General features: G+C 33.5%; 2 protein-coding genes and 1 pseudogene across 2 annotated transcripts; 1 reads left to right on the top strand and 2 right to left on the bottom strand.

Annotated features, from left to right (window-relative positions):
- The first annotated feature begins 12,905 nt into the window (after window positions 1–12,905).
- On the top strand, window positions 12,906–19,406 carry LOC128292628 (uncharacterized; annotated as a pseudogene).
- Window positions 19,407–33,858: 14,452 nt separating this feature from the next.
- Window positions 33,859–44,120, bottom strand: LOC108481344 (uncharacterized). The gene is made up of 6 exons (XM_053027504.1): window positions 43,210–44,120; window positions 42,907–43,080; window positions 41,595–42,778; window positions 35,788–36,697; window positions 35,496–35,675; window positions 33,859–35,021 (listed from the first exon to the last, which is right to left on the bottom strand). Exons 1-6 carry the CDS (start codon window positions 44,090–44,092, stop codon window positions 34,009–34,011), a joined length of 4,344 nt encoding a protein of 1,447 aa, XP_052883464.1. The 5' UTR covers window positions 44,093–44,120; the 3' UTR covers window positions 33,859–34,008.
- A 12,162-nt stretch (window positions 44,121–56,282) lies between these two features.
- On the bottom strand, window positions 56,283–58,103 carry LOC108481343 (gibberellin 20 oxidase 2-like). The gene is made up of 3 exons (XM_017784487.1): window positions 57,556–58,103; window positions 57,090–57,411; window positions 56,283–56,564 (listed from the first exon to the last, which is right to left on the bottom strand). The coding sequence occupies exons 1-3, from the start codon at window positions 58,101–58,103 to the stop codon at window positions 56,283–56,285; spliced, it is 1,152 nt and encodes a 383-aa protein (XP_017639976.1).
- Window positions 58,104–61,346: the final 3,243 nt, after the last annotated feature.

Raw genomic sequence — 61,346 nt, 5'->3', positions numbered from 1 at the left:
GGTAACTTCTTCCCATCCATCTCGGTGAGAATCAAAGCTCCACCCGAGAATGCTTTCTTTAGGACGTATGGTCCTTCCCAATTTGGTGCCCATTTTCCTCGCAGGTCCTTTTGTATTGAGAAAATCTTTCTCAGCACGAGTTTTCTTTCGTGGAATTTTCTTGGCCGTACTTTCTTGTCATGCGCCGCGATCATTCTCTTCTGGTACATCTGTCCGTGACAAATTGACTTTAGACATTTTTCCTCGATGAGGTTTAACTGGTCATATAGAGCTCGAACCCATTCTGCTTCCTCTAACTTTGACTCCATTAAGACTCATAGAGAAGGGATCTCAACTTCGATGGGTAGCACAGCTTCCATTCCATAGACCAAAGAGAAAGGGGTTGCACCCGTAGATGTCCACACAAATGTGCGATATGCATACAAAGCAAATGGTAGCTTCTCGTGCCAGTCTTTATATGTCTCGGTCATTTTCCCAATAATCTTCTTAATATTCTTGTTGGCCGCTTCAACTGCTCCATTCATTTTTGGGCGATAGGGTGATGAGTTATGATACTTTATTTGAAATTGTTCACACACTCCCTTCATCATCTTGTTGTTCAGATTCAAGGCGTTATCTGAAATGATTCTTTCAGGCAAACCATATAGACAAATGATTTCCTTTTTCAAGAACCTGCAAACTGCAGTCTTCGTCATATTGACAAACGAAGCGGCTTCTATCCATTTTGTAAAGTAATCAATAACCACAAAAATGAACCGGTGTCCATTAGAAATTTTTGGAGAGATTGGCCCTATAACATCCATGCCCCACATAGAAAAAGGCTAGGGAGAAGTCATGACATGAAGAGGCGAAGGGGCTACATGAATTTTATCGCCGTAAATTTGGCATTTGTGGCATTTTCTTGCAAAACTAATACAGTCGCTTTCCATCGTCAGCCAGTAATAACCGAGTCTCATAATCTTCCTGGCCATAGTAAAACCATTGGCATGTGTTCCACAAATTCTTTCATGGACATCTTCAAGTATTTTCCTAGCTTCAACAGCATCCACGCATCTTAAGAGCACTTGATCTTTTCCTCTTTTATATAGGATGTCCCCGTCAAGAACAAATTTCGTTTCCATTCTTCTGATTGTTCTTTTATCGTTCTCATTTGCTTGCTCGGGATACCTTTGATTCTTGATGTATTCTAAGATATCATAGAACCATGGCCGTCTATCTGGCTCTTTTTCAATGCTGAAACAATATGCAGGGACTTCATATATGCTCATTTGAAGAGGCATTATTTCTGTTTCTTTGTTTGCTTTGAACATTAAAGCCAAAGTGGCCAGGGCATCAGCTAATTGGTTTTCTTCTCGTGGAAAGTAATTAAAAGTTATTTCTTTGAATTCTTTAATCAGTCCTGCCACTAGATCGCTGTATTTGACTAATTTTGAATCCTTCACTTCCCAATCTCCACGGATTTGGTATATCACCAATGCTGAGTCCCCGTACACTTCTAAGGTTTCGATGTTTCGTTCAATAGCTGCACGAAGTCCCATGATACAGGCCTCATATTTCGCTATGTTATTGGTACAGAAGAAATTCAGCCTGGTAATGAACGGATAATGGTTCCCTTCTGGTGATACTAAGACTGCTCCAATCCCATGCCCCAATGCATTCGATGCACCATCAAAGCTCATTTTCCATGACTTCTCTTTTGGTGACTCGCATTCTTTTTCCGTGATGCACATCAAGTCTTCATCCGGGAAATCAAATCTCAATGGCTCGTATTCTTCCGTTGTTCGAGTTGCTAAGAAATCAGCTATTGCGCTTCCTTTTATTGACTTTTAACTTACATAGATGATGTCGTACTCTGATAGTAAGATCTGCCATCGTGCCATTCTTCCTGAGAGTGCAGGTGATTCCATCATGTACTTTATTGGATCTAGATTTGAAATTAACCATGTCGTATGATACAACATATATTGCCTAAGTCTCCGAGCTACCAAAGCAGAGCGCAACAGTATTTTTCAATGGACGAATACTTTGCCTCGTGTTCATTGAACTTTTTGCTGAGGTAGTAGATCGATTTTTCTTTCTTTCTTGACTCGTCGTGTTGCCCCAGTACGCAACCCATTGAATTCTCGAACACAGTCAAATACAATATCAATGGTCTTCCCGGGGTTGGCGGTACTAGCATTGGAGGACTAGACAAGTATTGTTTTATCTTATCAAAGGCCACCTGGCATTCCTCATTCCATTCTCCCGGGTTGTGTTTTCAAAGAAGCCGAAAGATTGGGTCGCATTGGTTGGTAAGTTGAGCGATAAATCGGGCGATGTAGTTTAATCTCCCTAAAAATCCTCTGACTTCCTTTTGCGTGCGCGGGGGTGGTAACTCTTGAATGGCTTTTATTTTATCTGGATCGACCTCGATACCTCTTTCACTGAAAATGAAGCCGAGCAACTTTCCTGAGGTAACCCCAAATGTACATTTGGCCGGATTGAGCTTTAGCTGAAACTTTCTCAGTCTGTCGAACAACTTCTTCAAGTTCACTACATGCTCTTCTTCCCCTCGGGATTTAAAAATCATATCGTCGATGTAGACCTCTATTTATTTATGCATCATGTCATGGAATAATGTCACCATAGCCCTCTGATATGTTGCCCCAGCATTCTTTAATCCGAACGGCATTACCTTATAGCAGAATGTTCCCCACATTGTTATGAAAGTAGTTTTCTCCATATCCTCAAGGGCCATCTTGATCTGATTATAACCCGAGAATCCATCCATGAACGAAAACAATAAATGCTTGGCTGTGTTATCCACCAATGTATCGATGTGTGGCAAAGGAAAATTATCTTTAGGACTCGCTCAATTCAGGTCATGATAATCCATGCACATTCGTACTTTGTTGTCCTTCTTTGGTACCGAGACTATGTTAGCCACCCATTCTTGATATTTGGAGGCTTGTAGGAAGCCAGCATCAAATTGCTTCTTGACTTCCTCTTTTATTTTCAACAACATCTCGGGTCTCATCCGTCTTAGCTTTTGTCGAATGGGTTAGCATTCTGGCTTTAATGGGAGCTTATGGACCACTACATCTTCATCTAATCCTGGCATGTCCTGATATGACCATGCGAATACATCTTTGTACTCGCGGAGCAAAGCAATCAAATTATGCCTGGTGCCCCCTGAAATAGAGGTGCTAATCTTCACTTCTTGCTTCCTTTCTTCAGTTCCCAAATTTATTGTTTCAACAGATTCTTGATGAAGCAAAATCTGTTTATCCTCTTGTTCCATCATTCTTAGCAAGTCAGAAGACGAGACATAGTCTTCAGCATTTTCTTCAGCTTCGAATTCTCCTAAACAAACAGCCTTCTTAAAATCGATTTCATGACTCGTAATGGGTTTGTTCATGCTGTTGATATCTGAACACCTAAAAGTTGAATGGAAAAGGAAACTATAGAGGAGCATCAAAGTATTGGGACCAACAGGCATGATGTGAGATATATACAATGACAGGCTGTGAAAAGAGGGAAAAATTATGAAGTTCATGAGAATATAAGGACTATGACAAAATGTATCTTCATTAATGTTCATTTTAATGATAAAGAACGAATCATAAGCTCTTACAAAAGAATCCCTCTATTTACTTAGGGACACACAAAAAGAATAGTATTAATATTGAGCATTACTCTAGAGAAGATTTAGAAACTACAAGGAGCTCCACAGTAGTCCAATTGTTCAAAACAAATCCAGGAGGACAAGGGCGTATTGTTGAAACATCCTTAATTGCATCACTTCCTTTGTCAATGACATTTATACTGACATTCTGAAGACCCCTTTCAATAGTTAATAGTGTGCTTTGTAGATTGTCTTGCTCGGGGTATATCATTTCTGCAGATGTAAATATTTTTGACAAAGGAGGGTACGTTATGGGCTCCCATTCTATTTCTCGGCCTAAGGTTCTTACGATCCTTCTTTCCTGATCTTTCTTCCATTGTTTTCTTCTTTGACGCACATCTGGCTGGAACCCCAAACCGTACCGGGCCTTATGGTGTACTGGCATTAGAGACCTGACTATTCTTTGCTGAAATTTTCCCAAACCTTTCCTCACTCGTGCTCCTCTCCCCACAGTCAGCTTGATACCCATCCTGGTATTTTTCGACAGTTTTGGCAAGGGAATTCTGTTTCCCTTAGCGACGAATGTGGCATTGACAAATTTAAGGCATCAGAAGGAACATTCTATAGCATCTTTATTCACTTCAATGTATGGTGCATCAGTAGAAATAGATGCTACAATGTCTTATTCTCCCTCGACAGTGACCAAACAGCCATCCATGATAAATTTCACCTTTGATGGAGGGATGATGGGATCGCTCCAGCAAAATGGATCCAGGGTCTTTCTAAAAGGAAATTGTATGATGGTGTAATGTCCATGACTTGAAATTCAACATCGTATATATAAGAGCCCACTTCCAGAGGGATCTCAATCTTTCTCATGACCTCACGCTTTGTCCCAACGAACGCCCTTACAGTGGAATGACAGGGCCTTAAATAGGACAAATCCATCGAAATTTTGGAAAGTGTGGCCAAGGGCATGACGTTGAGTGCTGACCCATTATCGATGAGCACGTTCGGTATTATGTAACCCTTGCAGCGGGTTATGATATACAATGCTTTCACAGAGTCTCTACCATTGGGTGGTATTTTATCATCACTAAAAGAAATGAAATTATTCGTGTTCAGGTTATTCACCCATCTGTCAAGCTTCTCAACGGATATATTGTTTGCCACGTAAGCTTGATTCAACACCTTTAACAAGGCGTTCCGGTGTGGCTCTGAATTTAACAGTAGAGATAATACTGAGATTCGTGCTGGCTGCTTACTCAATTGTTCCACCACGTTGTACTCACGGTGCTTGATAAATTTTAAGAATTCCCGTGCTTTCTCCTCGTCTACAGGCTTTTTAGCTCCTTGTTCAGGCATAGTTTCATGCTAATCTTCGGTCACGTGCATCGGTGCTTTTCCTTTCTGTTTCAAGTCACTATTCTTCTTCACAGGTTTGATCTCTTTCGAATAACATCTCCCACTACGAGTGAAATGACCTACTTCCCCAACACTTCCAGTCATGGCTTTGGGTTTTTCATCTTCAGGTGTGACGATATTGACGTTGTATTTCCAGGATACTGCTTTATTGTCCTTGTAGGGGAAAGGAGATGGTACTTCGATTATCACTTTTGGTTTCACCGGCTCCTTCTTCGCGTCATAATAGATTATTAATGGTCGGTCGGCGCTATATGGGAAACTTGACGATTGATTGTCAGAGGCGCATATTTCTACTCTATCGGCCTCTTTACCTTTATAAAAAATCCCAATCTCCTTATTATCCATCATATTTTGCAGTAATCTCCTAAACTCCTCGCAAGATTGAATGCCGTGCCCCTAAATTCTATGGAATTCGTAAAAACTTTCACCTTTTGCATTTCTTCCTTCGAATACTCTGTTAAGATGACAGAGCAACCCCTTTTCAACTAGCACCTCCCAGATTTTCTGCAGAGGTGTTCTTATTTTAGAAACCCATCTTTTACTTTGTCGTTTTTCCTTCTCTCCCACTGTGCTCACATTTCCTTTGGTGTGGTTTGGGAATGGGTTCTCGGTCGTACCGCTTGTACCATCAAATCGCAGAATGCTCTCATCGATGAGTCCTTGAACTCTCCTTTTGAAGGTAAGACAATTCTCCGTAGAATGCCCCTGGTTCCCGGCATGGTATGTACAACTAGCATTTGGATCATACCATTTCGGGTATGGAGGTTTAAGGGGTGCCATGTAATGGGGAGATATTAATTGCTTCTCCATGAGTTTTGAGTACAGTTCTCCATACGACACAGGAATAGGGGTAAATTGCAGTCTCTCGGGATTGGGCCTTACTGGTCTTGGTTCATTTCTGGGTTGGCTTTGAGCGGGTAGAGTGTTTTGTGGGAATGTGGTGATGGGCCTTTGGTTGTTCGTAGCGTATACGGGGTAGGAAAGAGGTGGTGCTTGGTAATAAGGGGTTTGAGGGGGATAATAGAAATTCGGAGGTGGATAATTTTGAGGTCAGAGTGGGCTTGGATATGGATTAGGGGTATAACGGCTTCCCATTCCCACCATATGGGCTTCTGGTTCTTTCTTCTTCATGGGCGCTACCTTTCTGGAATTGTCAGAACCTTCCATCCTTCCACTTTTTATGGCATTTTTAATAAGTTCCCCGGATATCACAATATCCGCAAAGTCTTTTTTGGCACTTCCTACCAACTTGTCATAGAATGGCGCTTTCAACGTGTTGATGAAAAGGACCGTTATCTCAGTCTTAGTCAGTGGAGGCTCTACTTGGGCCGAGATATCTCTCCACCTTTGCGCATACTGTCTAATGGTTTCTGCTGGTTTCTTTTCCATCATTTGTAGAGTCATTCGATCAGGCACCATATCTAATACATGCTTGTACTGCTCACAGAATGCTGATGCCAAGTCCTTCCAAGATTGAATCTTTTCTCTACTAAGTTGGTTGTACCACCGAAGAGCCGACCCTACTAGACTATCCTAAAAACAATGTATGAGTAGCTTATTTTTGTTCACGTAGCCGATCATCTTCCGGCAGAACATGATGAGATGTGTTTTTAGGCATCTTGCCCCATCATACTTTTCAAAATCAGGCACCTTGAACTTCGGAGGCAGAATTAGATCGGGTACCAAACTGAGTTCTTTAGCACCTAGTGCGGAGAAGACTTCAGTGCCTTCTATCGCTTTGAGTCTTTCCTCTAGGCTCTTATATTTCTCATTTGCATCGTGATTATCCAATTTCAACCTGGCTATCTCTGCTGGATCGTCCAAATCCGAAATGAGTGGATCAGCAGGACTAGCCCCTGGGTTTGATACGAACATTCCTTGCCCTAGATTAGCAGGTAGTGCAGGTCGTTGCTCCAGGCCTGTAGGTTTCCATTGAGCGTACCCTCTTTGTGTTGCGTGGACGTGCAGTGGAGTAAATCCTGGCGGATGGGGCGGATCTTGATCATGATTAATCCTTGACTGTGGTTCCACAACATCAGGGTTCATAGGTCCATTTCCTTTTACTAGAGCTGACATCATTTCCATCATCTTGGCCATTTGGTCCCCTTGTTCGAGCGATTCTTCTCGAGATCTCACCATTAAGTCTCTTGTCTCTTGCTGCGACTTGGCCACCTACTCTTGTAATTCCCTTTGAATTCTTTCCATCCTTTCAATCCTTTCATTGAATTCGGCCTCCATTACTCTAGCTTGTCGGCGCATTCTATACAAATGACGTGGTTCCAGTCTTGTGGTATTACAACTACGAATTGTATGTTTAACCTCAGCAAACAATTATGGAATATACAATGAATGAATGAATGAATGCATAAATGTCAAATGAATGTTAGTCATGAATGCATATGTAAGAATTTGGTGTTGATTTCAAGATAGCCCCTATTTAGGCATTTCATTCATCAAAAGAGTCCATTACAAAACATTTTGTCATTTTCGATTCAGCCATTACACAAACTTCCTAGCTATATCGCCATATTTCTTTACTCGTGCTAAGAATTCTGATATGTTTGATCTTCGACTTGGAGGGAATTGACAAATGAGAATTTCAGCTTCTTCCGATAATTGTACCACGTGCATGGCTACCCCACGAACTTCATTGATTAGATAACTAAGTTACATTTCTTTTTCTTGGAGGCCTTCTTCATAAGCACGAATGTCTCTATCGTACTGACTATTCTTTTCTTCCAAAGACTCTAAGAGAGTATCTAGCTATTGTTGACGATCTTGCAACATGTCTTCTAGCTCTCATATTCTCTCTTTTAGTTCTTGACGTTTAGATCGACTAGTCATTACCTCGGCAGACACAGCTTCATATTCGGTGTTCTTCTTCCTTAGCTCCATCATAACCCGCGCAGCCTTTTCTTATTCTTTCTTCGCTTTCCCTTTCCAGAATTCCATCCCACCTTTGATGTTGTTTAATTCTTCTTTTCATTCCGCTGATGATTTGCCCAACCCACTATTCTTGATAGTGACTCTTAACTTCTTATTTTCCAGATGAAGGCCCTTTAAGTCATTTCTTACGACTTCGACTTCTTTTTGCACTTTCTCGATTTTGGACCTTTCAATCTGAACGTCGATCTTCAACTGCTAATTTTTTTCTTGAAGAGCACTGAGGTCGTTTGACATCTTGGTCTTTTCGCGTTCAAACTCTTGTCTTGCCACTTCTAACTCGGACGGTACTTCCTTCAAGAAGGGATTCTAAAAGGCGTAATTCATTGATGAAACTCGCGGCTATTCACCCGTTGCATTCTCCATACGTCGTAATCTTGAGTGAGAGTATCAGCATATAGGGCCAACTCCATTAGATGAACTTCCTTCCAAGATTTTGCAGCACCTCGGACCTTCTTCATATAGCCTTCGCCCGCAAAAGTAAACTCGAACTGTGCTAATCCTCTAGTGGCGGGTATGAATTGTCGTGAAGAAAATTGCCTCTGGACCATTAACAGAGCGTATCCAATTCCTCCCCATTGCCCGAGTAGTGGTACCCAATCTTGATTTCCAAGCTTGTATAACAGAACCGAAGGGCGGATCCACGGTGCTATCCAAGTTACATCTTCAGCTCGAAGGTTCTGAAAAACTGAAACCCAATATTCTTCGGTGACATCCTTTGGCCATTCTCTCTCAATATAGGCTTCCAATGGGGCGAAGGTTTTTGAAAACATGTGGTACGGTGTGCGTTTTACTTTCCAGAAATGGCTCAAAATCCAGACACTGAGTAACTGCACGCATCCGATAAATCGTCCTTCCTCTTTCCTCTGACAACTACTCAGGGATCTGAAGGTCTCGGCTAGGATAGTCGGGACAGGGTTGATTCCTTATTTTAATTTTTTGAAAAAATCCACCACCGCAACTTCTATGTGTCCAAGGACTTTTGGGAAGATGATCAAACCGTAAATGGCCAAAGCGAATAGGTTTACCCTTTTCAACATGTCAGGATGGTTCAAAACCAATTCTCGTAGGGAAGACCATGGAATGCAAATGGTTTCATTCTTCTTCTTTATCTGTTTTTCGGCCCATGCGTCAGTCATGTCTGTCAATCTTACTAACTTCTTCTTGAAGGTCATCGGCTCAGGCTCCTTCACATATACTTTATAGAATTGCAAATTTTCAACACGAAGCAAAGCAACATACTCCTCTATAGTCGGAGTCATATCTTCTCAATTGAAGGTAAAACATTGGTAAGCCGGATCCCAAAATCTGACCATGGCTTGGATCAATCATTCGTCTACGTTGACAGTAATCAAGTTGGATATATCCTCATATCTTTCAGTGAAGATACCCTTAGTGTCCGAACCCCACTGATTCCAAATCTGAACCAAGTCTTCAAGGTTATTTTGGCGAACATTCACAGTTACATGCTCGGGCAGATTGGCAATACATCCCTCCACTAAACTATCCTATTTTTCTTTCTGAGTTTTTAGAGACCAGTCCCGAACTACGGCATTCTTTTCGGTTGTTTGTATAATTGACTCTTCCATTAGAAACCCGTTTTTTGGCAACCAATCTCTAGTCAACACCTTCCTAATATGATCCCTATAATGCATGATGCAAAATAAGAACACAGACAAACATCTTGGTTAGTACAACAAATATGAATTACGGAAAATCAAAATAGAAAGTGTAAATGTCAAAGAAATAAAAAAAAAAAGAGGCGTTTCTCTCATGTACTTATTTTGGTGAATATTAACGGACGGAGATTAGACATGGCTCTAATTAGGTGGATCGTACGGTTCGCTATATGCAGTTTCGGTTCTATACATGTACTCGAATTGCCCGTACTGTCATCTACTAAGATTAATACGAAGCCTCGGTCGTACCCATCACAGGTTCACGAGTTCAATTCGAGGGATCACATTTACTTATGCCTATGTGGAGGGAAAAGTTAACTCACGAAAGCATAAGTCATATGTAACCCGAAAGTATTCACTAGCCTGTGCGGAGGGACAAGTTAACTCACGAAGGCATAGTGTTTACTTTCACTTAAACGGACGAAGCCCGGGTATAGAGCTCATGTTATGCAAAGATTCACGTGTACGGTGTGTGGGGAGAAACTCACAAACCTTTCATTTTATCTAAAAACTACTAAACTAAAACCATAAAACTTAAAGCTGAAAAACAAAAGGACAAGACGAGTTAGAAAAATATTTACCACATAATGCGAATGCATGACCTTTTGAAAACAAAAATTTGAGGATCACGACTAAATGTCAATTTGAACAAGAAACTTTGAAAATTTTGACAACGCGAATTTAATTCCAAACACGACTCTCAAAAAAAGGTCCCCAGCGGAGTCGCCAGCTGTAGCGATGTAAAAATTTTGGTTTCGCTTGGTCGCTAATTGTGGCGATTTATTGAAAATTTGAAAACTGAAGTTTGATTTTACAAAAAAAGAGAGTTGCCACCGATCCTTTTTATAGGTGTGATCGGACACCTAATAAATTTATTTTTAAAACAAAAAGAAAGCCGAGTTTAGGTCTACGTCAAAATCCAGAGAAAAAGTAGGGTTCGGGAGTCGGTTACGCGCGAGGAAGGTATTAGCACCCTTGTGACACCCAAAATTGGTATCTTATAAACAAGTGTTGTCTTGATTTTAAAAAATGCAAGTTCAATGTAACATTTAGTCGTAATTCAATTGAAAAGATGAGAAATTTTAGTTTTTTTGGTTTTTGAAAAGGATATACCGTTTTAACACGAGCCGTCAAATTCCATCCAACATAGCGATGAAATTTGATGACTTATTGTGAAATCGGTGCATTGCCTTGATTATTGAAATTAATTAGAAAAATATTTTCGTTTGAACGTAAAGCGAATTGATATGAAATAAAAATAAATAAACAACAAATCTAGAAGTACATTGAAACAAATATAAGTGTGACAATAATATTATAAACAATAAAGATATAATGTAATACTAGAATTGAATATGAGATGGAAACAATGAATGTATATACGTAATAATGACATTAAGAATGTGTACGTAAAATAGGAATGAAAAGGGTTTACATAATAATACTAATATGGGTACATAATATATATATATACACATAACATATTTAAAATAAACATATACAATATACATATATAATGAGACTGTACTAATAATAATAGTAAAAATAGTAACAATAAAAGATATATGTACACCAAATAACATATAATAATATTAATATCATGAGTGACAATATGGAAAATAATAAGTAAATTAATGAGTATAATAACATGATAAACATGTCAAATTGCATATTTTTTATGCCTAATTTGGTTTATTGATGAACTGAATCCTACTAATTAAGTGTTTTTATGATTTAATTCTTGTCAGGAATGCAATTGATCAAAAGCAAGCTGAAAAGGGGCCAAATTAGAAGAAAATTATTAGAATGGGCCAAAGCGAAAAGATGGAGCAAGCCAAGGACTAGTCATAAATTTGACTTTGTAAAAAGCCAAAAATAGGAAATTCTATTTTAAGTTTATTTTAATTTTATTTATTTTAATTATTATTATTTTAGATTTTATATTAATTTTCTTAAGCTATTTTTAGTAAACCCTATCTATATAAATAGGGGGTTTTAGTTCTTAGGAAATCATCCATTAATCAATTGTCTTTACATTCCTATTTCATTTTGGAATTCCATTATCCACTTTGTTTTCTTTTTCTTAATTCAATTGAGCATTAGATTATTTTGTCTTCTTTTTACAAAATTTGTCTAATTCTCTTTGCAATTTTCTTATCCATTTCACTACCTTTTCATATAATTTCTATCATTTCCATAACCTTCAAGCATGATTAAATTCATGCCACACTAAACCCCTTTCAGCTTTAAGCCGGTGTTAACCCCGTCAAAATACCCCTGAGTTACGAACCCGAGCTGTTTAACTCCCAACTTTCGATATTTATTATTTCTCCGGATTAAGAGTATGACTTCGTCAACTCACAAAGTCAAGTCAATACTAAGTCAAAAAAAGACGTCGTTTGAGTTAGTGTGGCTAGACGTACAGTTGGAATTCCGAAAGGATCGATTGTCTAATTGGTCTTTCGTGAACACATTGGCGTGCCAAGTGGGGATTGCTGTTTGGTTCCGTCAAGGGAAGTAGTAACCGGATTTAAATTTCTCAACGTTTGAGGGCATTGGTTCGAGCTAGGCTCTTCTAGAAAGCAAAGCTGCCGGAGTTCTAAATCACAAACGTTTCGTAGGTTGTTCGATCGGTAAGGGTTAGTTATAGGACGTTCCATAACTAATTTACACAAGGAAAAGTTGGTGTCCGAGGCGTCCTTGGTAGCTATAACTAGCTTATCGAAAAAGAGGAGTTCACCTAATTTCGAGGAACGGGTCAAAGACGGGAAAACCCGTGCTTAAGGCTGAGCTAAGTTTTATTGATTTTCCTTTAAATCATTTTGTTATTTATTTTTATTTCATCTTTTACTTTTTACTTTTTACGTTTTCTTGTGTTTATTTCAGGTTTCATATTTTATTTCCCCCCCTAAACGTCGCGGGCACGACAACTGCCCAGACACTAATCTGGTCAAGAAACAAACAATTTTAAGTAATTCCAGTCTCTGTGGGATCGACCCTACTCCCTATACTGCTTTAATTTGCAAACTAGGTGTAGGTTTATATTGGTGGAATCGACAGCCATCAGTTTTGGCGCCGTTGCCGGGGACTGGCAACACTTACAATTGTTTAAATCGTCTTCATGACCAGATCTTCATCAGGAGATCTCGAATACGACCCAGAGATCGAGAAATCAATGCGAGCTCGACGAAAAGAGACAGAAGCTCTTAAACGTGCAAGTAAATCAGGAATTGAGCTAGGACAGGGGATCCTAGAGTCCGACGTTGAAAAATTGAGTGAAGTAATTCGCGCAGAGGCAATTCGACGTAGGAAACGAGTCGAAGAGGTTGAACCTGAGATCGAACCACTCTTTGAAACAAAAGGCAACCTCGGTGAACTAGAAAGGATGGCCAACCGAACCATTCGTCAACTAGCCGCTGCTCCCAACGAGCAAACACCGTTATGCATCAACTATCCAACCGGAGAAACCCCTTTCGAATTGAAGTCGGGGTTGATTCACCTTTTGCCCACTTTTCGAGGTCTGAAGAACGAAAATCCACACACTCACTTGAGAGAATTCCACATGGTCTGCTTAAGCATGAAACCCCAGGGAGTACCCGAAGATGAGATCAAACTTCGGGCCTTTCCTTTTTCTTTAGTTGATACAGCAAAAGAATGGTTATTTTACTTACCTCCCGGTTCTATCACAACGTGGGATGACTTATCTCGTGTATTTCTTGACAGGTTCTTCCCAACGTCACGAGCAGCCTTAGGAGGGACATAGTGGGAATTCGCCAATTGGAGAGTAAATCGCTCTACGACTACTAGGAGCGGTATAAAAAACTGTGTGCAAGTTGTCCTCAACATGTGTTAACCGAACATTCACTTCTTCAATATTTCTACGAGGGTTTGCTCCCTATGGAAATGAAGATGATCGACGCTGCTAGCGGAGGAGCGCTTGTCAATATGACCCCTCAAAGGGCAAGAGAGCTAATATCCACCATGGCGAAAAATTCTCAACAATATCGGCCAAATTCGGAACCGACAAGACGGGTTAATGGGGTAAACGTTTCAACTTTAAAAGAAAAATTGGATAAGCTTATGAATGTTGTTCAATCTTTGCTTACAGAAAAGAAGATTTTGACCCCACTATGTGGAATTTGTACTACGTCTGAACACCCGATGGATTTGTGCCCAATCCTTAACGACAATTCAACGGCACATGTTGACGCTATCGGAGGTTTTCCAGAACCTCCGCAAAGACGTTATGATCCTTTCTCCAACACCTACAATCCCGGGTGGAAAGATCATCCCAACCTGAATTATGGAGCTAATCCCCGATATAATCCACCATACCAACCGAGACCTCTACAACCACAACAACAACACAAGCCGAACACATCTCTAGAAGCTGTTGTGGAAAGACTTGCCACCGATGCTGCAAAATATCAACAGAGGACAGACGCATCAATACAAGAGTTAACTAATCAAGTTAGTAAACTCTCAATGGCAGTTAATCGCTTGGAGACTCATGGTAAATTACCTTCCCAGACAGAGCAGAACCCTCGGCAGAATGCCAGTGCAATCACTCTTTGTAGCGGAAAGGTTCTGGAAACAGTACGAACTAAAAGTCATAGGCAAGAAAAGGAACAGGAAAAGCAGATCTCCGATCCAACAACCAGGCCAGAGTCGGAAGTTCAGAAACCAGTTGTGATGCCACCTCCTTTTCTAGGGAGGCTTGCAAAGGATAAGAAAGAGAAGGAGGAAAAAGAAATCCTCAAGACATTCAGGAAGGTGGAGGTAAATATTCCTTTACTCGACGCTATCAAACAGATCCCCCGTTATGCAAAATTCCTCAAGGAATTGTGTACTAGCAAAATGAGGTTAATAGGTAATGAAAGAGTAAATGTAGGAGAAAATGTCTCCACAGTATTGTAAAAGAAAGTTCCGCCCAAATACAAGGACCAAGGTATGTTTGCTATTTCCTGTGAGATAGGTAATGTAGGCGTTAAGAAAGCCATGTGTGATTTAGGGGCTTCTATTAATGTTATGCCTTATTCTATTTATAAGTTGATTAACGTGGGTCCTTTAAAAGAGACAGGAGTAATAATCCAGTTGGCGAACAGGTCAGTCGTCTATCCCGAAGGGCTGCTTGAAGACGTCCTTGTTAAAGTTAACGAATTAGTTTTCCCTGCAGATTTCTACATTATTAGTATGGAAGATGATAATTCAACTAATTCATCTGACATTTTGCTTGGAAGGTCGTTTTTAAGTACCGCAAGCGCAAAAATAGATGTTCAAAGTGGGACGCTGACCATGGAGTTTGATGGCGAAATTGTGAAATTCAATGTCTACGAGGCTATGGGTCATCCTAACTCATTATTGAATATTTCTAGCATTGATATTTTAGATTGTTTAACTCAGTCTTATTCTGAATATCATGACTTTGATGTGTTGGAAACTGTCATTTTCAGAAACATTGACATGGAAGTTTTACATCATCTCGAGGAATTCGCAGTCATTGAAGATCCGTTGCAAGAAATTGTCAATCACTTGGATATGCAACCTTCGTTGACAAACCGAGGTAACCAATTTGAACCATTACCTTCCCAAACTAAAATGTTACCCTCGGTTTTACAGCCACCTATCTTGGAGCTTAAAGCATTACCGGACCATCTTAAGTACGTCTTTTTGGGAGAGAAAGACACCTTACCGGTAATAATGTCAAACAAGTTAACCAAAGACGAGGAGGAAAGTCTAGTTCGAGTTCTGAGAGATTATAAGGAAGCTATTGGTTGGACGATAGCCGACATAAAAGGGCTAAGTCCATCCACCTGTATGCACAAAATTTCTATTGAAGACAACACGAAACCAAAGAGGGATGCTCAATGACGCCTTAATCCACCCATGATAGAGGTAGTAAAGAAGGAGATCCAAAAACTGTTAGATGCTGGAATGATATATCTGATTTCTGACAGTAATTGGGTTAGCCCGGTTCATGTCGTGCCCAAGAAAACTGGCGTGACAGTGGTGAAAAACCAATTAGGTGAGCTGGTCCCTACACGAGTACAGAATGGATGGAGGGTTTGCATCGATTACAGGAAGTTGAATGCAGCTACCCGAAAAGACCATTTTCCACTCCCCTTCATCGATCAAATGCTCGAGCGATTAGCCGGTAAGTTCCATTATTGTTGTCTCGATTGGTACTCAGGATTTTTCCAGATTCTAGTGGCTCGGGAGGATCAAGACAAAACGACTTTCACGTGTCCCTTCGGAACATTTGCGTATAGACGGATGCCATTTGGACTCTGCAATGCTCCGGCCACCTTCCAAAGATGCATGGTGAGTATATTCTCTGATTACGTCGAGAAAATCATCGAAGTCTTTATGAATAACTTCACGGTATACGGTAACTCTTTTAACGAATGTCTCAATAATCTTGCTAAGATATTACAAAGATGCCTAGAATTTAATCTTGTTTTAAATTATGAGAAATGCCATTTCATGGTTGACAAAGGATTAATTTTCGGTCATATAGTTTCCTCGAAAGGAATCGAGGTCGATAAGGTAAAAATGGACATTATTAACTCGTTACCTTACCCCTCATCAGTGAGGGAAGTTCGTTCGTTTCTTGGCCATGCAGGATTCTACAAACGATTCATGAAAGATTTCTCGAAAATCGCGCGACCACTTTGTAGTCTGTTATAAAAGGATAAAGAATTTGAATTTGACCAGACTTGTAAAGACGCGTTTAATGTGCTGAAGCAGAAATGGGTCTCCGCTCCCATAGTACAGCCACCAAATTGGAACTTCCAGTTCGAAATCATGTGTGATGCGAGCAACCAAAGTGTGGGAGCTGTTCTTGGCCAAAGAATAGAGAAAGAGCCTCATGTTATCTACTATGCTTCGAAGATTTTGGATGTTGCCCAAAGCAATTACACAACGACCGAGAAAGAATTATTAGCTGTTGTGTTTACTTTAGATAAATTTAGATCTTACCTATTGGGAACTAAGGTAATTATCTTTTCTGATCATGCAGCTTTGAAATATTTAATAGGGAAGAAGGAGGCAAAACCCCAACTAATCAGGTGGATTCTACTCCTACAAGAGTTTGATTTTGAAATTCGGGATAAGAAGGGAAGTGAAAACCTAGTAGCTGACCATCTGAGTCGATTACCGATTCCAGTAGACGACACACCATTGAAGGACAACTTTCCAGAAGAAAACCTGTTTTCAGCAAATGCAGTGCATCCTTGGTATGCAGACATAGTAAATTACCTCGTCACAGGTACTATTCTTTCATATTTGCCAAGGTCTAAAAAAGATAAGATAAGAAAGGATGCACGATATTACATTTGAGATGATCCTTACCTTTGGAAGCATTGCTCGGATCAGGTAATATGACGTTGTGTAGCAGAAACAGAGGTACAATCTATCTTAACTTTTTGTCTTTCTTATGCATGCGGAGGGCACTTTGGACCTAAACGCATTGCACACAAAATTCTCGAATGTGGATTATTTTGGCCCAACATATTTCGTGATGCCTTTTATTTCTGCAAAGCTTGTGAAAAATGCCAAAGAGTTGGCAACCTTAGTCGTCGAAATGAGATGCCTCTTACTCCTATTCATATTTGTAAAATTTTTTATGTATGGGGTATCGACTTTATGGGTCCCTTCGTTTTTTCTTTCGGTAATTTTTATATACTCTTAGCTGTTGATTATGTCTCTAAGTGGATAGAAGCAAAGGCCACTCGCAATGATAATGCTAAATTCGTAGTTGACTTTCTTAAAAGTTCTATTTTTCCAGGTATGGCACTCCCCGAGCATTAATCAGTGACAGAGGAATACATTTTTGCAATAAACTCGTAAGTGCATTAATGGAGAAATATGGAGTGACTCAACGAATTGCCACTGCTTACCATCAACAAACAAACGAGCAAGCCGAAGTGTCATATCAAGAGATCAAGTCTATTCTGGAAAAAACGGTTAAACCTAACAGGAAGGGTTGGAGTTTGAAACTGAATGACTCACTTTGGGCCTATAGGACAGCTTACAAGGGACCAATAGGCATGTCACCTTACCGACTCGTTTTCGGTAAACCGTGCCATCTTCCGGTCGAGTTAGAGCACATGGCTTTTTGGGCAGTTAAGCAGTGTAATATGGAAATGGAGTCTACAGGGAAGTCTCGGAAGTTAGACATCCAGGAACTCGAGGAAATTAGAAACGATGCATATGAAAATGCTCGAGTTTATAAAGAAAAGACGAAGGTATATATACACGATTAATATTAATAATGATGATAGGAGTGATGAGGATATATACACGATATGGTATAAAAATATATACATGGAATAGTAAAGAAATAATATATATATAATATAAACATATACAATATATACATATATTAGAGATAATAATATGAAAAAGAAAACTATTAGTACAATACATAAATACATACACGTAGACACATACATAAACATTAAGTGAAAATATATATTAGTACTAATAATATTATTAATAAATATAATAATAGTATATTAATAACAGCAATAATATAATAATGTGGTAAAATAATAATAATATAGATAGTAATATTGAGATACAAAAAGTTGCTATAATAATGAAATTATAAAAATAAAATAATAGAACATCACTACATATATACATATATACATAAACTATACACTAATAAATAATAATGATGATAATAATAATAATAATAATAATAATAATAATAATAAAATTAAAATAGAATAACGGAAAAAGTAAAAAAAGGACGAAATTGAATTGAAAAACTAGTTATTGGGGCCGATTTGAAATAAAAACAAAAAGAAGAGGACGAAATTATAAAACGCGCCTAACCTGGAGGGGCTAAAAGCACAATAAACCCCTTGGTCAAAACACAGCGCAGCACGGGGGACCAAATTGAAAAGCGCTGAAAATTATGGGGCCAAATTGAAAATGAAAAAACTTAATTGTAAAATCCCAGAAAAGCAGAAGGGCTAAAAGCGCGATTAGCCCTTCTGCTTTAAAAAACACGTGGATCCTGTTTGGAGCGGGTCGGGTCGACCCGACCCGGGGCCAAAACGACGTTGTTTTTGTTTTAACCGGGGGGGACCAAAACGGTCCCCTATAAAAGATAAAAATTTTTGAAAAAATTCATTTGAGAGGGGAAAGGGAAAAAAAAAAGAGAGAAAGAAGAGAGAAGGGAGAGGGAAGGGGTTCTCGAACTGGGGGCCGATCACCGGCCGATCGTCAGCCGCCGTCTGTCGCCGGCGCGGGCCACCGCGCACGGTGGCCGGAGAAGGTACATTTCTAATTTTTTTCTTTTTTTTTTTGCTTTTTATTTATGTTTTAAAATTGTTATGTTTATTTATATTTTGTATTTATAAATGTCTGAGGAATAAATTCAAAGTAAAAGCAGAGATAAAATAAAAATATTCACCTTAAGGTTTTGATGTTGGTATTTGGTTGCTGGATCGACTTATTTTTTGTATTTCCCCTTATATATTTCCGATCTGTTTGTGCTTGTATTGTTTTTGTTCTTTCTTTTGAATATTCGAAAAGAAAGAAAAAAAAATGCCCTCGTTACATTCATTTGTTGTATTAAACCATATTCTCCCCCCCTTTTTTTACAATTCTAATTCAGGTTTTATAACCCTCTTTCAATCATTTTTTATTGTTTCTGTCTCTTCTTGCAGGTATTGGGGCGGTGGAGCAGAGAGTGGGTGAACGGTGGGTGGCCGAATGTCAAAGGATTTGGCGCCACAAACTAGGGTTAGGGTTTAGGTATTTTTTGTTTCTGATTTGTGGTATTGGGCTTAGTGTTTAGTTGGGCTAAGGGTTTTATATTAGGTTTGGGTAATTGGTTGTAAGTGGGTTAGGTTTAGTCATTGGGTTGTTGTGGGTCTAATGGGTTAAGGTTTGGGTAGTGGTTGGTTTAGGTTTTAGTGGGCCAACCGGGTTTGGGTTAGATGTTTGGGTCTTGGGGTTTGATGTAATGGTAGGTTTAGTTTGGGTTCAAAATTGTTGGGATTTAATGTATTGGGCTGAGTAATTTAGGGATGGCCCAAAATTAGCCTTTAACATTAAATTAATCAATAACATACTTGTTTGATTTTACTAAAATTGTCCAAAGAGTTTTGTAGGAAAAAAAGAAGATATTTAACTGACATTTAATGTGAGAGAGTGAATATATTTTTATTTTTGGTTGATTAGAGCCGTTTTTTTTTTTTAATGATTTGAACCGTAGTTATAAACCCATTGAAATGCATTAAAATAGTCAGAAGTCTTTTAATTGTAAAAAAACCACCGGTTTATTATGGTTATTTTAACAATTAACATTTTATGTATTAAATTCACGTCTAATTAATTCATTGTTATTAATTAAAATAATTAATTAAGTTTTTATAGTTAATTAAAATAATCAATTAAAATTTTCTTGTTAATAATTTTCGTCATTGACCATGATGTCTATTAAGTAAATTGATGGATCAATTAAATGATAACATGTTGCAACTTCTAATTTAATATAATACTTTTTCCATAAGCATAATTAGAAAAACAGAAAAATATAATAAAAATGTTAAAATTTATATAAAATTATTAAAATTATAAAAATATAATAAATTATAAAATTAATAAACTCTAATAATATTTTAAAATTTTATTTTTAAGAGTTTCTTTCCATAATTTTGGAATCATATTTTTTTAAAAAATTATTTAATAATTTAATATTGTGCTAATTTGACCAAAAGATAAAAATTAAATTTATTGGGTATGTTTTGTATATGAAAGACTAAAATAAAGTTTTAATAGCACAACATTAACGGATAAACTATTTTGCACTATGATACATTTTGCGAATTAGTATAAATGCATAATGAGGATTAACTTCATTCAGATTTATTTTCTCTGAAATTATCAGGTGTGAAACCTTGACTATTCCACTCTTCAAATGTCTTGTTGATCGGCTCACACACGCATTCCCTTTTTATATGGAAAACATGTAGACACTGAGCAGAGAAGGTATGAAGATTGAAAGCCATTTTAATAGGGAAAGTACTGATCCAGTTTACAACTGAGCTGGCACATAACCCAGACGAAGAGCACATGCATGATTCACTATTGCCTTGTTGACTCATTTCTATTCATAACATAGAAAATGCGTACCTTCCCAAACATTAAATTTATCCTTAGGCTAAACTCCTCCGATCATGGGCTAGCATTTGTGAACCATTATATCAGCCATGGCCAACCATCACCCCTCATTCTTTTCAAACTCAATCAGGAAATGCTTACACAAAGTCTCCAAAATTCTCTTCTAACCAATCCAATTCCACTCTCTCACTACACTCCTAACTAATTTACTCAGAACTTGCTTATCCAAAAAACCTTCGCACCTTTACTATCAACTCTCCCCTTTGTAGAAACTACCTTTACCGATTCATTTTAGTTGAGCTAACTCAAGGGTTACAGAATTTGGATATATAGCCTCAAACTTTTGGATTACAAACAAATAAATATTTAGTTTCATTTCAAGTGCTTACAATTGATACACACGCCTGGTTTAGTTGTTCTAGCAAGCTCAATACATATATAGGCTAGCAATAAACTTGGTATTATAAGACTAACCCACAAACAATCGACTGGCTTGCAGAACATCAGAAAAAAAACTATGGGTATATTCAGGAAAGAATTTCAAAAAAGAAAGAACAGATGTACAACATTTCCATTGGAACTTTCAGCGACCTGTACGAAGAATTGTATATGCACTAGACAAGGAATTCAGAGAAACACCCTTCCCAGTTGATGAAGAAAACAAAATTATACTATCAGAGCCCGAGTTATCTGCTACAGATAGGCTAATTTCAGTAGTCTGATCACGTACTTGAAAGGTTTCAAGGATAGAAGATGGCATAATATTAGGGGCACTGTCAAGTGTTATATTAAGCAAACTAGCATTGCCTTCAAGATATTGCACTTCTTTAATGGTGGGTCTCAAATCTAGTTTGGGGTGGGAACAAAGCAGACCTAGTTTCACAACATTCTCCATTTCCTCCACCATGTAATTCCCCTATAATCTTGGATCTATAGCATCAACAATGGCATCTCTTTTCCAGCATCTATTTACTAAATCGACTAGAAGAATCTCTTCGGATGGTGCATTAGGATCCAATGGCTTCCTCCCATAAGCCACCTCTAGCAGAAAAGTCCCAAAAGCAAACACATCTGCAGTTCTTGTTAGAGAATGACCCTCCATGCAACACATGCACCAGCAAGCAGATCAAACAGCTCATGCCAAGCAAAAAGCTGTCGAGCCAAATGTTGCAGCTATTTTGTTTTGTTCATTTTAATGCTATCTAGTTCATTTTGAACTTAGTTTAGCTTGTATTTGATGTAATTTGATAGTGAAAGAGCTAATCACCAGCTTTGTTTAAGTGTGCAAGCATAATTCACCTAGTTCCAATGTATTAAGTGGAGTTAGGTAGCTATTAGGTGAGTTTTAGTTCATTTTGACCAGCCAATGTCTGGTATATGTACAAGGCGTCATGTCATTGTTTTAAAAATTAATAAAAAAAATTCATTTCTTTTTATTCATATGCTCCATCATTTTCTTTACTTTTCAATTCTGTTTGTTGTTCTTTAGCAATATTTCAGTTCTTGTTTCTTCACCAAGTCACCAAACTTGCTAAACAAGCCTAAGCTGAACCAGCTTCTTCCTTGTTCATAACACCAACAATTGGTATCTAGAGTCATTGTCTTAGTGGACCTGTTGCATTTGAATCATAACTTGAATGGCTTCTTCAGGTTTTTCTCCAGCAGCTCCACCAGTCTTCAATAGAGAAGGCTTTCATATATGGGTGGTTAATTTGAGGGCTTACCTGCAGACCTTTGATCTGTGGGAAGTTGTAAACACCGATGCTAAGCCAGCACCACTTAGGGCCAATCCCATAATGACTCAGATCAGACAACATACTGATGAGAGGACCAAGAGGCACAAAGCCATGTCCTGCATTTAAAACTGTGTGTCAGATGTCATATTTACAAGAATTATAGCTTTTGAGACACCAAAACAAGCCTGAGACAAGCTCAAAGAGGAGTTCCAAGGCACAGAGACGACAAGGCAACAGCAGCTATTGAATTTGAGAAGAGATTATGAAAATTTGAAAATGAAGGAAGAAGAAATAGTGAAGCAGTATTTAGATAGGATTATGGCTGTGGTGAACAGCATAAGGTTGCTAGGAGAACAGTTCAGTGAAGCAAGGATTGCGGAGAAAGTGCTCTCAACATTGCCTGAAAGATATGAGGCAAAAATCTCATTCTTAGAGGATTCAAGAGACTTACCAAGCATCTTTTTAGCTGAGCTTATTAATGCCCTCTATGCTCAGGAGCAAAAGAGAGCTAACAAGATGGAGGAGCATCAAGAAGGTGCTTTTCAAGCCAAGGCCAAACCTGCTTCAAGCACCACTGCCTACGAAGGCCAAAAAAATTGGAAAAACAGGCCTAAGTATGATGCTGAAAAAAGGGACCAACCCTACAGGCATAGTAAAAGGCCTGGTCATCCAAAAAAAAAAAAAGATGTTGGTTTAGACTAGATGCACAGTGCCAACATTGCAAGAAGATGGAGCATGTTGAAAGGGTTTGCAAAAACAAAGGCAGGCCTAGGCAGAATCAAGCACAACAGAAAAATATTGAAGCTCAAGTGGCTGAAGACAGTAGTGACCATGAGGAGCAGGTCTTTACTGTGTCATGCTCAGTTGGTCAGAAGAAGGGCTCAAAAGGATGGCTATTGGACAGTGGTTGCACTAACCACATGTCACCAGATGCAACCATTTTCAAAACCTTGGACAGAAGCCGCAAAACCAAAGTGAAAGTTGGTAATGGGCAGTTTATCAATGCTGAAGGAAAATGGGATGTGTTGATATGCACTTCCACAGGTGGCAAGGTCATCTCAAATGTGCTTTTGGTGCCTGAGATTGACAGGAACCTTCTTAGCATTGCTCAATTGCTTGATAAAGGCTATTCAGTTGTGTTCAAGGGCAAGGAGTGCCAAATTACTTATCCAAATGGATCAAGCTTCATGTCAGTCACTTTGACTGATAAATGCTTTGAAGTCAACAAGCCAAGTCATTCACACTCAGCCTGCATTACTTCTACTGAAGATTTCAAGCTTTGGCACCAAAGACGTGGTCACGCCAACTTCAGATCGATGGCTCAAATGGTCAGTGAAGAATTGGTTGAAAATTTCACCAATACAGTTGAAAATGAGGATGTTTGTGAGGTTTGTCAGATAGGAAATCGAGCTAGACAGCCATTTCCTGCAAAATCAACTTTGAGAGCATCAGACAAGTTACAGCTTGTGCACACTGATGCGTGTGGCCCTATGAAGACTGAATCACTCAATGGTAATAGGTACTTCATTCTTTTCATTGATGATTGTACCAGATATTACTGGATTTTCTTCCTAAAATGTAAGTCTGAGGTAGCTCAAGTGTTCTTGAAGTTTAAAGCTGTAGTTGAAACAAAAACAGGATTGAAACTTAAGACCATCAGGTCAGACAAGGGAGCTGAGTATACCTCAACTCAGTTTCAAGCTCTTTGCAATGATGCAGACATCAAAAATGAGCTGACAAATGTCTATACCCCTCAGCAGAATGGGGTTAGTGAAAGAAAAAACAGGAGTTTGATAGAATGGCCAGATGTATTCTATTTGAGAAGAATTTGCCCAAGAACATGTGGGCTGAAGTAGTTAACACTGCTGTGTATATTCAGAATAGGCTTCCAACAAAGGCACTGGCTCACAAAACACCATTTGAGGCTTGTTTCGGGTTTAAGCCATCATTGGCTCATTTGAAGGTCTTTGGTTACATATGTTACAACCATATACCAACTATGAAGAGTGACAAACTATCCAAGAAAGCTCTGCCTAGCATTTTTGTGGGCTACAGCATGGTCGATAAAAGGTATAGGATCTTAGATCCTTTAACAAACAAAATCCAATTGAGCAAATATGTGGTCTTTGATGAAAAAGCACGCTGGAACTGGGAAAGAAATAAGTCAGAGGCTATTTCTGAAGAGCTGATGGCTGATCAGGTTGCACCTAATCAAATTGGTCCTGAAAGGAACATCGATGATGTGCCAGCCAGAGGCACCAGACCCTTAGTTAAAATTTATGTAAGGGCTCATGTTGCTGAGGTTGAACCAAGTAGTTTTGAATAAGCTGAAGCTCATAAAGGGTGGAAGCAAGCCATGGTTGATGAGATCAAGATGATTTAGAAGAATCAGACATGGGAGCTGGTTGAAAAGCCTGTTAACAGAAAGACCATTGGTGTAAAATAGGTCTATCGAGCTAAACAAAATACTGATGGTAGTTTAAACAAGCTGAAAGCTAGATTTGTTGTCAAGGGGTTCAATCAAAGATATGGCCTGGACTACATGGAGAATTTTGCACCAATAGCCAGGCTAGATACAATCAGATTGTTAGTTGCTTTGGCTACACAAAAGCAGTGGATCATTCATCAACTAGATGTAAAGTCTGCATTTCTCAATGGCTTCATTGAAGAAGAAATCTATATTGACTAGCCTCAAAGTTTTGTTGTGTTTGGAAAAGAACATATGGTATACAGGCTTAAAAAAGCTTTGTATGGCCTGAAATAGGCTCCTAGAGCCTGGTATGCTAAAATTGATAGCTACCTGGTTAGCTTGGGATTCAAGAGAAGTATCAGTGAGCCAATACTATATGTCAAGAAGGAATAAGCTAAAACAGCTCATTGTGTCCCTTTATGTAGATGATCTCTTGGTGATAGGAGGAGATCAGATTATGTTGGCTAATTTTAAAGCCAAAGTGAAGGACATGTTTGAGATGTCTGATTTGGGGTAGATGACTTAATTCCTAGGAATGGAGGTGTTGCAAACACGAAGTGAAAATTTCTTGAGATAGAAAACATTTGCTGTAAAGATCTTGAACAAGTTCTCTATAGAGAATTGTAAGCCAACTAGCACACCTATGGCTATTGGAAAAAAACTGTCAAGCTAATAAGACTATGAACAAGTTAATGAATCTACCCACAGAAGCTTAGTAGGTTGCTTGTTATATCTAACTACAATAAGACTGAACATTATGTTTGCTGTTAGTGTGCTTTCAAGATTCATGCACTGCTGCAATATGCAACACCTTCAAGCAGCAAAAAGAGTGCTCAGGTACATCAAAGGCACCTTGAGCCATGGATTGTAGTTTAACAAAACTGAAAACTTGAAATTGGTAGGCTATACTGATAGTGATTGGGCTAGTTCAAAGGATGATATAAAGAGCACTTTTGGTTATGCATTTACACTTGGATCAGCAATGTTTTGTTGGAGTTCAAAGAAGCAATCGATGGTGGTTCAATCAACAGCAAAAACTGAGTATGTTGCAACTACAAGTGCTGTTAATCAAGCCATATGGCTCAAAAAAATCTTAACTGACTTGAACCTGCACCAAAGGGAAGCAACAGAGATCTTTTGTGACAACAAATCTGCTGTTGCAATTGCAAAGAACTCTGTTTCCATGGTAGAACTAAACACTTTAGCATCAAGCAACATGTAGTAAAGGAAATGGAGCAAGCTCGAGAGGTGGAGCTGATTCATTGCAATTCTGAAGAACAAATTGCTGACATTTTCACAAAGGCCCTTAATGTGTCAAGATTCATCAAATTGAGGAAGTAGTTAGGAGTTAGCAGCATAGAGACCAATGAGGAGTGTTAGAGAATGGCCTTCCATGCAGCACATGCACCAGCAAGCAGATCGAGTAGCTCATGCTAAGCAAAAAGCTGTCAAGCCAAGTGTTGCAGCTGTTTTGTTTTGTTCATTTTGTAATTTTAGTTAATGTAATGCTATCTAGTTCATTTTAAACTTAGTTTAGCTTGTATTTGATGTAATTTGATAGTGAAAGAACTGATCACTAGCTTTGTTTAAGTGTGCAAGCATAATTCACCTAGTTCCAATGTATTAAATGGAGTTAGGTAGCTATTAGGTGAGTTTTAGTTAACGTCTGGTATATGTACAAGGCATCATGCCATTGTTTTAAAAATTAATAAAAAAAAATTATTTCGTTTCATTCATATGCTCTACCATTTCCTTTGCTTATCAATTCTGTTTTTTGTTCTTTAGCAACATTTTTAGTACCCATGAAGCTGCACTAAATTCTTATTGCTGGATTTTTGAAGAATGTGAGGTTGAAACAAAAGCAAAAGATAAAAAATGGAGAAGTTAATTTTTTGGTGAACTGTTTCATTAAAAAATTGTTGCATAATTTACATGAAAAATTATGCTTAAATATGTTTAAAAAATAATAAAATATTAGAACTTAGTTTAATTCAGTGGCTAGATTCATATAACTTTATTTTTTATTTGTTATTTTCTGTCTAATCGTCTGTCAAAATGTTTAATCAAAACTTATCATAGTTTCAGTTTAAGTTGGTGACTCACAGAGTCAAGAGCTCGCAGGTGAGCTCTCATGCTTGGTAAGCTTGCAGTTCTGGTAAGTTTACAGTTTGTAGTTCACAGGTGAGCTCGCAATCTCGGTGAGCTCGCAGTTCGCAGTTAGCATAGATGGTTATTTCGAAACACTCCTCCTTGACCTCTATGCTTCGAACTCTAATATCATAAAATAGTTTTTCAAACCTCATCTTCTCAAGAGGTTTTGTTAGAATATCAGCTAATTGGTCTTGTGAACTGCATTGAACTAATATAACTTGCTTGGCTTGCTCCATTTCTCTCATAAAGTGATATTTGATTTTGAAATGTTTTGTTCTACCATGGAACACTGGATTTTTACAATTACAACAGCTGATTGGTTATTACACTTGATCTTTGTTGCTTCTTCTTACTTCAAATTTAAATCACTCAGCAGTTTTCTCAACCAAATGGCTTGATTTACAGTTACTGCAGCTGCGACATACTCTGCTTCAACAGTTGATTGTGCTACTATTTCTTGCTTCTTTGAGCTCCAACAGAACACACTCGATCCTAAAGTGAAGATATAGCCTGAAGTACTCTTCATGTTTTAAGAAGATCCAGACTAATCACTATCTAAACGCCCAAGTAACTTGATCTTTTCAGTCCTCATAAACTTCACGCCATGATCTAGAGTTCCTCTTATGTATTGTAGAACTCTTTTTATTGAGTTTACATTACAACAATGCATGAACCTTGACAATTAACTTACAACAAACAAGACTTACTCCAAAATCAATTGAACCATATTATTTCCCTGTCCACTATTTTTGAGAACCTTTGAAAGGTTAGATAACACAAGGCTTTGCGCTTCTCCACTTGTATTGAAGCTCTATCCCAGAATATAATGGCTATTACTTCTAATTGAACCTGTTGAAGTAGAGAAACCAACATACATGGTATCCATTAGAATACCAGAGAGATTGATATATGTGGACAATAGAGGCTGGTTGGGTTTCGGCCTTCCCTCTGGTGCCAAGGTTACAGTGAGTAGTTGTTCTTCATCACTGTAGTCTATCCAAACCTGTGTTCAATATCCATTGTTGACCTCCAAGCTTATATTCTTCCTTTCTTCATTAGAAAAATAAGCTGATGCAACGAATTGGTTCAATTTCACGACGCTCAGATCGATTCATACATGATTGTTATCTACATCTTCTATGTCAAGACTCAAGATAGTATCAAACTCAACAGCAAAAAAACATATTTGAAGAATGGCCATTGGTTGATTCATTAACAAGTCCTAGATATTGGATTGTAGCAGCATGGCTGAAATCTGTAGAGTGTGAGATGACAAAGGCAATGCCATGGCCACTCGAGTCTTTCAATCCAGGAATGATGGTGATGACGAAATTCGTTGAGAAGGAAAGAGATTGAGCTGAACTTGAACAAGTGTTGAAATTTATTGGAGATTGGTAGAAAGCATGGACGATTAGTAGTTTTGATGTGTTGGTGAGCTGCAATAGACAATTGGAATGGATGTTGGCACTCCCATCAAGCTGCAGATTAGCATGAAGGAAGCCTCTATTGTAAATGAATTCTTCAGCCTTTGCCATGGAAATCAATGCCAGGCAAGAAAACAACCAAACATGAAATGATGTGAAAGCAGTTGCCGCCATTGTTAAAAGAATGAAAGGCATCCTCTATGAGAGAACATACATAACACATCTACCTTTTTATTTATTTTCTGAGGCAACCACTTTCAACAATAGACCAAATGAATTTGTTGTAGTTTTCCAATATCAGAAAGTAAACTTCCTAACACAATTATCTATAAAAAAAACTAATAAAAATAGAAATATGTATATTGCCACCCCAATGCGGAAAAAATTAAATTTACTATTAAAAAGTCTCATTTTATTATGTTTTATACAATTTTATTTTAATATATATAATTCATTATCTTCATAAGTTACATGTATAATATTATTTAAGCTCTGATCGAGTGGATGTTATGAGTCAATAGGATACCAACTCGTTGAGGAAATTATCAAAATATTTTTTCGTATTTAAATTAAGTTATATTATCCGAGTATACTTTAGTCTTTTTATTTTAACAAAATCAATAAAAATAAAAATATGTATAGTACCAATTGAATTGGTAAAACCTTAAATTGATGACTCAATCAAAGCTTTATTTTGATCTATTTCATGTATTTTAATCTTAATTTTTGTTAAGATTGTGTCACAAATTAACTTGAAACCAACTTAGGATTGATAACAACACCACGACAACATTATTGTGTATTTATATGTTTAAATTCGTTTTACTTACAATTTAATCTTTTTTTAAAATTTTAACATTGAACATATTTCATGTGTTATTATTAATTAGTTTTAAACCATATTTTTAATTATTTATTGTATGTTATTTTTAAATACAAATTTATATTCTAAATACATAATTTTCACACGCAGTATGCTGATGTGATAGAGTTTCTAGTATATATATAATCATTCAATTATTTTAAATTCAAAGATTCAAATACTCAAAACCCAAGGATATACCTAAAATTTAAATTATGCATTATCATTCCTTTAGTGAAAGGTTATATATATTGATATAATATTTAGAATTATTCATAATATTTTTAACCTTTAAATAGAAAGATAAATGCATCTTAGTATACTTGAGCTCATGTCTTCCTACACCGACAACAATACTAATACCAACCAATTTAATACTCATGTGACAGTAAAGATGATATTTAAAAAGTGGTAAAAAGAAAATAAAATGATACATTATATTATTTTTCTCATTATATAGTTTTTTAAATAAAATTAATATTTTATCACATTATGAACAATTTTGAAATTAATTATTTTAAATAAATTTAAAAATAAAAAGTAATTAGAAATAAATTGTAATACCCCTCTAACCTTAAACCGTCGCCGGAACAGGGTTACGAGGTATTATCAGACAATTTACGATTAATATTCAAATAATTATCGAACATATTATAATACAATCATAAATTCATATAAAACTTTTGCTAATTGACTCTTTTTTATTTTTTAAATTCAAAATAACTCCTTTATAAATATTTAACATTCCCTGCAAATTTCAAATTGCAACCAAACCAATTCTAGTATTTCAACCAATGCATTTATATACTCAAATATACTTAAATCATACTTGACATATTGACTTTAACAACTTAATTAATGAAAACCCTATTATCATTTCTAATTAGCTTATAAAAGTATTCAAACCATTTCAATTCAATACCAATGCCATAAACAATTTTTACCATTTCACTAATTTAATTATCAAAACACCAAATACCTTTCTTTACAACAAAATTTATATAACATACCAAAAAAACCATTATAATCCCTATGTACATGCCACTTTCACTTAAAGGAAGAAAACATCACCAAAATCTTAATGCTGGAGTCGGGATCGTTCGGATGCTGGACCAGGACACTGGACTCCTATCAACCTGCGCATGAAAACAACCGTACGCTAAGTATTCCTTACTCAATGGTATTACCATAATTCAAATTATAATAGCAATAAGAATTATAATTACGAATCATGTAACTATCCAATTTCTCAAATATCAATTCATTCTTAAACTTTCATTAATTAACAATAACAATACAATTTTTAGCTATTCTTCAATTTCCATCACATATCACATGTAACAATTTCAATCACTACATGAACATTAAGTTCATGCCTTTCATTTTCAAACTCAATTTCAATCCATAATTCAACTTTCTCATTTCTTTCAATATTTTCAATAATATAATCAATCAATTTATTTTAAATTTCTTATTTCAGTTGTTCACCCTATTAACAAACCTGGATTTTAACGGATATACAGATTCCAACCCAAACACACCAGTACGGCACATTATGCCTAAAACGGTACATAGTACCTGATCAGTATACGACACATAAGTGCCTGAAACGACACACGAGGTGCCTGAAATACGACACATAAAGTGCCTAATTGGCAAAGCCGATAAATCTCGTACTCTTCCAAATCCTGTGGCATGCCAATTATATCCGATTCAGCCCGACTAGTTAATAGGGTATTCCATATTACTTTTCAATTTCAATTTCATTCTCAATTTAATTACAACTCAATTCAATATACTTTTCCATTTCAATCCACATACAATTCAATTTCAATATATATTAATCATTCAGCTCAATTTTCATTCAATTCAACATAACACATACCTTATAATTTACTAACCATATACATAAATTAATTTAACATTTAATGAATAAATAAATAATTTGAATTACAGTAATACAAACTTGAACTTCGCAGTTACTCCTCGACGACCTTCTCCTTCTCTTTTATCTCGATACTTTGAATTTTTTATTAGCTATCAAAGTTTTAAACCTTAAACCCTTAGTTTTTCCTTTTTCTTTTTTTTTTTTCTTTCTATTTCCTGCTCTGTTTCAAATGCCTCTGTTTCGTTCTTCTTTGTTTAGGTGTGATTTTATTTCTTTTAGTTTATTTACTTTTATGTTATAATAATATAATATGTAATAATTATTTAATAACAAATATCTTTTAGTTTAAATTATAAGTAATTATATATTTATTTTATATTTATACTAATAATTTTATTACAATTGTCATTATTTAATTTGTTTATCAAATAAAAATCTTATAATTTAATTATTTAATTAATAAATATCTTTAACTTAATAATAATAATTAATAAATATCTATTTTCCAATTTAAATATAAATATTACAAATGTATATATTTTATTTATACACTTGTAATAAATCATCTCCATCCACTTGTCTTCATTTTATTTCATCATATAATATTTCATCATCACCGTACATTTATCATGTTTTACTTTATTTATCCTATAAAATCTCATAATATAATTAATATAAATTATAAATTAATAAATTAATAATAATAATACACTCTAATAAATATCTATTTAATAACAAGTATAAATACCACAATTGTACACATATATTTTTGTACATATGTACAATATCATCACCATCCATTTGGCAAATTTTTAATTTATTTATCATACAATTGTCTTTATTTTATTTATTTCCTATAATATAATATCTTAACTTTAATTAATATAATTTATAATATTTTAATTAAATAATATTTTTATAATATAAATAAAAAATCTAAGATTTTTCCATGCATTGCCGCCTCATCTTAAACCATTGGCTTATTTACCTATTTAGTCCCTCTTATTTTCTTTTACTTTATAATTAAACTTTACACCTTATTCAATTTAGTTCTTTTCACTAATTACTCTAAATTAAGCTAAATTCACCTAATTTAAACCTAATTAAACACATCACTAGACTCATAAATATTTCTAATAATTATTTTTGAACTCGATTTACTAAGACGGTACCCGATGTTGCATTTTTTCGATGCTCATGAAGTGTGGGTCATCACATAAATTTTATAATTAATCCATAAAATTAAAAATAAATTTAAATAAGTATTTGCATTTTATTATAATTATATGCATTTAGTCATTTGTTTCATTTTAAAAAACCAAAATTATTTGTAAATTAACCAAAAAAAAACCCTTAAAGGATTTTGTATAAATTTAAAAGGTTAAAATATGCTATAAGTTCTTATACTTTTGTATATTTGAAATTTAGCCTCAAAGTTTTAAAGAATAGATTATTTCTCTTCTATTGTGAAAAACAGTTAATAAATGTTAATTTCAGTACACAATACTTTTTTCTCATAGCAAAATAATATGTTTGCACTCAAATTATTTTAACAAATTAAAATGAATACATAGACATATTCACACAAAAAGAAAAATTAACTCAGAACTCAATTTTGACTTTAATGTCTATATATAGAGTACTGAAAAATACCTATGTACTTCATTGAAATTACACAAATTTTTTTTTAGAATAATTTTTGAATAGTTGTGTCATTTAAATGTAAATTCAAGTTGTAATAGAGTTAACATCTACACTACATTTGGTTCGTTGTAATGAAATATAGTTGTAATGGAATAGAGCTGTAATCAGTAATTCAACTATTTGGTTGAATGAAATGAAATAGAACTGTAATAATATTCTTGTGTTTGGTTGAATGGAACGATTTTGTAATAGTATAAGTAAAAAAAAATTGAAATGACCAGAAGTACCCTTAGCAAAATTTTGTTAGGTAGATGATTATGTTATTATTATTGTTATTAAATTTTAATAGGATTATTATTAAAAATAAGTTAATAAAAATAAATAATTTAATCATATTTTAATATAATTTAATAATAATATATAATTTAATAGTATTTTAATATAATTATTTTTATATTAAAATATTTTATATTAAATTATATTAAAATATTTCAAATATTTTATTTGTATATGCCTAAGTTTTAAAAGATTAATCTGAAATTAAATTTTTTATTATTTAATATTACATGGAATAGTTATTCTTTTGTGATACCAAAGAATAGCTATTACGGAAGACAAGTAATAGAAAATAATTGTCTCATTAAATGAGTATTACGTTCAATCAAACAAAAGAATAATTTACCACATGGTGTTAAGGTATAAAAATGTTTTGAAAATTATTTTTCAATTGTAGTTCAATTTCAAACAATAGACTTCATTTACGTAATAATAAAAACTTTAAAAATATTAACTTTATTAAATAGTAAATAATATTTTTAAATGATAAATGTTGACTTTATTCTAATTTGAGTTTATTTGATTGTTTTTTTATAATATAGTACTAAATTAATTCATTTAATCAAGAACTTATAGTAGAGTAACCTCTTAGCTATATTCACCGTAGTATCTATCTATCATATAGAATAGTGTTAGTGTTATACGAGTCATAAAAGTCATCAAGCAAGTATTCAGCCTCTTCCTCCTTGAGCTTTCTCTCCATACTTCTAATTCAGACGCAACTTCTTCATAGTTTGCCTTTCCTCTCCCTTCACTCTCACACATCTCCTAGCTAAAGTTGCCACTTCCTTAAGTAGTTCAATGTTGTTATCATGCAACACTCGTCCATCAGTAATATCTAGCAAGCGTTCCTCTTTCATAACAGCAATAAAGTACAGAGTCAAATTCCTCTCATGTTCAGGTCTTTCGAAAGAAATTGCTTTCAGACCTGTTAGTAATTCTATGAGAACAACTCCAAAACTATAAACATCACTCTTTTCAGTCAATTGACTTGTTTGAAAATATTCTGGGTCCAAATAGCCCAGAGTTCCCTGCACGAGTGTTGTTATTTGTTCTTTATTTGAAGGGACCAATCTGGAAGCACCAAAATCAGATACTTCAGCATTGTAATTCTCATCTAAAAGTATGTTGGCCAACTTGACATCACGATGAATAATAGGCGGAGATGCAGCAGAGTGCAAATAGGAAAGGGCTTCTGCTGCTTCTGTGGCTATTTTCAAACGAGCTTCCCATGATATGAAAGACTCATGATCGGCATTGTGTAAGTGATCGAAGACGCTACCATTGCTTACATATTCATAGACTAGCAAAGGGACTTGTGTCTCCAAACAACATCCCAACAATTTCACCACATTTCTGTGGTTGATTTGGGATAACACAATAACTTCATTAACGAATTGTTGAACTTGGCTTTGATCTCCAATGATGGACTTTTTAATGGCAACACTGCAGCCATCAGGCAACAATCCTTTGTAAACAGTACCTTGACCTCCTCGTCCAAGGATTTTACTTTCATGGTAATTGTTTGTCGCTTTTTTGAGTTCTTCGACTGTAAAGAGTTTAGCTGTCTTGCCGTATTCTTTATATCGTGAAAGGTGTTCCCGCAACAAAATCCCACCATTTTGCTGAAAGTAATCTTGTTTCAGTTTGTTGAGCTTTCTCTGCCTCAGCCCCAAATACACCCATGAGGAGCATAACAGCGAAAATAAAATGCCTATACCTGTAACAATATGAGACTAGAAATTGTAATTTAAAAATAAAAAAAATCAAATAAGCTCCATTTTTATAGTTTCAATTGAACTTTGTATGGATTAAAACTGATAAGCTTTAATATCTTTTGTTATGTTGTTAATATCTATATCTCATTAATGTGTGCCTAAACTTTGTAAACCTCGATCTGATATGTTTTGTAAACATACATCACAATATTAATTTTCATATAGTTCTTTTCAATGAGAAATTAATAATGACGTTGTAGAAATAACAAACTTGGATGGATTTTAATCCAAAACAAACTAAAGGATTAATTACATCCAACATTAACAATGGTGTATCAATCAGAATCAGTATATGAAAACTATTTAGACCAATTAAATCGGTTTAAATTTGGATTAGTTTCATCTCAGTATTAATACGTTTGCACAAAATATTTACCAAATAAAAGGAAATCAATTTTTGGTTTATATGAACCAACCTAATGCAACAAGAAGAGTGGGAAAACTCTGGTGTGATTTGACTTTAGGACTGCACCCTGTTCCATTTTTCTGGCCATCACCCTCAAATCCCTCAGGACACGAACAATAATAACTTCCAGCTACATCATAACATGTTGCAGTTTCATTGCAAGGCTTCAGTGTCTCGCATTCATCAATATCTACAAATTTTCAAACATTTTAAAGCAGAAAAAAAAAAAACATATATTGGGAACAAAATTAAAAGTATTCATCAAAATGAATCTGGAATGAAAAAGAAGTTGATATCTTTACCTTGGCAGCCATAGGAGAGGTAAGGGTTACCCTGAAAGCCATCAAGACACTTGCACAAATATCCAGGGTTTATACAACTAGTATTTTCCTTGCAACTATAATTTTCTGGATCTATACAAACACTATTTTCCTTGCAAGCATAGTTTTTTGGATCTAATTTAGCTTCAGTGCAATTTTGGTTCCCAATTGTCCAATCAAGAATGATTGGGAATTTCGTTGTGTTGAAATTAACATTGGAAAGATCTGAAACAGAGAAATTATAGGCTCCATCTTCCACAACAAATCCATAACTACAAGGATTGAAGTCCAATACATTGGAATGATTCCGACGGGTATCAAAATTTAAGACATAATTCCTCACTCCTTTAGGGATAGCTGCCTGGCAACAGCCAATACCAGAGCAAGACCCATTAATCACATCCTCCACGTCACTGCAGAATGTTACACACCCGGTTGAAAACGTATGTCCCAAGGTACCCTCAATGAGAGCATAGGTATCACAACCAATGGCTGTGAACTTGTTTCTGGTATTAGATATGGGGAAGTTTAAAAGTGAAAATGACTCGCCATATGAACTGCGTCCTAATGAATTATAACAGTCAAAACCTACCAATTGTTGGATGCGCAAATAACCATCTAGAGAGATGTGGAGAACTTCAATATCGGTGGAACTTAAGAATGTTTTTGGGGGGTTGGAGGTGGTGTCGCAACGAATGAAAAAGTTGCTGCTGATGTTGCACCCATTGCCTGTTCCAAAAGGATAAGGGATGCTGATATCCCCGCAGTTGCTTTGGCACTCCGGTTTTGGTTGCGCTGCTACCCAGGTTGCTATAATTGTTAACTTAAGTGAAAGCAGAGCAAACTCCTTACACGTACGATCCAAACCCATGACCTCTGGTTTTTTCCTTGGCTATTGCTTGAATAAAAATATTGGTTTCATATTTATAGCAAAACTTATTTGAAGATTCAAAGTTGGTTTAAATGGGAAACACCAATCATGTTTATGAGTTAGGTCAGCATAGACTCTTTCCTTATTAATCATCTTTATTGCAGCGTAGACCCTTTCCTTTCTCTTTTGTTGATTATTCGTAAAGTGGAGTTAAAAGCTAATAAACTAAAAAAACTCGTTTATCCTATAATTTCTTTCAATTACGTTCTTGAAAAGTAATCTTCCCCAAATCAAGTTTACCCACAAGGGATCAATAGAACATGAGAGAGTGCACAACTCTGACCTTATGTGGGTACAAGTTAGTGTAAAACTAATCGTGGCTGCCTTCATTTCTCTGCGTGCTCTTGAAGGCAAGGGCCTGGAAAATTTCTCTGGCATTCATAAAGTAACACAATTGGATAGACTAATTCCATATTCAACACCCAAACAGTTTATTAGAGTTGTTGATTGCACCACCTCCCCAGAAGTTTCAGCATAGTCTTCAATAAATATAACGTATAATTATACTCCAATTCTTATACCTGTCAAACTTTTAAAATTTAGTACCTAAATTTCAATTTATGTAACTTGGTTTTTCTAACTCGTTTAATTTGAAAATGAAGATTTGAGCACCTGCTCAATCAACCCAAGGCAGAGAGAAAGAAGTCTATAAATATGCATGGTAATCATAGAGCTAGGTCTGTTGACCTTTTGTTTCATATTCATATCTTCCTCCCCTTTCTCACGTTCACTTATTTAAGATTAGAGGATATTCCAAAAGTTAAACTCTTATGAGTGAGGATCAAAGTTCTGATCACATGATTATGGGATGAGGTGAGTAATTATTACACTACACCTTACGATTAGTTTTCTTTTCTCTTTTTGCATATACATCTAATCCACTTACAAGCTAAAATTGACATCAATTTTTTTTTTGTTTGTATATTCCATATTCATTTTATAATTCATTTTTGAAACTTGTGGCTGCCCATCCTTACAATATTGTCTCCAATGTTCAAATATGCATTCTCTTCTTGAAAGTTCACACTCAACACTAATTGGTGACTTATCCCTAATTTAACATTAAAAATTTATCATTTAAATTTTCAACACTTAGGCTTTGATTTATTAAAATACTTTCTATTTTTTTTCTATTTTTATTTTTTAAAATTTAAAATATTTCATACTAGTCAAAGCTTCCTAATAGTATCTATTCTTCAATCAATCAAATCAACCACAAGTTTATTTAAATTATATAGAATCAATCGGTTAACTTTCACAAAACCTAAAAGATTAGAGAAACTAAAGATTTCACATATGAGAGCTCAGAACACAGCCCAACTTATCAAATTATGCTAGAGATTATTACACAACTCTAAATCTTTTTGGGCTAAAATCTTAAAATTAAAGTATCTTCAAGAACTTCAACATTCCTCACAGCCCTCTGTCACTTGGAATGCTCTCAAAAGCATTCAAGGTTACTTTGGGGATGGCTTCAAATGGATCGTCAAGGATGGTACCTCTGTTAATCTTTGGGACCAAAATTGGTCGGGCTCCATTCCCTTCGATCATTCATTGCTAACCCTTTAAATTCAATGAAGAAAAACTCATCTCTCCAAGTGTTCTAAATGCTATCTCAACTTCCACTTTTCGCAGAGGCAAGGATATTCTTGGATGGAATTTGACTTCTACCGGGATCTTCTAGCTCTTTGGAATCTGCATAGCTATTGGCCCTTGGTATAAAGGAAACAACAACATAAAATTCTAGTAATGACTAGAGCTGGATATGTAATGTCTGAAAATCTGTTACAGAAATGCACATGTCGAATTAAATAATTAAGTAAAAAGAAAATACCGTCCCACGAAGATTAAATTTTAAACTGCTAAGTACCAAGTATTCAATTTTATTAAATCTGGATCAAGAAAAATAAATTATAATTAGAACTAAAATTAAACTAAACAAATTAAAGAGATTTTTATTAAACTAAAACAATGAAAATTACTAAGTTTTTCAGTCAATTTTAAGATTTTAGAACTCTAAATTCACCTAATTCCATTAATAAATTATTTCTCAGTCAATTGTTGAATCTATTTAACTACTAACACATGATTCAATGACATTAACTAGACTCTTTAAGTATCTAGCTAAGCTAATTCCCCTTCTCTACTAGCTATATTCTTATGCTAAGCAAGTTGGGTGAAATCACTATGATCAAACATATTGGGTTGACTAGGGCATCAGGTATTTTCTTATTTTAGCCTCAAATTAACTAGTTTGTCAACGCTACTACATTTAATCTTTATCTATTCAATCTAGATCTAAACATTAATTTTCTCTTCCAAGACAAATTAAGATTATCAAATTGATACGACTTAATTTGTGGCCAGACAAGTAGATTAAAAATGCATGGGTTGAATAAATAATTAACAAGGATCGAAATAATAGAAGAGAGAATAAATTAATTAACTACAAATTAGATTAGTTATTGTTTCAAGAAAATAGAATTTAATTCATGCTGATTTGAGAAAGCATTACAAAAAAAAATTCAAAACAAACTTGTTTTAAGATAAAGTAAAAAGAAATAATCTAGAGAGAAAAACAATTATTGAATTAGTATCTAGTGCTCTGGATCTCTTTTTCTTCTCCTCTTAGCCTTCAAGTTGATTTCTTTTCTCCCTCTTTTCTCTTAAATCACGCCACTCCTTATTTGTCGGGTTTTAATCGTTTTGCTCATCCAGACACAGAAGTGCAGTGGAGCAAATTGCATGATGTTTCAAAATTTTGAGTGAAAATTGTGCTCCACCACATCGATATTCGATGGAGCGATAGACTTCTTTTCACAATTTTCTTATTCTATACTCCAAACATTTTGTTCTTCATTTAAAACTTATAATGTAAATAGAAAAATAATAAATAAATCCAACTAAATCTAAAAATGATAAAAATTAAATAAAACATAATTAATATAAAAAAACTATAAAATGCACTAAAAACTAAAGTAAATGCTAAAATAACCTCCTAAAAAAAACTATACTAAAACAAGTTATCAATATGAAAATCAATCTTATCCCCCAAATGACCTTTTTCTTATGGGAGATCGCTCACCTCATCCTTCCCATAGTTTTTTTCCTTAATAAACATGGCTTAAACTTGTAAGATTGTTGGCCCTTTTACGCAACGGGTACAGACACACTTAACCATATCCTTTGAGACTCTCAAGTTGTTTTTGAAATCTGGTCAAGATTGGAATTTCACCTCAACTTCTTTCTACCTTCAACCTTCCTTTTCAGGACTGGATTGAAGTGAACTCTTTAGCAAAATGTTTTTATACCTGGCAAAGAAAAAAATACCTTAGTACTTGGTTTTCATCTATATTGAGATATATTTAGTTGGTGGGAATGCTAAAGTCTTTGGAAAGCACTACAATCCTGATTTGATTATCCCAACTGCACTTGCTAATGCAACGGAGATCTTTTCCATCTCCAATAAGATCAAGTATACAAATATGCCAAGATCCATCAAAGTGAAATGGACTTCACAAGAGATTGGGTGGTTCAAACTTAACTGTGACGGTGTTTCGATAGGAAATCCTGGTTCAGTAGGAGCTGGAGCTCTAATTCGAGATTTCCAAGTAACATGGGTGTCTGGTTGTCATAGATTTCTCAACTATTCTTCAAAAACTGTTGCTAAATTTGAACATTGTTGATATCATTGTGGAAGTTGATGCTACTACAGTTATTATTAAGAATCAATCTTGTTCAGATTTGCTTTGCAACACCTTGGTGAATGTTTGCAAGACTTTATTGGAGGCTTTCCAGAATAGTTGATTGCTTTATAATTTCAGGGAGGGAAATAGTTGCCTTGATGTACTGGCTAGAAAAGGCAGCACTCCTAGTTTGCTTTGTAAGAGACTCTTCTAAAGACTATGTTGTCTATTTCGAGCTTTATGCTCCAGCTTTGTTAAAGCTGATATGGCTGGTAGTGTTATGTTTAGAGCTACTTTTTAATTTATTAATGAACTATCAAAAAAAGTGAAATTATTGATTAATTCATTAATTTACATGTTTTTAAATTAAAATTTTATCAACTTATAATTAAATTTCAACTTATATAAACAATAATATTTTATAATCAATTAATAGCATAAATATAAAAGTAGTGATAAATCATTTATAATACAAGATAAAAATATTATGCATAAAATAATAAACCATAAATCATAAAAATATTAAAATTGATAATAAAATATATTTGTAAATTTTTTATTACAATTTTCAATTTTTTATTAATTGTTAACAAATTAAAATATATATATGTATTTATACAAATATCATAATCTTTATAATATCCAATTGAAATTATATATTTATATTAAAATTTATAATTTAAAAATTAACTTACAATTAAATTAACAATTATATATTTTAAAATTACTACATCAAATTAATTAATAATTTTATAGTAAAATATTATAATATTCATATTTTAAACAATTCGAGTGTATGTAAATATAGAAAAATTAAAATACAGAATGATTGCATATTTATTTTTATTGATACTATGTTTTAAAGTTTATTACATTTATTTATATTTTGAATGTTTTAAAGTTTATTACATTTATTTATATTTTGAATTTAAATTTAATATTGATGTAATACAACGGCGACTATTTTAATTAATTATATTTCTATAAAAATATTTAAAATGGTAATATAATTTGATAGCAATGACATAACGTTGGATGACTTTGGAAAAAAATTAAGATATAAAAATTAGAAAATTTACAAAGTATTTTTTTAATACAAACAAAAAGATTTGTAAGTTTAGAAAAATAAATCCTGAGGTGAAAGATTGAAACTATTATCTTCCATGACCAACTTGTAAAATTATATGATCTGTGATGCTATCAGATGTAACATTATTCATACCGCCATTAGAACCAATTTTCAACGATGGTTCACCGAGCAAATACTCAGTCTCTTCTAACCTCGACTCATCGTTGTTTACCCATGGATGATGCTCCAGCATCATTCTCAACCCCTCCAACTCCATTGCGACTTCCTTCATTGTGGGCCTTTCTTCTCCTTTCACTCTTAAGCACCTCCTTGCAAGGCTACCAATTTCCTCAACCATCTCTATCTTTGCTTCATCCACTACGCACTTCTCAAGAATTTGCACCAAGCGATCTTCTTTCAAAGCTGAAATGAAATACATTGCGAGATTTCTGTCCTCTTCTAACCTTTCAAAACAAAGTGCTTTTTGTCCGGTCAGTAGCTCTAGAAGGACTACCCCAAAGCTATAAACATCACTTTTCTCTGTCAGCTGACTTGTCTGCAAGTATTCAGGGTCCAGGTATCCGAGGGTCCCTTGAACCACCGTTGATATCCCGGCTTGGTCTAGTGGAACCAACCTCGAAGCTCCAAAATCGGATACTTTGGCAGTGTAACTATCATCCAAGAGTATGTTGGTAGACTTGACATCCCTATGAATGATTGGTATGGAAGCTGAGGAATGCAGATATGAGAGCACACCTGCAGTTTCTGCTGCTATACGTAACCGGGTTTCAAATGTCAAGGAAGAAGCCTTGCTTTTGTTGTGGATATGCTCAAAGAGAGTACCATTGGTGATAAATTCATAAACCAGTAATGGAACTTCCGTCTCTAAGCAACAACCTAAAAGCTTCACCACATTCCTGTGATTGATTTGGGAAAGCACAATAACTTCATTGATGAATTGATCGATTTGGCTTTCATCAACAACTTGGGACTTCTTAATTGCTACGGTTCTCCCATCTGATAGAGTTCCTTTGTAGACTGTGCCATAACCACCTCGACCAATAATCCTACTTTCATCATAGTTGTTGGTGGCCGTCTCCAGCTCCTCAGCTGAGAAAATTTTAGCCGTTTTAGTGGAAGAGTCCCGCCTGGACAGTTCTTGCTGCAACATCAAGCCTCCATTTTGTCGAAAGAACTTGTGTTTAAGTTTGATGAGCTTCCACTTCTTGAATGCCCAGTACGACCAAGTGCTACCTGCTATCAATACTGTAATGCCTACGCCAAGCCCTATTATTCCATGGTTGTCATAAAACAATCATTAGAATCCATTTTGAGACTCAGAAGATGAGCATTATAGGACGCTTAAATAGTATAGCAGAGAACTTGTAAGACTGAAATCGAATAGAACTCCTTACCAACAGTAAGCTCAATTATAAGTGATCCTCCAGATTGATTGGCAACACATCCTGTACCATCTGCTCTTCCATCTCCATGATAACCCTTGGGGCACAAGCACGTGTAATTTCCTTTTGTATTTTCACATATCTTTTCACATTTATTGAGATTTGGGTCTTTACATTCATCTATGTCTGTAAAAGAATAGATCCCATTCCCACCACAATTTCACCAAAAAGGAGCTACTAGTATAACCTCTAAATAACTAAGACTGTTGAAAATCTGAAGGAAATTGAATTTGCGGAAATAAAGAAGTAAAATACCTTGGCAACCATTAGGTAGGTATGGATCTCCTTGATAGCCATCCAAGCACTTGCAACGATATCCAGATCCATTATCCACGTTATAACAAGTGCTATCTCCCTGACATACATCACCCGAACTCTTGGTCTTTATCGTTTCACACGTCTCGTTCCCGATAAACCAATCAAGCACCATGGGCATCATGGTTACATCTTGCAGATCACGAAGATAATTCGAAGAAAAATTGAAGCTATTTTCTTCAACAACAAAGCCATAGCTGCAGGGATTGAAATCCCAGATACCTTGGTGATTATTGTAGCTTCTTACAGAAATGTCAAAATACCCTACATCTTTAGCAATGGATGTCTGGCAACAGCCTATACCAGAACATGTGAAATTGTCCACATAGTCAATACTGTCACACTTGCTTATGCACCCACTCGTGTATCCCTTGGCGTCTTGAACACCTTGAATGGTTGCTTCAGTATCGCAGCCAATGGCAACGAACTTGTTGTCAGTATCCGAGACCCTGAATTTGGACAGCGTGATGGAAGGAGTATTGCTGGAAACTGGGAAGCCCGATTTATTGTAGCAATCGCGGGCTATAAATTGCATAATCCGCAATTTGCCTCCGACAGTTATGTTTGTCACCTCTATATTGCTTCCTGTTAAGAATGCTCGTGGAGGATCATAGTGAGTCGAATTACAAGCTATGTAAAAATCTTCATTGAGATAGCAATCCGTCGTTGTACCAAATGGATATGGGATACTGACGTTCCCACATCTGTCTTGGCAACCGAGCTTGGCTATTGGAGTTGATTCTGCTGCTGCAACTGCTGCTAGTAACAGGCAAACAAGTGCAAGATGCGAAGCTCGTCTTTCATCTCCCATGGAGGCCTTCATTTCTCTGCGTGTTTTTGGAGGCAAATGCGTGCGTAGAATATTTCTGTGGCTTTTATTCCTGACATATAGTAACACATTGGAAAGACTAATTCTTCAGTCAAAACGTTTATTTGGAGTTGTTGATTTGAAATGAGTTGCAAGATTTCAATGAAACCATCTCCTGACGAGTTTCAGCATAGACCGCAATAAATATAATATACATCTGAAGTTCTGGTCGTGTGAAAATGAAAATTGTATCTCAGGCCTTGAATATGTATAAGTAAATGAAAATAGATTAATGAGGTTTTAAGTTTCATTAGATTATTGTCTTTGGAATATCAGCTGTGAAACCTTGACTAGTCAACTCTTCAAATGTCTTGTCCACCGGCTCCAGCGTATAGCGACCTTCTACCTATCTAGACACATATAAATGGCCGGCCGGCCGGCCGCGGCTGTTTGGAATTTTTGAAATGTTTAAAAATTACATGATAAACCGAATTTATCTATGATTGAAAATCAATATTTATTAATGATAAAAATATAAAATAAAATAAGAATTACGTATGGAGATGAAATTAAGATATTATATCCAAACACATTATTTAAAATAATAGATTCAAATACTATCCGAGACATAATTATAATGAATTCAACATCCCATATATATTTCTATAAAAAATATATATTGTTAAATTTAGCCCTCAATATTTTATATTTTTGTCAATTTGATCATTATTTTTTCAGCTAAAATGGTAATATTTCAAAAGAGTAAAATCATTGTTTTTGATGAAAATGTTAATTAAAACATTTTTTAATAATCTTGACATAACATGCGTGGTAGTCCATATTTACTTTATTTTGATATGATACTATTTGCCTTATATATCACATAAAAATAATTAAAAATTATTAAAAATTCAAAAAAAAAGAAGAAGCTTGAATTACACATGGATTGCTATGTGAGCTACCATGTTTAAAAATTTAACGTTTTAATCAGTATTTGCATTAAAAAAAAAACAACAATTAAAAGTTTATGGGTCAAATTTAGCTAAAAAATTAATAATGACCAGATTGGAAAAAGATGTAAACATTAAGAACTAAATTGCTCATTATGCCTTTCTACAGATTGTAAATCAGGATAAAGTTCAAAACTACACATTAACTTTGGTCTAATGTACAATCTTGTGATCGAATTTAATTTTGTGCAATTTTACACATAAGATATTGATTTGATTTAATTTTCACAAACTATTAACATTATTATTGATAAGATCATTTTACATGGGTGACAAAGATAAAAAAAAATTCTAGAGGGAAAAAATTAAGTTATATATTTTTATGAAAGCTAAGATGCAATTTCACCATTGTATTAGCTTATATCTTTAAAGTTGCTAGAAGGACTAAATCACACTTTTATCATTTTTAGAGGGCTAAATTGAAAGTTTACCATATATTAAGTTATAATTTTATGGATTTTACATAAATAATTATAGTTATCTAATATAAAAATAAATTGATATATTTATTAAATTAAATGTATACAATTGAACCATAATCAAAATTTAATGTGTACAATTACACCAAATCAAAATTAATATATTAAATTAAATATTAAATCAATCTTAACATTTAAATTTTAGAAATTATCTAAATTTGTAATATTGAAATCTGCAGAAATCAAATTGAATAATATTAACCATATGGTTTTTGATTATTTATTGCCGTCCTTGAGAGGCAAACAAAACGTTATTGTCTTTGCGTTTAGCTTACAAAAGAAGAGTCCAACATACATTAGTATCATCCTAAAATCACACCCAATAATTATATGCCATATCATATTTTTTTAAAGTGCATAAATAATATATTAAATTTTTTATTACTATTTTTAATTCTAATATTAATAAATTAATTTTTTATAAAATTCTAAAACTTAAAACCTTTTAAATCCTAAATCTTAATCTAACATTTTTTCTAAAATCATAAATATTAAATTCCTAAATCCTATATCTCACTATATCATAAATCATAAATCTTGAAAAAACCATAAACATTCCCTTACTATTATTATCTGTTAAATTTTTATATTAATTTTATTTAATTAATCAAATACTAATTAGAGTTAAAATATTATTAAAGAAAATTAACGTAAAGTAAAAAAATGTATAATATTAATTAAAAATTTTAAAAATGAAATAACACATCTTATTAAATACCTAAAAATAACATTTTAAAATTATTCTAATATAATTTAAACTCGACCGAAAAAACTATCACTTATTCGAAAATTTTAGACAAACACTTATAAAATTAATAAATCATAGACGATTTACCTTCAAAAGAATAAATCAAAGACAAATTATTTGAATTAATAAAAACGTGATAAAATAAAATGATATAAAATTTGGAAATAATTGCTAACCTTTTCCAAATTAGAGAAGTTGGATTGAAAATAATCGCATCTTTGTGTTTATAATTAAAGAGTTTCAATGCTGGCCGCCAAAGAATTACTCTTTCAAACCACATATTGTCTTGAGCTAAGAACTTCACCTATATTTCTAAAACCTAGTTAAATCAATTAATAAGACAATCAAATAAATCCCCTTTTCATCACTTCAACAATTTCAATTAATGCTTTCAAAAAAATAACAATTTTTTTATATAATATTAGGTAAGAGATGGGTAACACGATTTGAACTCGTGCTAAATGAATGTTCTTCACATAGCACAATTTGAACTCGGTCCATACAAGTCTAAACTCAAAAAACTAAATTTAATTAATTAAACGAACTTATAAGATTTTACTTCTTGTTTAAAATAGATTTTTTTATCAATTTTAAATATTTTAATAATTATATTTAGATAATATATTTTTAGGGTAAACCATACAATCACTCATTTATCAAAATTTTTCATTTTAAGTACCTAAAATAAATAAATAAAAGTCAAAATAATCAAATTATGTAACTTGCCTAAAATGAATTTTTATATAATTAAATGAATATCTATATAATTTACCCATATTTTTATTATATAGTAATCTAAATTTGATTAGATCCAAATTATCCTATTTCAAACTCAATCTAATTTGGATTTGGATTGGACGACAAAATTTATCTTTGGGCAAAACATATTTATGTAATTCATATCATAAATAATTAAATATGTATTATAATAAAGTAAATATTAAAAAGGTTAAATTATTGTTTGGGGTTTGAATATTTTTTAAGTTTATTTTTAAACTTGATAATTGTTCCTATATTGAGGCTTGGACTAAGCAATTGTTCTCATATTAGGACTTGAACTTTTTTTTGTCCATGCTAGTTTTTAAAGTTGACAATTGTTCCCATATTGAGGCCGGAACATTAAGATTTTTAAGGAAATATCAAACTTCGATTTAAAAATAATTGTCAAGTTTAAACCCTAAAATAAATTTAACCCTATTAAAAATATATGCTAAGTACTACATGACCTTAAATAAAAAAATTTAAGAATTGCAAAAGATAAATTGGTTTTTTAGAAAAATAATAGGAGATGATGAAAATAAACTAACGAGTTAGGTGTGGACAAGCATATTATCATATATAAGTTAAATCAAAACTTGGGTTTGACCATAAATATATCTACTTAAAGATTAAAATTATTCCGATCCAAATTAAAATTAGATAATAGCTAATTTTGGTACAATAAAATATAGTACTTATTATATAGAGAGAGTTTTGATCCAACCAAACTATCTTTAATTGTGTAATACATTACTTACCCTCTATTAGAATAAAATATTATTATTATCAAGAATATAAATATTTGGATAAAAATTGTTATCCAAATATTTATATTAGGTTTCATTACTAATGTCAACTAAGGTTTCTTCAAGATTAGACATGGTGCTGATTGGGTAGCGTTCCAATTTGGGCCATCTTGTCTTAGTGTATTGATTTTGGACAAGGACGTACGGCTTCTCATGTTTGTTTTTACTCTCCTAGATCTAGAGTAAAATGTTTCAGGTTTTGCTCCTGTCTACAGATCTCAGTTTTTACAGATTTGATTTTGTTTGTAAGAAGGGTTTTGATAGGATGAATGAATATACAAGATTCTTTATGGCAAAAACTAAATATTTGTAGGTAGAGAAGAGTTGGTTATCCTATTCTCATTCTCACATACAATAACTAAATATTATCTCCACAAATTCTCACATAACAACTTCCTTATAGACAAGGACTTTGATATATATTCGCATATTACACCTCAAAACACATCCAAATTATTTCATTTTTGTGGGTAGACAAGAGTTGGATTCTTTATTTTCATAAAAAATTGTTGTTGATTTTTGTTTAAAAATAATATTATAAATAAAATTTTATTTATGATCAAAATTTTCTAAATGTCTTCATGTAGCAAACCACATAATAATATGTCTTAAATAGAAATAATAGAATATATATCATCCTAGCATAGTTCCGATAATTGAAAATAAAGTCCTTTACATAAGCCATTAAGTAAATCCTTCACATAAATTTTTTTCATCTTATCTGGGATGAGAAAAGATAGTTAATTTTACAAATATATAGGAGATAATTGCACCAATAAAAAAAAAACAAGAGAGAGAGAAATAATAGAAAATAAATATAATATGCAAATTGTTGACACATTTGAAGGTAATGAAAAATTTTGTGGCTGAAACAGTAACCACAATTTCAAGTATTGTTTCATTATCGTACTTACCTATTTTCAGAATTGGCAAAATTTTTAAACAAAAGCATTAGGCTATCTTTTTTTTTTTTAATATTTAGACGAGTTAGAGTCCAAAACATGATGACTAATTGAGTTAAAATTGAAGACTTAAAGATTGATTACTTGCAGATCAAGTAAAGCCATTTTCTATATTTGAAGACCTCGGATTTCACCGAGGCTCTTATGGAATTATTATCATATACTGATTTTTAACTTTACTTTGTAGAAAAGTGATTAGACTATGACTCTTATGTAAGAAAAACTTAAATAATATATATAAACTTAAGTTTTGTCTCGGTTGAAGAGTAACTAAGAGACATGATAGAGCAAAAAAATTATTCAAGTTAGGAACATTTTATGTGTGCATTATTTTTGTAAGCAATCAAGAGTGTCTCTTGTATTGCAAAACTAAGTTTTCAAGAGGGAAGTTTAGTGGGAGAGTAATCTAGTCTTTATACAATAGTAAGGTCACTAAATTGGTGTGAGTTAGATAATTGTTAAGACTTAAATCATCGGTTGTATTATGAGAAAGATAGTAGATCATTGCTCTGGGCAAGGCCTCGTAGACGTAGACTAAGGTCGAACTGCATAAATAATCTTAGTGTTCATCTGTACATTTTTGCACTTTTGATTTAGTAGTTGAAACTATGATCATAGTTCCCAGCACTATTTTAGCCATAGTTTCTGTTTGCAAACCAAGTACCCCTCATTTCTTCAATAAACAATATAGTATATAAATGATTAAATATGCATATAAAAATAAAAATAAACTTTTTTTGCAAAGAATCCATTGAAGCAATAGAGAAAATGGGAAGGAAAAAGGGGACAATAGCTTTTTTTTAACCTTTATTAATACTAATACCCTAAACCAATATAAAATAGGGTTAATTTTGTCTTACTACTTTTTCAACTTTTCAATCTATATGAAAAAGTAACTTTCCCATCTTTTATCATAGAAATCATATTGCCATGTTTATAGGAAATTAACACCTAAGGGAAAGTTAAATTCTAAAGAAAGTTTAAAAAAAAAAAAAGACATACCAAACATTGGAATCACTTTTCAACTGATTAAATTCCCACGAAAGTTATCACTTTACATTATACCAAACGCTCCCAAAGTGTTTTGGGAATTTGAAAAGCCTCAAAAAATCTAACCATAAGGTGTGGTACGATGGTTGCTCGCCTTGTCTCTTAATCATGTGGGTGGGGTTTAATCCCCACTCATGTGAATGGAGCACATTTTGTGGCCAGTCATTTATCTCTTCAAAGAGCATTCACAATGAGAAAAATAGTCATTATTGTTAGCTATTAATACTCTCATTTTGACCAAAAAGAGAAAAAAAACACAAATTGAAATCTCTAATGGAATGTTAGTATCATCTTCATCAAAATAATCTTGAGTTATTTATTAGGGATAGGTTTAGTATTATTTTCAAAAGTGTTTTTAAAAATATGGATTAATGGTTTTGAAAAGTTTGATTTAAAATTTAGTTGTTTAACATTATTGTTAATAAGTAATTTTAAAGAAACAAAATGTCAAAGTTAGACATGATATTGTAAAGTAAAAAATATGCATTTTAATTATCTTCAAATCGTTAATATTATAATGTATGAAATATATCAACTTAAATTATAACGAAAACTAAATAAAAAAGTTACTATTACGCATTATTAATATTTTGATATACGAAATATAAATTTTAAATATTTTTAAGCAATTAATATAAATTATTTTAAAATTTTAATTTGAATATATAAATCATATTTCTAGTACTAAAATCACAGCAAATATAATCATTACAAATTGAAATATAAATTTACGAAATAAATTTCAAAAAGAAATAACTACATACCTAATATAAATATTACCAAAAAATATATTAGATGATAAATAACGGTTAAAAACGTTGTAATGGGCCAAATCTGCCCGGACCCAACAACCAAAAACCAAAATTAAATTAAAAAAATATAATAAAAAACCCACAGTCTATTAAATGTCTATTTACAGACTTTGGCCCAATACATAACCTAACCCAATACCCCATAGCCCAAATACAATGGCCCAATAACTAGAACAGGCCCAAACGGCCCAAAAACTAAGCCAACTTTCGGCAAACCCTAGGGCAAAGGGCTCCTTGCGCCGCAGTCCTCACGAACGGTCTAACCACATCACGCCAGCTACCTCCTTACGCCTCAGCAGCGCCACGTCCACCCTTCGTACGCCTCACGCCAAGGGCCAGCGTATGTCCTCTACTCCGTACCTGCGAACAAGACAAACACAGCAGCAGCAAAAAGCAATGGAATATTGTATTTTGATTTTTGATTTTTTCTTTTTTAGTTTCGGCTATAAAGCCAAGAATGGATCAATTGTATTTGGTTACGCATATTTTACGAACACACGCATACAGAAGAGAGAAAAGAAATCAAAAGATAGAAAAGGTGATTTCAAGTTTCCTTGTTTCTTTTTTCTTTTTCTTCCGATTTATTTCTTCTTTTTTTCTTTTTTGACTCGATTTCTTTTTCAATGTGTGAATCGATTCCAATGAAAGCCCAAAAACATCTCGAAAACGAGTAGATACGGGCGAGGGTCAAGAATTTCACTTCAAATCTTTGCTTGGTTTTCAAAAGAGTAAAAATAATTTGAAGGTTTCTAAAAAAGGGGGCAAAGGGGGTCGAATGACTTACCAAATCCTTTAGGGATGGTCGATCACCTTCAATGGTCGGATCGGGTGCTGTTTGCATGCTGTTGATCACCAAAATATCATGGTGGTTCGGTTGCTGGCAAAAGAATCCCTAGCAAACTGATTGTTAGGGTTATTAATTTGGGTTAAAGGCATGACTACGTCTAAAGAGAAAGGAAATAGGGTATTAAAACCTTTGTAAAAAAGAAAACAGCGCCGTTTGGGACATTGGGGGTCCGCGCTCAACCCGGATCCGCGCCTTTTCACTCGGAATGGGAAATTTTCGCGCTAGGTCCCCCATGATCGCACGAGCCTTCGATTGCTCCTTATGCGCCTTGCCCTTTTTTTTCTTCGATTTGGACTTGTAATTTGTGCTTTGTTGCAATCTAATCCGCGCCTAAACACTGCGTTCTGGGAACTGGATTATTTCCAGGCTGAGTCCTTACGCATTTGTGTGCTTCGCACTTTGATCCTCTTTTGATTATTCCATTTTTAAATCAGCCCATTCATTTTAATTGAATTTTAATTAGAACCCATTGATTTGTAGAGTTCATTACCCTTTTTTAATTCACTTAAATCTCTTTTATATGCATGTGCATGCACACTTTTTAAATTTTCATGATGATTTCACTATTTTATTATCGTATTATTTTACAATATTTTGTATAGATACTTCATTTTAATATTCTCATATACTATTATACTTATGGACTTCGTGATTAATTTAGTTTCTTATCCTACACATATTATTAATTCCATGTTACTTTATATACGTATTTTCTCTTGAATCTTCTTGTATATATTCTTAAACTATATATATATATATATATATATATATATATATATAACATGTTTTATTATACATTGTTGTCATAAAAATAATAAAAACTTCATGACGTATATGTTATTGAAAGTATTCTCCTTTTATATGTATATGGTCATTTTTTAAAATAGATATTTCATAAAAAAATACTTTGTACATATGAGTATGTTTTTAGTCTATTATATATATATATATTGTGTTAAAGTTAATTTTATTTCATATATATGTTATTAACTTTATATTATTTTATATATATAATTCCTTCCAAATTTATTCTTGCATTTTATTTTATAGTATTGCATAATATCTCTTTAAAATTATTATTATACATACATATATTTATTGGATCTATATATATATTATTTAATTTAGGTATTTTATATAGTTTTCCTTATATATATATATAAGCACATTCTTAAAGCTATTATATAATTTATTATAAAATTAATTTAAGCTTGCATGTATTTCTATGTTTTTGCAAATAATTATTTTTAAAAAGTTATTTATGTATACACATGCTTAATTTGTAAATCCATTATGTTTTAAGAATTATATTTCATTGTACATTTCATTATTATTATTTTTATATCTTATGCATAAATCTAAAATTTTCTTTATTACATGTAAATTGTCAATTTTAAACCAACATTCTTTAATGTTTGGTATATTGTTTGATTAAAATATTCATTTCATTTCATATATTTTAATAATCAAGTATATATCTCTAGTTTTTATTCATCCATTCATGCATTATACATTACGTGTTATTTATTATTTCAAACCAGTTGTATACCACGTTTTCTTTATTTTATTTTATTTCGTATATCTTGTATTGATCACATCATATTAGGTTTTGTATATTATTTTGGCATACTATCGTGTATTGTCTCGTTTTATTTTGCGCGATGTATTTTTATAACAATTCTTGATTGGGTATTGTTATGTTAATTATTCTCCATGCAAGATTGAAGTTGAGTTATATTTCTAAGTTAGTTATACTTAGTTGTAAGTGTTTGTTAGTTGGTTAAATAAATTGTATTACCTCCACTCTTCCATTGTCGTAGTTTATGCGTACATATATTACCCCATATCATCATTTTCCATGTGGTTTTATAAAATCTAAATTTTTATGATTAATTTCATCTTATTTCAAATCGAATTAATGTGTTTTAAGCTAGTTTCACAATTATTTAAGAATTCTTTAAAACGAAGGCGATATCCAATATTTGGCAATTCGAGGAATCGTGCCCTAACGTGCTGGGTTGCAATTTCTCATTTGCCCAAAGTAATCGAAGATCCCTTTAGAATTTCACCCATGTCTTTTATAAATCCTTTAAAACGGAGGCGATATTCGATACTTGGCAATTCGCGGGATCGTGCCATAATGTGTTGGGTTGTAATTTCTCGTTTGCTCAAAGTAATCGAATGTCCCTTTAGAATTTCACCTATGTCTTTTAAAAATCCTTTAAACGAAGGCGATGTTCAATATTTGACAATTCGCGGAATCATGCCCTATCGTGCTGGGTTAGAATTTCTCGTTTGTTCAAAATAGTTGAAGGTCCCTTTTGAATTTCACTTATGTTTTCTAAAAACTCTCCAAAACGAAGGTAATGTTCGATGTTTGGCAATTCGGGGAATCGTACCCTATCATGCTGGTTTGCAATTTCCTGTTAGTTTAAAATAATCGAACATCCCCTTTAGAATTTCCCTCATGTTTCTTAAAAACTCTAAAAAATAAGGCAATGATCGATGTTTAGAAGTTACGAAGAACCATGCCCTACTGTGCTGGGTTTCGATTTTTTCGTTGGACTAAATAATGGGGCATCCTTTTGTGATTTTCAACATATAAACTTTTGGAACTCGAAACTTATCGTGTTTTCGAGGGTATAAAGGATCGTGCCCTATCGTGCTGGATGTGATGCCGCATTCCTCTGAAACAAGAGAATTTTGACGATCAACTTGGGTTATTCAAATATTTATAAAAGGAACCACATTTCAAAAACTCTTTTAAACCTCAGACATAAGGACAGTATTTAATCGATTTGGTACCAATTTTGGGCGTGATGAGGGTGCTAATCCTTTCTTCTATATAACCGACTCCCGAACCCGTTTTCTCATATTTACGTAGGCCAAAATCGTTGTTTTAGTAAAAAGAAATATTTTATTAAAATAACCGAATTTTTAGGTGATCCGATCACACCGAAACAAAAGATTGGTGGCGACTCCATATTTCCTTTTGCAAAGTCGATCCCCCCATTTTTTCATTAAATTTAAAATTTAAAAAAAAAGTTATGGTTTCGACAAACGTATTTTTTAAAAAAATATAAATTATAACTTTTGTAACTTTTCAGTCGAATTTTCTCTCAAAAACTTCACATACATTGAAGGGCCTCAACCAAATTACAAACCAAAACCAAATCAAATTGTGGAAAATTTTGGATTGTATAAATTTTGAGAAATTTTAGAGTTTTAAAAAATAGAAAAAAATTTGTGTTAAAAATTGCAACCACAAAACTATTCTTAAACTTTGCACTTCAAATTTCCTCTAAGAAAACATCTCACGAAACTGGTGTTGGTTTTTGGAGAAGGAGAAACGATTTCACAATAAACTACATAATTCCTTTATAAACTTCACGAAACCCTTCAACTTTTTTCTTCACCTTTTATTTACATATTTTTTTATTAACCAGATACACGCTTAGGTTTTGGCTATTTGTGTTTAATTCCATTCTATTTCTATTTTTATTTAATTTTTTCTAGAATATTATATTATACACGTGGAATTGATGCTTTAAAAAATCCATATTTTTTGTATGTTTTAGTATTTACTAATACTATTAACTACAGGTATCATGATATGCATAGTTCAAGTATCATATTGGATACTTTATGAAAGTACAGATATTAAATGTGATATTGTCTCAAAATGTAAAAATATTTAGTAAAATCTAACCCATAGTTTGGAGATATTTTGTGTAATTAACTCTATAATTACTTTTAAAAAAGCTTTTTAGGTCTAATTTCAATTTAATTTTTAATTTCTCATAATATTTATAAAATTTAATTTTTTAATAATAAAATTATTTTACATTTCTAAAAAATAAAAATTGAAAAACTTCTATATTTTTGAGTTTTTACTTTTTAAAAAAAATTGAAGAACTTTTGTTTATAATTTTTGAACAAGGACGAACTTAGAAAATTGCTTGAGGGGTCAAAATTACAATTTTATTATGGGGGGAAGGCCATTGCTTGTCCCTTTTACCTTCATCCCTGTTTTTGAATGATTTGTATTTGTGATTTTAGAATTTGAATTTTCTATAATTTTTAAATTATTTGCTAAAATAGCGAAAACAAAAACCATGTCACATCAAATAGCAATAAAAAGTTAATAGGATGATTTTTTTAAATAAAAGAGTAGAGGTCAAATTGAATAAAATTATAAAAATTAAAGACTAAATTTGTTATTATTATATATATATATATATATATATATATAAAAGGCCAAAATAAGTATTTAATGACATAATTTTGACAAAAGGGCTGTTTCCCCATTATCTAACGTATAGGGATCTGTTTGTTCGTTTTTTTATTAGAGGGGCCAAAATACAATTAGGAGTATAGTACAGGGGCAGGTATGGTACTTCTATGAAAATTTTGTAAATATACTTTCAATTTGGTGGGTTAAACTTAGAAAGTAATATTGCAATTCATGTCCTTAAATTTATATAAAAATGCACAAGGACCACATTTTATAGGCTCCCACATCCCATTTCTCTATTAGACTGTGAACATTAAATCATGATGTAATTGTAAAATACATATATACATAATACCATTGGCGTGGAACTGAAATAATTAATCCATCTGCAAATTTATAATCATTTATCGACACGATACATAAATCTAATTAATAAATCAATTATAGAGATACATATAATATAATATAGAAAAGAAGGTACTAAATATACATATATAATTAACGGTTGTGATGAATGGGGCTGGAAGATGAGAGCCATTTGATGAAGCTATGGAGAGTATGAGCGTCAGCTCTGTAGTAGTTTTGGGTGAAATGGAGGAAATCGGACCATGTGAAATCAGGGTAAGCTCTTGGGAGTTGATCACCTTGTACAAGATCCTCTGGGGGTCTCACCACCTTGTCTTCTCGTGGGCAAACAAAGTATACCAATGATTTTCTCGCCCTCTCGCTGTTTACTACTGCCCTATGCAGGCAACTCTTGTATCTCCCATTTGTTAATGCCTGCACACCCTCCTTATATTAATTTATTTATTTTTAGACACCACAAACAAAATTAATAAACAGTACATACTCCTATGTTTGTTTGCTTGGCTATAATATATCTATTTGTAAACTTCCCACCTACAGCACTTCTTTGTCAACTTAATTATTTGAACAAGTAAATCCTGGTTTACTATTTATTTGTGTATTGCTTAGTTGCCGACAAAATCACTAATATATCTCATACATACATACATACATACATAAATACATACATACATACATACATACGTATGTCCAAAAATCTTGTATTTTTGCTAGCTTCTTCTGTGTTTCACTCTATGAGAGAATGCATCTCCCAATGTCCCTTGGAAAATATATATATATGGGCCAACCCTTTAAAAGACACAAGCATGGGACAAATTAGGGCAATCCCATGCGAATATAAAAGTTTGTCATGTAATGTAATGATTATGTATCGTACTAGGAAAGAAAAAAACAAATCGAAAATCTAGACGATTTTCCATTGAAAGATTGGAAACCTACCGTGAAGGTCTCACCGATGTTGATTACTAGGGCATCCTGACGAGGTCGAACAATCTGCCATTTGTTGTTTGCAAAGATTTCCAAGCCTCCAACTTCGTCTTGGTGGAGAATTGTTAAAGATGTGGCGTCACAATGAGGACCAGTGCCGAAGGTAAGTCCTGGCTCGGGGCATGGCGGATAATAGTTACATCGCATTATAGACCCACCGTCCTGAAAATAATTTTTATAGTGCAATCGATCAACTCCCAAGCTGATTGCTAGTATTTCCATCACTGCTAGAGCTAAGCTCTTCATTCCTTCACAGTACTTTTGATATGTTATGCTACAAAATGAAGAGATTTTTTAGTAAAACTTTGTGGTTTTTATGTCAATAAGCTCAAATTAGGGTTAGGTTGATTGAGTAACTATGCAAGAAATTTCTTCAGAAAAAGAAGAAGAAGAAGAAGAAGAAGAAAGAGAAACTAACCCCATTTCTTCAAAATCATCTCCTAAACTGGATTTGAACAAATCTACGACACTGGATTCCTTGGGATTCTCATGGAACCGGAAAGTTAAAGTTTCCTTCCATGGCAAATTCGAAGAGAAACGATCCGAATGTGCACCTGAATAGCTCAAGGTGTTTAATCCAGCAGTAGTGGCCCTTCGAGCCCTTAATTTGTGGCTAAGTGGCAAATGGAAGAAACGATTGAGGTGATAATATGCAGCATTGATGAGGTGGGAATCAACCCCATGATTGATGACTTGAAAGCAACCGTGGGTTAGACAAGCAGCCCTAATGACCTTGGCAGCCTGTTGAATCGCCAATTCATCACCTCTAAAGAAGCGTTCAAGATCTACAAGTGGCTCCAACAGCTCTTGATGAGCATTAACTAAATCAACTTTGGGCCAAAGAAATTCTTTGGGGACGTTGGTTTGGTTTTGGAGAAAAGATGAGCCGATAGAAGAACTATGATGGTCAACTAGTGTTTGATCTTGAATCTCAAGCGGAGAGGAAAGGAGATGCGTTGAATCCATTAGGAAGACAGTGTATGTGGACGTAGGGCAAGAAGGTGAGAGAGTTGCATTAAATATAGGTAATAGACTCCCATTACAAGCTATTATCAAATTATTTGGTATCATGTGCAGGGTTCGAAGATCAAGGAATTTTTTTTTAATGGAAAAAGTTGCAAATGCAACTAAGTTCAATTTTCAAATAATTTTATAAAACAGTGGATCATACTCTGTCCAGGTATCAACTCCTTAACAATAATTATATTTTAACTAACTTTTCAAATCAGATGTCAATTAAATATTATATGTTGTAAAACCAATGATAAATTCAAGCTAAGGTTCCCTATGAATGTCAAATCATGATCTCCCTCTCTTTCCTTTTATTCTAAATTCTAATTAAAAATAGAGAATCTCAGTGTTTATCCCATAACTTATATTGTAGCACATATTTTCCTGTGTGAGTTAGGAAAATGGTACTGCCCATCAATTCCACATCTCTTTCTCTCTTATTTTTGGTGCTTATGTTTTTTATTTCACTATACGTCCTAACCATCATGCTAGATGGATCTTGGGATGTATAAATATAAAATCATATTTCCTATTACATCATCCATCAACCTAATCAATCAAATAAATAAATAAAACTAATTTTTTTAGAAATAATTACATGTCACCAATTAAATGAATCCATATCAATTTTTTCCCATGTAATATATACAATTCAACCAAAATTCTAAAGGCACATGAATTATGGTTTAATATATGCATGAATTTTGATTTTGTGTAATTTTATATATGAAATTTTAATTTAATTCGATTCTTGTAAATTATTAATACAATTATTGATATAATATCATTTTATATTTATATATTGCATGCATAAATAATAATATTTATTCAATATAAAAATAAATTGATATATTTATTTTTTAAATGTGTATGATTAAATCAAAATTAAATTTTTAAATGTATATTTAAACCACAATTAAAATTTTACATATATATTTATACATTAAATCAAAATTAAATTTTAAATGTATATTTAAACCACAATTAAAATTTTACATATATATTTATACATTAAATCAAAATTCATATATAATTATGAGATAATCCTTTTCAAATTAAAAGTATGCACTTCTTTTTCAATAAATCATTTGCCCACCGATAATAATGGGAATTGAAAACCCAACCAATGGTTATTTCATCCATCTCTGTCTCACTCTTAATAATATCGTTTTGAGACCATGGGAAAAACACATGTTCCTTTTAATGTTCCCAAGGAAGATTTTGCTTTGAAGTGTCATCTCTCTCTTGCTAACATGTCCGAAACAAGATAACAAAAAAAATGAGCCTTTTGTTCCATTGTGGTTGTTGAATTGACAGAGTGAAAGGCGTCACCAACCAACCCCAAGGCTACCAAAAAAATGGTGGTGAGTTTCAAATAGTTATTACTATAATATTTTTCTTATATTTGGAAAAATCAGGTGCTAGAAGGGGTTATGACTGGTGGTGATGGGTTGGTCTCGGTGGCTTTGGTGGTTGTGAATTCTGATTCCAACGGGGATCTGAAAGAGAAATAATGGTTTATAGTTTAAAAGGAAAAAAAAAGTGTTTTAAATATATATACTGCGAATATTGATACCATATAAAAATAATAAATTCATGTTGACACAAATTCAAAAATATTATGATGTCTTAGTTCGTATGAGTACAATGAATCACTTAATTGTAAATAGGTTTAAATATTAGCTATTAGACTTTGTATTTTACGTAAGTTGTGAATTTTATATATGTACTTTAATTTAGTCATTTTAGTCCCTATACTTTTAGAATTTAAAAAATTTAGTCCTAATCAAATGATAACTATTAATTTAATTAAGTTATTTATTTTAAAATTTGATGTGTCAAACATATTATTACATGTGTAATGCTATATCTATTTGTTATTTTCACACATACTTACAAAAAATCAATTAATAGATTTAACGATTATTGTTTGCATTAAGACTAAAATTTTAAAATTCAAAAATATATCCACTAAAAATGATCTAATTGGCGAATTGGACTATTCTATAAGTTTAGGCCTAATACAAGGCAAATGACATAATTTAACCAAATAGATTTAACTTTTACTATTGGATCAAGACAAAATTTTCAATATTTAAAAAGTATTAAGGATTAAAATTGATCAAATTAAAGTATGTGTATTAAATCCACAATTTATGCAAAGCATAGAATCTAATAGTAGAATTTTACCGATTATATTATATTAATTATGTGGGTGAAAAATATAATTATATACCAAATATATCTATAAAAATAATAGTAAAATAATAATGATTAGCAATCAAAGTGGTTTAGGTTTAAATCTATGTATTTTTCTATTTTTTATTAAAAGATATGAAAAGATAAAATATCCTCAAAATAATATAATTTATAATGTAAAGAAATGATATTTTAATTGTTACTCAATTAAATTAATGATCGTTAACTCATAACACCAGTTTAGGCAAAAGTTAATATATATATATATATATATATATATATATATATATATATTTATGAATGATGTTAGCCTAGAAGCAGTTGCTATGTAACAACCTAAGTGTTGGGAGAAGTGATTGGGGAAGTTTACACTTCTCCAAGCACTACGAACAAGAAGCAAAAATAGGGGAGACAAAATTGTTTACATAGTTCACTTTCCTTACATATGCGGAGCTTAACTCATTGAAAAATATTCATTATCCTCAACACTTATGATAAGTGAACGTAAATCAAACACACCCCAATGACAATTTTCTCACTTTTGTACCCTTAAAGATCAGTATTCTTACCACTAAATTCACTCCTATGAACTTACCTTGTAAAACCACAACACAAAAGTTTTACAATCAAATGTGCTCTCACAAATAATGTTTCTTACTTAAATAAATTAAGTGCTCTCAATAATTAGTACAATAATCTATACAAATCTCTCAACATAATGAAGATCTATATCAATCCCTATTTAACAACATCTAAACTAATTGAATGCAATATAATTATAACAAACAAGGTAAGCAAAGACTGTTGTCAGCCAAGTCTTCAACGTTCCAATTCGATCCAACTTCCTTAATCTAAGGAATTAGATAGACATAATTCGATCCAATCCTTTAAAAATATTCCTCAAAGTAATATGGTCTTAATTGATGAGTTAAATACAATTCAAAATATTAACATAACCCAAAAATCTGATTCAATAAATTATAAATCAAGCTTCCTCAA

The sequence above is a fragment of the Gossypium arboreum genome, chromosome 5 (genome assembly GCF_025698485.1).
Source record: "Gossypium arboreum isolate Shixiya-1 chromosome 5, ASM2569848v2, whole genome shotgun sequence".
In the NCBI taxonomy this organism is placed as follows: Eukaryota; Viridiplantae; Streptophyta; class Magnoliopsida; order Malvales; family Malvaceae; genus Gossypium; species Gossypium arboreum.
Note: the sequence above shows the minus strand (reverse complement) of the source record. Positions and strands in the feature narration are given on the sequence as shown.

Coding starts and splice junctions, on each gene's coding strand:
- LOC108481344 (XM_053027504.1), bottom strand. CDS start 44,092: ATGAAGGCCTCCATGGGAGATGAAAGACGAGCTTCGCATCTTGCACTT. Junction 43,081..43,209: donor CCTACCTAATGGTTGCCAAG/GTATTTTACTTC, acceptor ATTCTTTTACAG/ACATAGATGAATGTAAAGAC. Junction 36,698..41,594: donor CAGATCATATAATTTTACAA/GTTGGTCATGGA, acceptor TTCAAGCAATAG/CCAAGGAAAAAACCAGAGGT.
- LOC108481343 (XM_017784487.1), bottom strand. CDS start 58,103: ATGGATTCAACGCATCTCCTTTCCTCTCCGCTTGAGATTCAAGATCAA. Junction 57,412..57,555: donor GATGATTTTGAAGAAATGGG/GTTAGTTTCTCT, acceptor TTCATTTTGTAG/CATAACATATCAAAAGTACT. Junction 56,565..57,089: donor ACATCGGTGAGACCTTCACG/GTAGGTTTCCAA, acceptor GAGGGTGTGCAG/GCATTAACAAATGGGAGATA.